A 60,948-nucleotide genomic window follows, 5' to 3' on the forward strand; every position below is an offset into this window, starting at 1 on the left:
TGACATCTCTAATCCTCTCATCAATGCCCAAGAGTAGGTGCAGGTTTGTATAGAGTTCATTCATGACTAGAATGTTTTCTACAAAACCAACAAACTGAGTGAAGTAATGGGCACACTCAACCATGATAAAGGCTTAGCAATTGTCACCTAAGCGTAAATTACTAAGGTGCTAAACAAAGCTAAATAACACAATTAGTAACACTAAACTAAACAATAAGTGGGCTATTGAACCCCATTTTCAATAAATTCACTACTAGTCTTGAATATTCCAAAAAGACGCAACATTGAAAAGGAAGTTACTATGCTACAAAAATGAACAAACATTCTCCATGATTCTTTTGAATGAGTACCCTTTCCCAACAAGTAAAGAAATGGCACCATTGAACAAGAAGCAAATTTAATAGAACAAAGACGAGAAAGTCTAAATAGTTGAGAACAAATAAGAAAGATGCTTGAAGAAATGTGAGGCATATGGATAATATTCAGATTAGCAAACTTTGGTTGAAGGTGATTTATCATAGAAATATCATTAGGTCCAAAAAAGCACAATTAAGCTCAAAGATTCTCTTGGAACAAACTACTTTACCTAGAGAACTTGAATTCAAATACATAAAATCTTAAAACAGACGGAACATCACAACCAAAGACATAATCTACAAAGCACCTTCCATTACATATCGTGTGCAAAAAGTATCGGGCAAGAGTTAGCAAGGACTACATACTAAAAAAATCAAACGTCTACATAAAAAGTTAGCAAGGAGAATAAGAACATTGGTATCCTTAAGAACACCAATTGATTGTTTGAAAAAAGAGCTGCCTACACTCATAACTAACCTAGCCAAAAGGAAATCCACCAAAGATATCATACCCATCTTTTCCACCATCTTATTGAACCTTCTCCTCTCTTTGTCTAAGTCAACATTCTTACTTTTCAACCACAAGAGGTCAGTGCAAGACTAATTTTTCAACTAGAAAAATCATACACCTATCCTTCTCAACCTTGTGAATAAAACCGGGATTGGAGATAAGGTCGTTCATGTTCCACTTCGTAAAAAGACTAGTAAAATCAAAGTTTAGAAACAAAAAGAGATTATTTTACTTTTGTTCTGCATGAAGAGCTGAAAAACTTGATAGCATAAATAATGCCTACGAGGTCATTTAAGATCCAACTTGAGTTAGTAGGTACATCTCCTTCAAGAAGTTTTCCCTAACTTCCTGAACGAGAGTTAATATGGCTATGAAACAATAACTAAGCCATTTGAAAACCTCATTTAGAGAGGTGTTACTAGATGCACCTATAAATCTAGGTTTGATAGGATTTTTGTGGAGCTTCCAAACGGTGTACAAAAAGGCATGGCACTTGAAACCAAGACTTACAGAAGCCTTGATTTTTCAAGATAGCTCGTCGCCGAGAGAGATCGCAACCACTATTAGTTGAGGACTTCACCTAATAAGCATTCTAAATAGAAGTTTTTGCACATAACAGCAGCTTAAATAGAGTGCTTATCTAAACCTAGAGGTATTTTACGTTATACCTAATCTCAGCCATAGAACCCCCCTCAAATCATGCCGTGCCATTTGGAGACCCGAATAGTTTTGGGAAGTAAGCATAAATCGCATGAGACCCGGCGCTGCAGTAAAGCGTACTTCACAAGCCCTAATGTAATGTCTTCACAAATACATGCGACGTGGACAAGCACTAGTAAAAACGGATTGACTGGGATTTATTTACATTATACCCATACCATCCTTCTACAACAACTGATTTTTAATTTTCAGTGACCACAATGTGGTCGAATCTAAATTGTGGCTTTTGCAAGCACTACAGAGGCTCTTCTTCTCTGAAGCAACACTGCAGCAGCAGTTAGAAGGATAAGACACTTGGGGAGCTCGTCATATTGAACAAAGTGGCAGTATCTCTAGTTGATGTAGGCCATGTCACCGACCGTAATTCTGACCTGCACAAGCAACACAACAACACACATAGGTGCTTCATTAGACCAATCCACAAGATTGCAGGCCTCATTTCTAATTCCGCTTTCTAGCCTTTTATCAGCTATTCACTGGCACCTCCTATCTAGCTATCTCCTAGTGGCTTCAGAAAAAGAAAGAAAAAATCAATACATACACAGTGCAAGGAAACTCTGAAGCAAAGAAGAACACACATGTAAAATGACAAACACATTGCACATGCATACGTAGTACATGGACACACTAAAGGAAAGAAATCGCATCAGGTAAGGAAAAAGAAAACACATATAAAATGACACACACATCGCACATACATTCTACCACCTCTTTAAATGGACATGCAAAATCTTTTGACTTTCAACTTTCATGAGACTCTCATCACCCTTCACTAATGCATTTGAGACGTTTTGAATTTTTTTTCCCGGAATTAGTGGAAACCTAATTATGCATTTGAAATGTTTCGAAATTTTTTTCCGAATGGAGACCTAATCCCATCTAGCTTAGCAGATTTTCGCTAAAGAAGATGAATAAAATGTTGCAAAATGTTCCTTATAAACCTCTCTCTCTCTCTCTCTCTCTCTCTCTCTCTCTCTCTCTCTCTCGTATTACTGTGTACAGATAGCTTATTGTCAAAGTTGACAATGCGGAAGTGTCCAGACCAAGGAGAGAATGCATGAGAGAGAGAGAGAGAGAGAGAGAGAGAGAGAGAGAGAGAGAGCAACGCGAGTGTTTAAAAATTTAGCTCGGATCTAGTACTCCGCACAAACACAAGATTACTTTACTTCACTTGAAAAGAGAGAAACTGAACTTAAAGACAATAAAGGAGAGAGTGAGGCAAAGAGAGACAACACGGCATGTTGGGTCCCAACCACCCTCAAGGGCCCCCTTGATATGTTGCCAGAGCAAGTACTTTCTTTGTTTCTTGCACAATGCTGATACAATGATGCTAAATGTTGAGATGCTAATGGGTACTTGATGCTAATGATGCTGGGTACTACTGAGGTGCTAAGGGGTACTGCGTAGATGCTTGATACTGCGAGGCTAAGAACTGGGTATTGTGGGTACTTGGTGCTTGGTACTACGGGTTACTTTGGTACTGTTGGTGCTTGGTACTACAGGTGCTGAAGGTTCTTAATGTTGCGGTGCTACCAAGGTGTGAATGGGTGCTGTTGGAGATTCTTGGTACTACGACGACGACGATACTTGGTAGAGATGCTTGTACTGCGAAGCTATGGTTGAGTGCTGAAATGCTAATGATGTCGATGACTTGCGTCTGCGACCATGACGAGGCTATGGGCTGAATACCAAAAATGCTGGTACTAGGGCTGAGAAACGCTGGTGGCTGGATGCTGAAAATGGACTGTTGGGCTGAATTCGTCGCGATGGATGTTGAGGGGACTCAGGTGCTTGATGCAGGGGCTGTAGACGGGTACTTAGCCACCAACCGGGAGCAGAAGGGGGTTGATCCGAGGATTGTTTAGGGGCTGATCTGATGCTGATTGAGACGGGCTGAAACGCTATTGATCTGTGGGTTTACTTAATACTTCTGCTCCCCTGCCTCTTCTGCATCCTAGCGCCCCTCTAGGGCTGCCTATATGGGCATTTAAACCTGGTTCGAGCAGCCTTTCTTTAGCCTCCACGGCTTCTTCATAAATTAATGCCTGAAGGTCACTTAGTAGAGTGCAATGCTAAGAGGTGGTCACACGTGGTAAATGCTTATGCTGGAATGGCTGTACTGTGCAAGAGAGGGTATGCAACTATGGCATGCCTGGGTATACACGTCCTGCTAGAGGCTCACAAAGTGCTAGGCTAGATCCTACGCTAGACTACGACTTACTGTAGCAGAAGCTTGTCCACGTAGCGCAATTGCAGTGCGCACGTGACAGAGAGACTTCTGAACCAACGAACCTTGGCAATGAAATAGATATGACTTACAATGGGGGCAGTGGGTTGTTTATATACCCATCTCACTAAATTGCCCTAACTCAAGAGCAATGCGAGCATATCTATCTCTAGGAAGTTCCCATGTGCGGTTTATGAAGGAGATTGATCTGGTGAGCGCCTCCACCACTAGTGGGGGGGCCGCTAGCTCTGCTCGGATAATGGCCCGTGGTACTGATGCCTTGGCTCTAATGAGCCGCGAGATCATAGAGACGAGAGGTTTCTCCATGTTCCCCCATCCATCTGTGCGACCCGGCCTCCCGTGGTGATCCAATGAAGGTCCCCATATCTCAGCTCCATAGAGCAATGCTGAAGCCACCAAAGTGTCAAAGAGCCAGAGCTTCATCCAGGGCTCTTGAAACTGAACCTGCAAACACATCTTCTCCAATCTACCCAATGCTGCGTGGGCTCTAGTCAGTCTCGTCTCTGCTGCTCTTCTGAGTGAGAATGCAGGTCCGTTAAAAACCACTCCAAGGTAAGTGTAAGCATCTATGTACTCCACAGTCTCCTGGCCGTATGTGAATGTAGGTGCTGACCTCCTGATCCACTGTGGGGTGGTATTAAACACCATAACCTTGGTTTTACCAAGGTTGATAGACAAACCACTTTCATGGGCAAACCTATGCAAAGCATCCAATTGACTGCATTCCCTCTAGAGATTCGGAGATCAACACTATATCATCAGCATATAACAAAAGTGGAATCCATGTCCCTACCAACTGTGCACCTCTATCACCATCGCTCTCAATGTAGTCAGAAACCTCATCCACATACATACCGAAAAGAGTAGGAGAGAGCAAGCAGCCCTGCTTCACCCCAATAGTGGAGTGAACCGGTGTAGAAAGTCCCTCAGGGGTGCCCTACTACTGATCTGTACAATGCCATGATCCCCCAAATGAGCTTTGTGGGTACTCCCATTTCCTGTAATCTGTGCATCAACCTAGCTCTGGGTACTGTGTCAAAAGCTTTGCGGAAGTCCACAAAGCTACAATAGATCCGTCTCCCATGAGATCTGCCCTCCTCTATGATGGCCCTGAGTGTCAAGATAAGGTCAAGAGTAGAGAAGCCTCTCCTGAACCCTGCCTACCCAGCTACACGCATTCCTTCCCTCTCTGCCCATCTACTCAGTTGTTGCTCAAGAAGGGATGCATACAACCGTGCCAGTGTGTGTCAAATCATGATAGTGCGATAATTCCCAGGCTCCATGGGGTCTCCTTACTTGAAGATAGGTACAATCGTAGATAGGCTCCAAGTGTCCGGTAGGCCCTCACTGTCACGATTGTGACTATGTTAACAGCAATACATCTACTCCTAGTTGCAGATACACGAAGTGCCATGCCAAGGAGGACCCCTGCGCTTGGATGGTCACACCCCTTCACCCAAAGGACGTGTCTCTTTGCCAAAAGCCACACTCCTTCCACGACTGGTCACACCCCTTCGCTCTACGGATACGCGAAGTGCCATGCCAAGGAGGACCCCTGCGCTTGGATGGTCACACCCCTTCGCCCAAAGGACATGTCTCTTCGCCAAAAGCCACACTCCTTCCACGACTGGTCACACCCCTTCGCTCTACGGGTGCGACTCTTCGCCCAATGGTTGCAGCTCTTCGCCGAAAGGATGTGTCTTTACGTCTAAAGTCGCGTCTCTTCACCATGAGACGTGTCTTTTCATTTGTGTCTCTTCGTCTCCTATATAAGGAGCCTATTGTACTCAGTTTTCAACAAGTCATCAATCAATCAAACACAGAGTCTTCTAAGTCTTGTTCTAAGTTCAGTTTCAGTTTCTTAAGTCTTAATCATGAGTTTAAGTACTTAATTAAGGATTAGCGACTAGAATCCTTACAGTGGTATCAGAGCAAATTTTTTCCGGGACCCGAAGGTTGTGCGCCTCTCACCCTCGCCGCTACACTCTACCCCTTCCCGGAGTTACATGGAAGCAGAAGAAAGGTGGTACGCATGTGCATACGAGCATATGAGGTAACCTAAACCTTATTTCTCAATTCTGTAAACAGAAAACTGAACACAGATGTGTGTGCGCGCGTGCACGTACCCGTGAATGGTGATGTTGGTGGCCTTGTTGTTGCCCTTTCGAGGGATGTACCCTTTGGCTGCCCCTTCGTGTTCGCATCCTTTCCCACCGGCGTGCCTCTACGTGCTCGCACACCTTGGCGTATGATCTGCTGGCTGCCCTTGCCTTTTGCTGGCTGCCCCTTCTGATTTTTTTTGCTGGCACCCCTTCGTGGCCACACAAACACTCGCACCCCTTGCTAGTGGAGAGACTCACCCCTTGGGGTATCAAATCACACACGGCCCAAGCAGGCAGCGTTTTTTTTCTCAAGCGGCAACTCACAGAAATTCTTACGCTGGCTGTTTTGGTTACGTAAAAAAACGACCAGCAGCGTTTCATTTTTTTTTTAACGGAAGCTATATCTCAAGTAAGTGGCCACTTAAAAAACCTCCAAGTGCGTGCCAAACTTGGCCGGCCAACCCCAGATTATTACAAACCAATATGAATGCACCCCTGGACAAAGTATTACTTGCTTAAAAACAATCCACAGCATGACGTTTCAACGCAGAAAACTACCTTTCGCCACTCTCCCACCCAACACAAGTGCTGGCAGTTTTGGCCTCTGGCAACTGCATTCTCGCGGCAGGTCCACACACTTGCTATGGTCGACGAGCACCAGTGGGCAGATTTCCGTTGCATCTCGTACATAGACAAGCTTCCTGACCCCGAGTTGCCGGCGTACTCTCTCTCGGCACCCAAACTCATAATCATTCCCGATACCCGGAGCCGAAAGCGGAACCAGCACCCGAACCAGAAGTCGTCATAATTCCCGATTCCCTAATTCCAAAGCCGAAACCGTTCCAGACGCAGTTTCTACTCCCGAAGTATCAGTTTCCGCTGAACAGTCGACATGGCCGAATCACACAATGACGACGACAATATTTTACCCGAGGATCCAATAGCAGTTATCAAAAAGCAGATGACAGCAATTTCATCAAGCCTCGCATCGATTCACACTCGCTTGGATCATATGCAAATACAAACCTCTTCTCAGAGTCACCCAACAGCTTCTCGGAAAATACATGCATCTTCTTCCGACGCTTCAGTGGTCAACCAGAAAGAACCACTCAAACATAAGCCTTCGGAACCGAAATTTTCTCACCCAAAGCATGGTTTCTCAGAGACAACTAGACGCAAAGTATCATCGTGCGAGCAGCAAAAGTCTCAGGGTGAATATTCTTGGAAAAGTTACAATTCTAAGCAGCAAACTTCTTATTGGAATCATCAGCAACAAAAGCAACAATATGAAGCTTCCAACAGATCATCAGCAATATCAAGATGGGCTTACTTAGTGGCACATATATCCGACCCTAGTCAAGTACTAGGTCGTGAGCGCCGCGACGCTGGACAAGTTCCCCCTCGCGAGCCAAGCCTTACATTTAAGTCTTTCTTGTCTGATGGTGGTAAAGTTGAAGATTTATTGATCCTTTCCTTGTGCAAGAGGATCCTTCAGAGGTCTAAGAGGCGACAACTCCCTCGACCTCCCCCTTCCCAACTAGAAGCCTTAATACCCGCTGAGAAAGCTGAAGATTCAGAAGATTCCAGTTCTTATGTGACAACCAACAAGCACATAAAACCTTCTTTGGCCGTGATCCAAGCAAGAAAATTCGCCTCGTCACCGCCCTTACAGAATACAGTCTTTGTCTCTAAAAAGATACCAGATGCTACAGTGAATGATAATTCTTCAAACTTGAAGACTCCAGTCCTTACCTTCAGCGGTGCAAAGGATAAAGCAGATACAGACTCTTGCGGCCCGACTTTAGTCGCTGCAAATGAATCCTTGGACACAACTTGTTCCACAGATAAACCTTTACAAATGGATATACATTCAAAAACTACTCTGTCTCAGTCTACGACATCCCTTCATGAGGATTTTACTGTTCCAGACAAACCACGGGAATACCTTATAGATTTCCAACCAGTGGTCATCACTCAACAGAAAACTCAAGTCAGTTTACCAATAATTTCACTCGAAGCAGATACCAATTCAATCTTTTCTTGGAGAAAGCTCGAAGTTACAAATGACTTTGACAAAGGCACTAATCAAGTTGCAGATGTGATACTCATACTTTTGACAAAGATGAGACAAGTTGCAGATATGATCAGTTTTCAGTTTGGCAACATAGATCATGGTCAATAATAGTGCCATGACGTGGGACTTAACAGAAAGAGCTTTGGATGCAGAAGCACAACAACAATACATTTCTTTCTCCCGGAGTTTCTACAACTACCTTGGGTTTTATTTAAAGAGGGAGGGAATGTCACGATTGTGACTATGTTAACAGCAATACATCTACTCCTAGTTGCAAATACACGAAGTGCCATGCCAAGGAGGACCCCTGCGCTTGGATGGTCACACCCCTTCGCCCAAAGGACATGTCTCTTCGCCAAAAGCCACACTCCTTCGACGACTGGTCACACCCCTTCGCTCTACGGATACACGAAGTGCCATGCCAAGGAGGACCCCTGCGCTTGGATGGTCACACCCCTTCGCCCAAAGGACGTGTCTCTTCGCCAAAAGCCACACTCCTTCCACGACTGGTCACACCCCTTCGCTCTACGGGTGCGACTCTTCGCCCAATGGTTGCAGCTCTTCGCCGAAAGGATGTGTCTATACGTCTAAAGTCGCGTCTCTTCACCATGAGACGTGTCTTTTCATTTGTGTCTCTTCGTCTCCTATATAAGGAGCCTATTGTACTCAGTTTTCAACAAGTCATCAATCAATCAAACACAGAGTCTTCTAAGTCTTGTTCTAAGTTCAGTTTCAGTTTATTAAGTCTTAATCATGAGTTTAAGTACTTAATTAAGGATTAGCGACTAGAATCCTTACACTCACACATGGCCCAGTTAAACATAACTGCTAGAAGCTCTGCTAGTAGGTCTTTGGCATGCATGAAATGCTCAGCGACTAAGCCATCATGATCATATGCTCTCCCAGTCCTCATCCTGTCAATAGCTTTCTTACCATCTCAGCGGTGAAAAAAGCACATGTGTGTGGGCATGGATCGGGGGGGTTTGGAAGGGGCGGCTGTCCAGGTATTATGTACAAAGATGATGCGTACTGACCCCAGGTCTCTGTGGAGGAAATAGCAAGGGGGGGGAAAAGGGGGGGGGGGGGGGGGGGGGCTGCTCATGAAAGAGCCGCCACGCCTCACGCGAGTCCTAACTCAAGAATAGCTGGTATAGATCCTGCTCGAGTCGGGCCAAAAAAGCCCTCTTCTTCCGCCGCACCACGCGTCGGAAGTCAATCTGTGACTGTCTGTGAGTGACGTCACCCAAAAGCACCTCCCTCTGAAGTCTGGCTCTAGTCTGGCAGCACTCCTCGTCGTACCAGCTGTTCTGAGGCATGCTCCCTGATCGGCGTATCTGCTCAGGCTGGGTGTGTGGGTATGCCTTTGTTGCTGTTGCATCATGTAATGTCTGTGTCAGTATAGTAGTTAGCTCCTCCAGAAGTCGCCCCGAGTCCTCAGTGCATAGGCGTCTGTAGATCCAATCTATGTATACAGAATCCGTCTCCCGTGTGAAGGTGTAGCGAGTAGGGGCTACTACCCGTGGCCTGTGTGCTACACTGAACTGGAAGGGGATGGTCATCGACACCAGAGCATGATCCACTGCCACCCCGATCGGTCTGGGCCCAACTGTGAGATCCTGGATACTAGAGATGAGATTCGGTTGTGCCATGACATAGTCCACTGTGCTGGCTCCATGTCTGTGTGGGAAGCATGTGAAACCTACCGCAGCAGGAAATCTCTGTAGGCCATTCAAGATGGCCAATCCATGTGCGGTGCCCATGTCTATCAGGTGTCGCCCGTACTCAATATATTCCACATCGTGTGATAGTCTAGACAAGCCCGTCTCTACAACATCTAGCTCTCTTAGCATCTCCTCTGAAGTATCATAAAACACTGTCTGGTGATGGGCAGTCCTAGCATTGAAGTCCCCTAGAATGATAATGTCACCATCTCTAGAGAACTCCCATATGTCATCATCCAAAATAGAGAAAGGGGACTGTCCTCTGGGTGATGCATAAACTGATGTACTCGGGGGAAAGTAGCAAATAGCAAGGTAGAGATATATGCATGTCTCTGCTTTCAATCTCATCCACATGTACCTAGCCTGCTCATCCCTGCGGGCTATATGTATCAATGGCTGAAGATCCTCTCTAAATAACACTGCCACTCACCCCGAGCCCCGTCCTCTATGCTCTGAGCGTGTCTCCTGTCTGTAAGCTGTCTCCCACCTGTATCCACTGATGTGAGGCATGGATTGCCCAGGGGCCTGGTGTGTCTCAAAGTAAAAGATGATGTCTCTTCCAGTAAAGCTATCCTCAAAAGCACCCACATCAAGACGCATAGATCCATTACAATTCCAGGCAGCCACTTTGAGTGTGGTCCCATAAGTCTCGCACCGTCATGTGGAGCGTCGCTCTAGTATTACCACTCTTCCATCTCGGTAAAAGGCAATCTTTCCTTTTCCCCTTGCCGCTCTAATCTCCGGTATTACTTCTTGCATATGAGCGATCTGAGAGAGAGAGAGAGAGAGAGAGAGAGAGAGAGAGAGAGACTTCTGAACCAACCAACCTTAGCAATGAATAACTAGTATGATTTACAATGGGGGCAGTGGGTTGTTTATATACCCATCTCAATAAATTGCCCTATCCAAACTTTGACAAATAAGTAAAATAAATACCTGAAGCCAAAATAAATATTGGGATCACATTGGGCTATTCACTTGAGATGCTACTAACTTTAACACTTATGTGGATAGGCCTGTTCAAGACTGAGGTAGCACGTACAAGGACAACCTTTGTCAAGGTAGCATAAATGAGGAATGTGTAACTAACTATATTCCTCGTAGCGATAGTGCCATGTACAATCGGGCCCTGTCCTAGGCAATTCAAGACATCCACGCACATCATCACCGACATCTCCAAGAAAAGTGACTCAGGCAGGTAGACTACCCTGAGATTATCTTGCAGGTCCCATGCTCGACACATAACACCCGCCCAGCGCCACATGATGAAGCTAGCTGGAGCTGCACTTTCATGCTGTTTGTATTCTCCAAGGCATATAGATATGTACTGAGCACCATAGAGGTTTTAGCTCCATCCATAGCCCTCTTGCTTTCACTCTACACCACTACTGCACACCATGCACATCCAAGGTACTTTATGGTTGATGCTTGTTTTTGTATGTCCCGAGTATAATTTTCTCTCATAGGCTAGTTCTCGGTGGCCTCCACGAGAAGGTTAATAAAATCTTTGCTTCTTTCTTTTTTTCTCTGGTCAAGCATGCTGAAATCATCAACTCTGAAAAGATAGGAACTAGGGTTCGAGAGGAAGATTCGGGCAAGGTAGTGAATAACTAACACGTGATTTACCAATCCATCATCGGAAATCTTACAAGGACTCCCATCTTTGTCCACCATCACACACCAAAATGAGACAAATACCCTGAGAATCAACTTACAACAACAATTACTGAAGGTTGTAGCCTTCACCTCCTTTCCTTTCTTTGAGCCTCTACAAGTTTGAGACTTTAAATTGTGTATGACCCCTTACCCCTAGGCACCGTTTGCACCAACAAAAGCCACTATTTCAAACCTTGGTCTGGGGCTCTTTTACCTCTTTCAGCTGATTGAACAAAATTTTGCACCATTTCAAAAAAAGACAAGCACTGAAACACTAGGACTCTGGCCACCATGGGCCTGTGATTACTCGGGATGTAGATTATAAAGCACAGCTCAGTGACAGCTAAATTGGGCGCTGATGGACTAAGTGAAGCACGAGCAATCAAAGCCACGAAGGCCCTCGCATTGGAAATAATTGCAAACACAAACCCTTGATCAGTATTATCCAAAAGCTATGCGATAGTGCACATAACTAATGACCAGAAGTCTAGCCATACTAACTGGAAGACACCAGAAAGCCAGGAAACAACCACTTACATTCTTGCCAGTTTCTCTTTATACTCGATGATTTGACCTCGTAGTATATGATTAGGACGCAATGTTTTATCGACGCCGCTACCTCCAGGAGGTGGTGGAAGCACTTCCCCCGTCTTTGGACTCGTGTCATGATGCCTGAAAAGAACAAGCATGCTCAGTCCCTACAGACTCAAAACAACTATTGTTGCCAGTTACATGCTTTGAAGCAACGAGCAAACATAAGAATCAAATATATACAAGGTCAAAAGAGTCATCAACTAATAGTCAATACATGCTTTCCCACAACAACCTTAATAAACGTCTTCTTCAATAAAGACCATGTTAAACCTGCAGCATGATCTGGGTGCCACATAAGGTATCACCCCACTCATAATGTTCAGAAAGAGATCGCTGAGGACGACAGGCTAGATTTATTGTTCATGCTGCCACGTATCTTCCCTCCAGTAGGTTGAAGAGCCACCATTCAGTCCTACACCTTTGCACACCTCTCCACCGGCACACAACATTACGCCAAGCTCTCCATTTTTAACTGCCCAAGTATAGAGCACACTTGCATTATCTGTAAAGCCCATCGCATTTTACATGGCAGCCAATAGACACAAATATACTGAATTTTAGGTTTACACCTATTTCAAGCCAAGGAAAGTTTAGAAAAGCCTAGGGGACGATGTCAAGTGACATTTTGAGCCTGTTACTGATACCTTCATGTCTAAAATAGTCCATAAGAATAGTAACCGACAACGCATAGCCCTCTCTACCTCATAATGGATAAGAGCACACAAGACCCATGTCTTCAATCTCGCGAACTCAAAGATCTATCCGAGGAGTCTTGAACTCACGACCTATTCTTCATGAGGGAACTTGAATAACCAATCTATCACAGGCCAAGCAAAAGGTACTGAAAGTTGTTCATAGACTGTCCAAGATATGTGGATCATACTAAGTGAATAATAGGGTAGCATCTGCATATTCCTTGTCTAGAAAATCAGGGTACCCAACAAAGGGCATAGCGAGACGACACAACTGTGGAGTAAGTAAAGTGGCATGGCCTCAGCAAAGACAAGAAACAAATATGAGGCCAGCAAGTATCCCTGATGCACAAAACAAGATAGATGAAATCGTCATACTATCCTCCAAGCCCTTTGTCCCTTCTCACTATTCCTTCAGCTGCCCACATTCTCATCCATTTTCTCGCAATTGTCTCCCAAGCAAGGAAGCCACAAATTATGCGATCACATGAGACGAGAGACTACAGGAGTAGATTGAACGCGATGAAAACCGGCTGAAATCTTCGATTCCGACAGTTCTTTGCTATGAAAATTTTCCATTGTAGAAAGAGGTTGATGAAGAGCTTCCCATGTCTCATTTTTTTGTACTTTTCAGCCATTTCTTATTTTATGGCTGAGGTGGCATATGTTTCCAAGGCACTTATTGGATCGTGGGTTTTCTCCATGGGAGTCAGGCATGAGCCAGTGGTCCCCACATCGAGACCCCTTTTCCCTTTTTGTATCTGCACAGTATTGGAGAGCATGTGCCAACATTTTTGGGTTCCACTCACTCTCTCTCTCTCTCTCTCTCTCTCTCTCTCTCTCTCTCTCTCTCTCTCTCTCTCTCTCTCTCTCTCTCGGAGATTACTAGACTCATTCGCCAGGACCTGACCCAATTGGACACCAATGGGACATGGATAGAACCGACAAAGGAGTGGGGCACGAAGATGGCTTCCTATAGAGAGCAGCTTCACCAACTCACAGGGGATGGGTTTATGATTCGACCTAGCTATATGGATACACATCTAACTGATGGGTTACGGTGTGCCATTGGTTAGATACGGACAACTTCACACCAACTTTAGATTGAGACTAGTAGAGGGATACCAACAACTAGCAAGATATGCCGTCTATGCCATACAGAGCCAGAGACGGAGATGCTTTATATATGTCATTGCATAGTGTATTACGAGATACGAGGTCGCTTCTGTTGTCTATTCAAAGAGGGCTTCGGACCCTTCTCCAGAGTCATGAGCCCTCATGACCAAAGATGTCTTGGACTGTATCAACTTGAGTTACACAGACACAGAGATCGTTTACTGAGGAGATTTGGAGAGAGACAATCCCAGAGACAGACTACTGGATTCTTCGCACCACACACTAGACAGGAAGAGGAGCAGTCACCACTGCAAAGCTCAACTCATACTCACACTCGCGGTACTCTCATTGACCGAGCATTGGAGCTAGGGAGATCGAGATGCCCACGACTGAGGAGAGAGGCTTCACAACATCGACAAAGACTACAACAGAGGATCCGAGTCTTACAATCTCAAAAACCATGTACAAATGAGGATGGATTTATCACCCATTATATCACCCTCTTGTATTGGGCACCCATTGTATCAGCGGCCACACATAACCCCCACAAGTCCAACTAGTAGCACTTCTAGATTCATTTTAGTATCTCTTCATCTTTGTACCCGGACATGGTATCAAATTCACTTGTTTGTAACGGATTGGTCTCACGCGTCATTTTGGCCTTTTGAAGACGTTAATTTCATTTCATCTCTCTCTCTCCAAAGAATAGTTGGTATGATGAGGAGTGCAGAGAGATGAGAGCCCCTTCAGAGGGATCTTCTTTTAGGAGTCATCACTTACAGACAATCTCGGATTGCTTCCCGATGCCTTGTGCCAAGAAGAAACGAGCTTACTTGGCCAAGATGAAGCGAGACTTGTATCAGATGTTCTTGAGTAGAGACTCAGGAGAGGCATGGCGATTCTACCATGAGCACTCCCCTCCCCCAGTGATTACTTCTCCTTATGTGTGGGGCCAGTATGCCTCATCGTTATATATGGTTCTTGGACAAGACCCCCATCCAAATCCTACAGTCTACAGAGCCATGCCCACCTAGCAGCACCTTCTTTACCACTGAGATGGTAAAGAGAGCCATTGACAGGATGAGGACCGGCAGGGCATATGATCATGATGGTCTAGTAGCAGAGCACTTTTGTTAGGTGCAACGGAATGAATGTTTACGCTTTGCTCAAGATGAGTGCTCCGAACTGTGCTCAAGGTTCCTTTTGTTCTTATGGAAGGGAGAGCCTTCCGTTCTTAATGAGAGAGTGCAATGATTACAAACAAAGTGAATGGACATTGTGCGTGCAAGTGTATGAGACTGAGAGATAGAGAGAGAAGAGAGATACGACACAAGAGACGTAAAACCCTCCTCCGAAGGCCCCACTCTCGTCGGCGAGAGTGGTCTACTTATGATTGCACAATCTGGTACAAACTGAATGCATGTGACTGATGCAAGTCTAGGCTATGTCAGTGATGACGACGGGGACGACGAGACCGACCTAAGGGCTGAAATCTGCAATCTTTCTACTGCTGTCAGAAAACGCTATGGGCTGAAATCTGCGGCTAGTCCAAAAACGCTGATTCTGGGATTGTTTTCGTAGGTCTCTGACGCTGAAAATCTGCAGGTTTAGGGCTGAAAACTGAGGTTCTTAACGGCTGAAAACTGATGGTCTTTCTGGGCTGAATCTGCTACTCTTTAGGGGCTGGACTTGCAGCTGCTTCAATGCTGAAAACGCCCTGCTGAAACTGCCAAAAACGCTAGGTGATGAAGCTTCTCAAAAACGCTAGCTGATGGTATGTGTGGCGATTATGCTGATGCAAAACGCTAGGCTTAGGAAAGTCCTGGCGGTGATGCTGAATGTGAAAACGCTAGGGGATGCTGCTTGATTCTGGCGATAATCTCCTTGATGAGAAAACGCTAGGGAGAGAGGTGGTCTTGCTTGGAGGAAAAGTCCACCACGGTCTTGCTTGAGAAGTTGCCTGCTGAGCTTGGCTCTTGTTGCCTCTTCTACCATTTAGTGCTAGTCTAGGTTTGCTTATATAGAAACTTACTCAATTTGCCCTACCTACTTTCCAACAAGAGTCACTTAAAAATAATAAGTGAAAATGTCAAAAATAGGTAAAATAGACTAAATGCATTGGAAAATTCCCCTGAAGGATTCTGATGGATTCTGATGGGAATGCTTATGATCATGCTGTGTGCAACCAGAGGATATGCATCTACACTAAGTGTCTGGGCATGCACGGTCTACGAATAGACTCACAAAAGTGCCAGATCACTTCTAAATCTAGACTGACCGGACTGGACTGAACCCTTGTCGTGCTGTAGCTTGTCCACGGACACATAGGGTTGGATGTGTCAGGTGACATCCCCTCCTTTTCAAAGTGAGGTACTGGTACTGAACTGTATAGCGTCGAGGGAGATTGCCAATAGCATCCAGAATCCTGGAAGGGACTCTTCGCCGGCTCAGTTTGATGTGTGGGTCGTGCGGTACTTGAACTTCATAAAGGTCTGCAACGCTTGCTTCTTTGGGCCGCGCCGAAAGCGACACAAAGTCTTGTGTGGCTCCTTCAATGCTTCAACTGTCATGCTTCTTTCTTCTCCATGGCTGAAAATTCCTGAAACCACAACACAAAAGCATGAAGATACATATTCCATGTAAAGTGAGTGGAAAAATCTCGTCTTCCTCAAAGACTGTGCATGCAATGTAGATGAACAGATAGACGGAGTGCCATACCGTTCACCCCACACACGTAAACAATGAGATCGAATCTTTCTCTTTTGATCTAAAGCAATCAACTGTGGCAATTCACAACAGAAATGCCCATGCTTGGTGCTTATACTTTCATGTGCTCTTTCTACAACTATGTCGTGTCAAGGAAGAGACATGGAATATGACTTCCTTGAATACAAACAATTCATCTTTTCATGAGAAATCCGCATACATCCGTGCTCATCCATGAGTGAAACGTGCTCAATGTACAATATGTCATGCCTAGTAAAAGGGATCACATAAAGACATTGACTAAAATACAGGAAACGATCACGAATGAAACACTTGAACAATGCGTGCGTATCAATCATGCGAACACATAATACTTCCTGTAAGGGCTCGGTGGACCTAGGCTCGAGAGCCAAGATCGGTTCTTCCTGAATGATTGAATCGTCCTGTGGGGGTTCTTTGGACCTCGACTCGAAAGCCAAGATCGGTTCTTCGTGATTGATCGAATCTACAACAAGGTTAGCTTCGCTAGAAAAAGCATCCACTAACACATCATCCTTGTGAACAATCACATCATCTTCATGCAACTCATCATGCTTGTGAGAAATCACATCTTGATCATGCAAATCATCATGCTCATCATTATCATCCAAATCATCATGCTTATCATTGTCATTCAAATCATCATGCTTATCGTTGTTATTCAAATCATCATGCAAATCATTATCAATCAATTCATCATGCTTCTCATAATCATGCAAATCCTGTGTGTCATGCTTGGGAGAAGAAGAGACTGAGAGATCTTCATCTCCTGAATCTCTTGCATCTGTGCCGGCACTTGAGAAAAGAGTCGCAAGAACTCTTCCATGTTTCGGTCGCTCTGTTCTAGTCTTGCTTTGGTTGCTGCCATTCTTTCTTCATGTTTGCGATCCATTTCTGCTTTTCTTGCTTCACGTTTTAACTTCCTTTCCATAAACATCTAGTCTAAAGCCTCCATAGGAGTTAGTGCAATCCTTGACGTAGATGGGGAAGGGTCAGAAAAACCTCCTGGTGGGAAAATTTCTTCTTCGCCTCTCTCATGCTCATCACCTCCAAGCGAAGTATCCATTCCGCTTCGAGTGATGACCATTCTGAAGTCGTGGGTTCTTGTGGGTTCTTGGGTTCTTAAGTTCACGAGGAACTTCGGTTCTTGCGGGTCTTGAGGTTCTTGAGTTCTTGAGTTCTTGAGGGTCTTGAGGTTCTTTAGGTTTTCTTTCTCTTGCAAACCGTGTTTGAGAAGAATCTTCTCTTCACCCGAGTTCTTCTCTTTCTTGCACGCGCACCCCTTGGCGGCCTTGCGCTCACACCAAGGTTGCTTTTTCCCACCTCACGTCAATTGGCCGGCCGCTAAGTGCACGATCCGCTGTTAATAAGTGAAAAGAGGCACAAGGGGAGGCTGGACAAGCCCTTCTTTCCTGGGATTCTTGTCAATCTTTAAAAACACGATTACGAATCGACACGCCCAAGCGAACTTGGGTTCTACGACCTCAAGTTTCAACAAGCAAAAAAATTTATTGTGGTTCTTGTGGTTCTTTCCTTGAGTGATACAGAACACTGTCAAAGCTCTGATACCAATGTAAGGTGCAGCGGAATGAATGTTTGCGCTTTGCTCAAGATGAGTGCTCCGAATTGTGCTCAAGGTTCCTTTTGTTCTTATGGAAGGGAGAGCCTTCCGTTCTTAATGAGAGAGTGCAATGATTACAAACAAAGTGAATGGACATTGTGCGTGCAAGTGTATGAGACTGAGAGATAGAGAGAGAAGAGAGATACGACACCAGAGACGTAGTAAAACCCTCCTCCGAAGGCCCCACTCTCGTCGGCGAGAGTGGTCTACTTATGATTGCACAATCTGGTACAAACTGAATGCATGTGACTGATGCAAGTCTAGGCTATGTCGGTGATGACGATGGGGACGACGAGACCGACCTAAGGGCTGAAATCTGCAATCTTTCTACTGCTGTCAAAAAACGCTATGGGCTGAAATCTGCGGCTAGTCCAAAAACGCTAATTCTGGGACTGTTTCTGTAGGTCTTTGACGCTGAAAATCTGCAGGTTTAGGGCTGAAAACTGAGGTTCTTAAGGGCTGAAAACTGATGGTCTTTCCGGGCTGAATCTGCTGCTCTTTAGGGCTGAATCTGCTACTCTTTAGGGGTTGGACTTGCAGGTGCTTCAATGCTGAAAACGCCCTGCCGAAACTGCCAAAAACCTAGGTGATGAAGCTTCTCAAAAACGCTAGCTGATGGTATGTGTGGCGATGATGCTGATGCAAAACGCTAGGCTTGGGAAAGTCCTGGCGGTGATGCTGAATGTGAAAACGCTAGGGGATGCTACTTGATTCTGGCGATAATCTCCTTGATGAGAAAACGCTAGGGAGAGAGGTGGTCTTGCTTGGAGGCAAAGTCCACCACGGCCTTGCTTGAGAAGTTGCCTGTTGAGCTTGGCTCTTGTTGCCTCTTCTGCCATTTAGTGCTATTCTAGGTTTGCTTATATACAAATTTACTCAATTTGCCCTACCTACTTTCCAACAAAAGTCGCTTAAAAATAATAAGTGAAAAATGTCAAAAATAGGTAAAAGAGGCTAAATGCACTGGAAAATTCCCCTGAAGGATTCTGATGGATTCTGATGGGAATGCTTATGATCATGTTGTGTGCAACCAGAGGATATGCACCTGCACTAAGTGTTTGGGCATGCACGGTCTACGAATAGACTCACAAAAGTGCCAGATCACTTCTAAATCTAGACTGACTAGACTGACTGAACCCTTGTCGTGTTGTAGCTTGTCAAAGGACACATAGGGTTGGATGTGTCACGTGACAACTTTACACATGCTAGACATCTGTTGGTAGAGGTTCTTGCAGTGTTGTTCAATCGTGCCATGTGTGAGGGGTTACCTAAGACTTTGAGGTTGTCTACTATTGTGCCTATCTTTGAGGTGATCCTACAGAGCCTGGGAATTACCGCACTATTATGGTTGGGCACACATTGGCACAGTTGTATGCATCCATTCTTGAGCAGCAGTTGAGTAATTGGGCAGAGGGTGAGGGTGTATGAGTAAAGGGCCAGGACGGTTTCAAGAGGGGTTTCTCCACTCTTGATCATATTCTGATACTCAAAGCCATCATTGAGGAGGGCAGGTCACATGGGAGACGGATTTATTGTAGCTTTGTGGATTTCCGCAAAGCATTTGACATGGTACCGAGAGCTCGATTGATGAGCAGACAACAGGAGATGGGGGTGCACATAGTGTTGATTTGGAGGATTATGGCTCTATACAGATCAGTGATGGGACATGCACGCACGCGAGAGAGGATATCTGATTTAGTTCACTCCACCATTGGGATGAAACAGGGTTGCCCATTGTCTCCTACTCTATTTGGTATGTATGTTGATGAGGTGTTTGATTACATTGACAGAGAGGGTGATAGAGGTGCCCAGCTGGCAGGGACGTGGATGCCATTGTTGTTACATGCTGATGATATTTGTCTTGATCTCTGACTCACCAGAGGGTATGCATCGACAGTTGGATGCATTACACAAATTTGCAGAGGGTAGTGGATTGTCTGTAAACCTTGGTAAAACCAAGGTTATGGTGTTTAACACCACACCACAGTGGATCAGGAGATCAGCACCCACTTTCACATATGGTCAAGAGATTGTAGAGTATACAGATGCATACACTTACCTTGGGGTTGTCTTCACTGGGCCGAGGTTTTCTTTGGGGAGAGCAGCAAAGACTAGATTGACTAGAGCTTTTGTGGCCTTGGGAGGCTTGTAGAGGATGTGTTCGCAAAATCAGTTCCAGGAACCTCGGACAAAGTTATAGCTCTTTGATACCTTAGTAGCCTCAGCTATGTTGTATGGGGTGCAGACATGGGGACCTCTAGGCCAGAATGGTTGGAGACGTATGGAGAGGCCCTTGGTATCTATAAGCCAAGGCCTCCATACCCCACGCTATCATTCGAGCAGAGCTAGCTGCCCCTCCTATGGAGATTGAGGTGCTTACCAGATCAGTCTCCTTTGTGCACAGCTTGTGGGATATTACTAGAGACAGATATGCTAGACTGGCCCTTGAGTCTTCTAGACAGTTAGCTCTTCAGGGGGACACTTCATGCTGGTATACACAAATGACATCATGGTTTCAGACGCATGGTTTCACCATGGACACGCTGCCCCCTTTCCAATACTCTCTTCAGGCACCCTCAATGTCTCTTACACGGGTGGAGATTACTAGACCCATTCGTCAGGACCTGATCCAGCTGGATACCAGGAGGACATGGATAGAGCCGCCACAAGAGTTGGGCACTAAGATGGCTTTCTATAGAGAGCATCTTCTCCACCTCACAGGAGATGGGTTTGTGATTCGACCCAGCTACATGGACACACATGTCTCATGGTTTGCGGTGTGACATTGGTCAGATACGCACATGCTCACATCAGCTCGAGATTGAGACTGGTAGATTTAGAGGGATGCCAGCAGACAGCGGGATATGCCACTTATGCCAGTTAGAGCCAAAGACAGAGCTACATTACATATGTCATTGCACAGTGTACTATGAGATACGGGGCCATTTCCATTGCTTATTCAGAGAGGGTTTCGGTCCTTTCTCTAGGGTCATGAGTTATGAGGATCAAAGATGTCTTGGGCTATATCTACTTGAGTTACACAGATATAGAGACACTTTACCGGGGAGAGATAGAAAGAGACAGTCCCAGAGACAGATTATAGATTTCTTTTCACTAGATATGAGACAGCCAGAGGAGCAGTCATCATTGCACAGCTCGGCCCCCACTCATTCGACCACTACCAGCACTCTCATTGACCGAGCATTGTAGCTACGGAGATCCAGACGGCCACGATTGAGGAGAGGGGCTACACAGCATCGACGGAGACTACAGCAGAGGATTCAGCCATACTCTCTCGATATCCAGAGTGCAGATGAGGATGGATTCTAGTAGTAATATCTAGTTCTTTTGTACCTAGACATGGTATTAGACTCACCATTTTGTAACAGATTGATCTCATAGGTCATTTTGGCCTTTTGAAGACATTAATATAACATCTCTCTCTCTCTCTCTCTCTCTCTCTCTCTCTCTCTCTCTCTCTCTCTCTCTCTCTCTCTCTCTCTCTCTCTCTCTCTCTCTCTCTCTCTCTCTCTCTCTTGCGTGTCTGTTGCTCTTGCTCATCTACACAAGGATGGTGTCACAAACAGGAGCGCATAACAATATCAAATATACTCTGATAAATAAAATTTACCACTTCATATTGAAGCCAATTGATATAGAGAGAGAATGAGAAGATTAACACAATACTAGGGACCCGAAGATGGGTGGGTCCGCCCCCCCCCCCCCCCCAAAAGAGTATCTTTATTACTGGGGAGAAGTCTTTATACGAGCACTTAAACCGAACGTGGTAATGAGCCGAATATATTATAAGATTGTATGTTGGCCGATCAATGTGAAAAATATACATGTAGATCACCTTCCCCCCTGTAGAAATCTGTAAATCATCACTAGAAAACTGAGATCGAACCCATCTCTCTATCTGCCGCTTCCAGGTAAATCACTGATGCACTATTAGAGCCTAACCGAAACTTTCGACAAACTTTTCAAACCTTCAATCTCTCTCCATGTTTTTTTGCAAGAACATTGTTATCATTGTTTCCAAGCAGGTCATACTTCTTGTACTTGTCTCTTTCTGCAGAAAGCCACTCTTCCTGCAGACCCACAACCTACCAAACGTTCTAAACCCTCGGTAAGATTGGCTGACGGCATGAGACGATTCTTCCCATGATAAATCTAGTGAACAAGTCAAGGGAAAAAAATCTCTTATTTTCTTTGACCCTAGAACCTCTGAAAATTTTCGATCAGACCATTTTGATGGTAAACTTGAAACTGATGATGTTGAACCTGGAAATTCTATTCAGACAGAACTCATTGCTGGTGACATGCAGTAATACCCTTAGTTGGCTCTCTTCCGGTGAAGGTTCAAGACTCGACTGAGTTGATTTCCACACGAAGTTTGCTTACTCCAATGTTCTTTTGGGCACGCTCATGCTGTTTTGGATTCTCGCAACGGAGGTATCACTCTTACCACAAAGAGGGAAGATTATTACTTTGGAAGTGAAGTTCAAGGATGATGTCCCTTCTTGTTAAACTGAGATCCTGTTATTCTTTTGTACTTTTAGCCTAGAATGCCAAATTTCTAAGGGTGGGCAGACAGGCTGAAACTAGCCTTTACCGGCAGTGGCATGCCCTAACATCAAGCAAGAGAAGGTAAGTAATTTCAGGCAAAGAAGCTGGTGCCTCTAGGTCCTTCACCACAAGCAATGAAGAGAGGGCGTATGTGCAAACATGCAACCTGCTTAAGAGCATAAATCCACACATAAAAATTTAAAGGCACTCTACTATGAAAAATGTGAAGAGATGGTCAAAATTTAGCAGCAGCATGACCTTCTACTTAGAGCAAGGAGCAGCTCACAGATCCCAGAAGGCAGAAATCTAGCACCAAAGCAAGGTTCCTACAATAATCTGCCCAACAATAAACACAGATGCCAGAAATGCACACGGAAAGCTGAATTAGAGAGGAACAAATCACAATGGAAAATTGTACTCACCAGCCTCATCAGCATCCCTTGCACGATGATCTTAATAACCAAAAAAAAAGTCCTCAATATGAAAGTCTCTATGGGACACCAAAACACACAAAAAAGTTCGTTTTCTGGCTGACGACTTAAAACACAGTCCACACTTCAAATACAAGTAAGATTGCCCACTAAATACAAGTTAGATTGCCCACTGTTTGCATGTGTACATCGTTCAGAGCCTAGTCTTGATATACACACTGAGAAGTGTCTATGGGACACCAAAACACAAACTTTTTTTCATTTTCTGGTTGACGACTTTGAACACAGCCCACACTTCAAATATGAGTAAGACTGCCCACTATTTGCATTTGTACATGGCTCATAGACTAGCCTTGACATACACGCTGAGGAATCCATTCCACAAAAACCCTTCCTTTCCATTTTTGAGCACAAAAACAATGAGAAAGATATCATGAACTACTGATCAGATGTGCAATGTTAAAACAGCTGACACATGCCCATGTGTACAACTCGCCCCCTTAAGAGTGTGTATTAGCGTGCAAACGACTTCAAACCCAAATAAACAGGCATTCATGACCCAAGCACCTTGGATTTTTTAACTCTTCCCTCAGCTAGATACGATCAAATGTACTCATTCAGTTTCGTCAATCGACTAGGTTCACTTCAGGACTTGATTTTAAACTGCTGCATCAAAAAGGAAAGGAGGTGTTGGACTTAGGTGCTACCTTCACAGTGAATGAAGCTAAACACAGGATTTCAATCCCTTACATGTGAAGAAACATCTCAAACCTTTTGAGCTTGCAAACAAAGAACGTGCAGGATATGTTTCCATGCCACATGAAATTTAACAAGTGAAGGTATGATGTAAAGTATAATAATCATAACTTCACATGCCCTGTAGCCCCTCCAATTTAGCAACACGAAGTGTACTAATCAAGAGACACAAACGGTGACACAAAACGCATGTAATGACAAACTGTAAAACACTTCAGTGCAAAACAACATACTTACTTTAACCACTTCTCAATTGCAGAACGTTCATATGAATGGCCATCAGCTGTGATTACAGGGTCCTCCATAATTTCTTGTGTGATGCAATCAACAAACTCTGCCGGCAATTTCTGACTGCCATCTGCATCATCCCATACTCGTACATCTAAAGCAGACATCAGACTGCTCTGTTCAGTACCTGGCACTCCCTCCAGCACCTCTTCTTTCACCTTCAGGCTACCTGTCTTTTGGGGTGACAGCAAATCCACATCAGATGTAAACAAGTCTGTCTCAAAAAGTGCCTCCACTGTACTGAATGGAGGCAGCTGCAGTGCCCCTTCATGAGGATTCTCCCAAGGTAAAACATTATCTTTGTTTGTCTGTGAACTTAAATCAGCAACCTCTAATGAGCTTAACAATGACAAGGGCATTGATGCATCCTTTGTTGCTGCTATATCAGAAACATGTGACACATCAAAAGGTGGTGTTTCAACTGTAGATCCTGGAGCATAAGCAGGTTGGCCACTGTATGAAGTATCAGAAAGCAGAGAGCACAGGGGGGCTACAGTTGGCTGCGTAAAAGAGCTCCCCAAGCCCGCAACTGCTGGTTGTGACAAGGATACTTTTGTATCTAAGACCATCTGAACCGAAGGAGATCCAAAAGGGGGTATGTAGGAGTCAGTCACCGGAGAAAAATTCTGAGCTTCAAAAAATGTATGCTCAGGTAAGAAAACATGCTTTGTCTCATTCTGCAACATCTGTTCAGCAGAAAAATTTACACTTGCGCATAAATCCATAGGTGGAAACAAAGAAGGTGTAGAAAACAGCTGTTGCAATGGATCTGCATGAACCGACGGGGGTGCTATAGGTGGCTGGATTGCTGTACCTCGGACCTGAAAAGCACAAAAACTCTCTCTCTCTCTCTCTCTCTCTCTCTCTCTCTCTCTCTCTCTCTCTCTCTCTCTCTCTCTCTCTCTCTCTATCTAAAAAGGTGGAAAAGCTCCTCAGAACGCCCAAATGGTGCTGATTATAAAGGCAAGGACAATACTATTTGCAAAGCATGCCCGAAGGTGACATCTCAAAAACTATACACAACTAGCCACATGGGCATAACTGAAAATTGAAAAAGGCCCGGGGGAAGACCTCCCCTAAAGAAAGTAAAAAGTGCCCTGGCAAGCTACTAAGCAGAGAGAGGATGACAACAGCCTCTGAAAGATGAGCGCTTCTGTCACAAGGCGGGCACCACGTGCCAATAGAAAAGAACAGACTGAACAGACCTTTAGCACTTCAATAACAACTGAACTGAAAGAGAGAGAGAGACGACACGTGACACGGAGTGGCGTAATTCCACCCCAGAGAGTATTGGCCCCAAACCTTGGCGCCCCTTTCGGTATTTCTTTATATTGCATCAACACAGTACAAGCCGGTACTTCAGACTCTGCACCTTCTCTAGGAAGCATGCCAAAGAATGAGCCCTAGACTCATATTTAAAGGCCCTTGGCCTAAAAAGCAGTTTACATAAAAAGGTTTCAAACTCAAAAGCTTGTGGTCCAAAAAGAAGTTTACATGAAAAGCTTTCAAACTTAAAACCTTCTGGTCCAAAAAGCAGTTTACATGAAAAGCTTTCAAACTTAAAAGCTTCTGGTCCAAAAAGCAATGCCAAAAGCTGCCAGCGTAAATCACGGAAATCCGTACAGCTTGCCATGTCATCATGCCAGAGAATTCCACCCCAGAGAGTATTGGCCCCAAACCTTGGCGCCCCTTTCGGTATTTCTTTATATTGCATCAACACAGTACAAGCCGGTACTTCAGACTCTGCACCTTCTCCAGGAAGCATGCCAGAGAATGAGCCCTAGCCTCATATTTAAAGGCCCTTGGCCTAAAAAGCAGTTTACATGAAAAGGTTTCAAACTCAAAAGCTTGTGGTCCAAAAAGCAGTTTACATGAAAAGCTTTCAAACTTAAAACCTTCTCGTCCAAAAAACAGTTTACATGAAAAGCTTTCAAACTTAAAAGCTTCTGGTCCAAAAAGCAATGCCAAAAGCTGCCAACGTAAATCACGGAAATCCGTACAGCCTGCCATGTCATCATGCCAAGGCAATTTTCGAAAATCAGCCATGTTGTTGCAGTTTTAGGGTTAGGGTTTCCAAAATTAGGGTTTACAGGTTTTAGGGTTAGGGTTTTCATAATTAGGGTTTCAACAGTTAAGGCTAGGGTTTCAGCAGTTAGGGTTTTTGGCAAAAATTAGGGTTAGGGTTTTCTGCTCTCGGGCAACCACGTCATCACTTTGTGACACTTCTTCTGTTACTTGTTTTTCTTAGGGTTTTAGGCTCCTCGGCCATATCTGTAAGTTGGCTCCATTCTTTAGGTTTTGACACGTCAACAGTTTGTTACATCTCCCCTTCTTGAAAGAGAGTAATTGTCTGCGATTACAGCAGATCTGCAAAACAACTCAAGTTAGTTCAAAAATTTCCGAGGGTCATTCCGAGGGACAATCAATTTGCTCTTTTTATTAAGGAGTTAGCTTCTCCTTTCTGCTCTTTTGATCAAGGAGTTAGCTTCTCCTTTCTGCTCTTTTGATCAAGGAGTTAGCTTCTCCTTTCGTCCAGATCAGAACTCTTGATATTCCGGCGTAGTAAAATTAGCCATCACACCCAGACCGTACTGATCTTCCAAGGGTGTCTTGATGCACTAAAATTACATACCCAGGTAATCTCATCCAATTAGGAATATTCAGTAATTGGCACATCACAATGCAACACAAATGCTTACATATGCATGTTACAAGACACAACAAACAACGCCGCTGAGCACTCCCCCGAGACAAACGGTCTGCGGTATGAAGCTACTCAACGACTACCTCATCACTCCCCCCGCAAATAACCTAAAAAGGTCCGGGCCATGAGTTCAAAGGACTGTACAACCAAACGCTCCCCAGACCACAATCTACGTTGCTTGGAGGTTCAAGCATACAACCAAACGCTCCCCAGACATCGGCCTGCGTCGTTCGCAGGTTTTCTAGCATACAACGAAATGCTCCCCAGGCATCGGCGTGCGTCGTTCCGAGGTTCAAACAATACCAAAACAGTATTTCTCACTTCTCCACCCGGGAGTAAAAATCACCAATCAATGAAACCAGTATTGAAACCAACATTTCAAATCGGCACCAAAACAGGATCAAAACAAATACCATCCATTTCAAACAGATTCCAAACAGGATCACCAAACAAGATCAAACAAAACTCAAACTAAAAAAAGCAATCTCGACAAAAAGTCGACTGACTTTCCATCTTGAAACCCGCACCAAAAATTAGGGTGAGGTTCCTTCCATGAGGTCGTAGCTGAGCACAGCATGGTCCATCAGCTCTTGGACAAACAGTGTTTCTTTAGCGGCAATGGTAGTCCCAAGAGATAGCAATCACACCGAACCTCCAAGGTCATCTGATCGTGAAGAGACATCTACTGGGAGATGTCGAGAAACTTCAAGTTATAATCTGCTAGGGTTTCCATGGCAAGCATTTCAGGATACCCCACTCTGTGCCAAAAGTTGCACTCCGAAGGAAGATGTCAGAAACCATATAACTTCGGACAAAAATTTTCTTGAAAGCTTGCCAAGTACTTGGAGTATGCTGCTTGGTAGCTGTAGACATCAACATCTGCATGGCACTGCTTCTGAGGAAAAAAACAGTGACTTGAAACAAATCAGGATCCTTCTCTTGCAAGTGATCTTAATTGGCTTATGCACACTGCAGTGAAGACGGGAGCGCGCCCGATGCGCGATGAAGTAAGGGTGGGAGTGGCTAATAAGTCCACGTTGGAGGGCGAAGATACCTCAAATAAAATTCCAAAAGCTCTGTATACTGGTATGCTTTCAGAAAAGCACACGCTTGATGCTCTGATACCACTGTCACAAGAAGGGCACCACGTCCCTTGGAAAAGAACACACTGAACAGACCTTTAGCACTTCAATAACAACTGAACTAAAAGAGAGAGAGAGAGACGACACGTGACACGGAGTGGCGTAATTCCACCCCAGAGAGTATTCGCCCCAAACCTTGGCGCCCCTTTTGGTATTTCTTTATATTGCATCAACACAGTCTGCACCTTCTCCAGGAAGCATGCCAGAGAATGAGCCCTAGCCTCATTTTTAAAGGCCCTTGGCCTAAAAAGCAGTTTACATGAAAAGCTTTCAAACTCAAAAGCTTCTGGTCCAAAAAGCAATTTACATGAAAAGCTTTCAAACTTAAAAGCTTCTGGTCCAAAAAGCAGTTTACATGAAAAGCTTTCAAACTTAAAACCTTCTGGTCCAAAAAGCAGTTTACATGAAAAGCTTCTAGTCCAAAAAGCAATGCCAAAAGCTGCCAGCGTAAATCACGGAAATCCGTACAACTTGCCACGTCATCATGCCAACGCAATTTTCGAAAATCAGCCATGCTGTTGCAGTTTTAGGGTTAGGGTTTCCAAAATTAGGGTTTACAGGTTTTAGGGTTAGGGTTTTCAGAATTAGGGTTTCAGCAATTAGGGTTTCTGCAGTTAGGGTTTTTGGAATTAGGGTTTCAGCAGTTAGGGTTTCTGGCAGAAATTAGGGTTAGGGTTTTCTGCTCTCGGGCAACCACGTCATCACTTTGTGACACTTCTTCTGTTACTTGCTCTTCTTAGGGTTTTAGGGCCCCATAGTTACCAGGAACGGGAACGCAGAACAGGAACGCGGAACAAAATGCAATTCCCTGTTACGGGTACTCACGTTTGAAACACGGAACGGGGATTCGGAACGTGAACTTGGAATGGGAACAAGGAACGGAGACTTGAAAACGGCCATTCCCTGTTACTATGTTTTAGGCTCCTCGGCCACATCTGTAAGTTGGCTCCATTCTTTAGGCTTTGACACGTCAGCAGTTTGTTACAGCTTCCACCAAAAGCTCGCTCTACAACTCCATACCAAATACCACCAAAAAGCCACTAGTGGTGATGTGGGGTAAGGAGCAGCTGCCATGGCAATGGCTCAATGTTTGGTAAAGCCTGCCAACTGGTACCATCTGAAACCAAGCGCCATGGGAAAACAAAAGGGAGCAAGCAATTGATGATGAAGATGATAGATAAGAAGCAAACGACATCACCAAGGAATCCACCAATAGAGACCAATATGGATGGCCCACAAAGCGCCGCACCTGGAGCTGTCAAGGAGATGTCAACCAAGGTAGAAGACAGTTCGCTTACTGAATGTGGCTCCTGTAATCTAGAACTAGGGAGGGAAACTCCAAGAAGACACTAACGGAAACTCTAAGCTCCACCATGGTCCATATGAAACCGGCTCGTAGGGCGGTAGACTTTGGCTTTCACCCAGAATTCTTTACTTTACTTTAGACACACACAGAGAGAACTTTGGAAAAGTAACCAGCAACGGGAATTAGCACTTAAAGCACACACACGGCTCGGAAGCTAGAATGCTCTGAGTAGACGCCGACAACCTGTAGGCCCCAAAATTGGCGCCCCTTTCGGTATTTCTTTATTCTTTATGAGGGTAAATTACAAGAAGAGTTCCGGGAATTCTTTACTTGTATCCACCTAGATACCACCTGTTCTGGCGAAATTTCGGCAACATAACAGCCCCAAAACTTGCCCGAAAGCAATTCCCCTGCTGGAACTCACTTCCACTGACATAAACCCTTTGATTTCTGCCCAAAAACAGTAAATTCAGCACGCTGTATTTACTGGTTTTTACCCTGTTTTCAGCCCTAAACAGTCCGTGAATTGTCCTCTAACAGTGGGGCATTGTTCCACATGGTTCTGGCATCCGTATGGCTGAAAAAAAGTCCAAATTCAGCGCATTACCAGCACTGAAAACGCACCTGTACAGTGAGGTTATCACCCTCACCGGTGGCTGCTTTTGGAGCAACAGTTAGCTACTCCTGTTCTTGCTCAGAGAGGCTCTTGCCTCAGCAAAAACGCATATGACCACACAAATGTACATGAGTCAAATGAAGGGCCCTCTTGAGGGGCATCACATTACTGCACATAGGGGAGAGAGAGAGCAGTGTAGAGTGTGTAGGACATGACTTCTTGCACTACACTGCAAGTGTTCTGGCACCTTTGTGAGTCTGTTCGTAGACGGTGCATGTCCAGACACTTAGAGTAGATGCATATCCTCTGGTTGCACACAGCGTGATCATTAGCATTACCATCAGATGTAACAGACTTGGACACTCCAAGTTGAGAGTCTACCGCGACACCACAAATAATCACTTCAAAACAGTTCACAGTTCACAATTGATTCGACACTGGCCCACGGGCGGAGTTCCATGCCTAGAGATATTGGCCCCAAAGACTGGCACCCCTTTCGGTATTTCTTTTTATATTAATCTGCAACTCAAAGTATAAGCGAGTAGCCGGGACTCACTCTCAGACTTTGCGTCCAGATGCTATGAGAAGTGAGAGCCCAAACTACTTAACAAGGGATGCTAAAAGTAGAGCCCAAAAGCTGAAAATCAAAAGCCTTGTAAAAATAAAGCATCCAGTCTCTCTCTCTCTGTCTCTTGCGTAAAATAAAGCAATGAACTTGCGTAGCCAAAATAGCCCACGCAAAACGCAAAAAGCCATGCTTTCCGTACGCTCAACCAATCCGTACAGCTTCCGTCATCGCGGGGACTGCCGTACAGCACGCCACATTATCATTTTGCATAAGATGCAACCACAGGCACATTTTCTCATGCTAGGGCTGTCAATGCCAAAAGGTGTATGTACGGGGCAACCACTGTCCTTGCCAGAGGGGGTGTGTGTGTACTAGGCAGCCACGTCACTGATTTGTGACATACCCCCCTCTTGAAAGCATTGTAATCGCCCTCGATCACGCCTGCAAAACAAACAGAAGCCATAAACTGTCTTAGTAGACGCCGACTGTTAGTACCGACGCACTAGGTAGTAGGAACACACATCTAGCACATGTACCAATCTACAGTCACATCACACGATATCACAGGACATCACATGACAATCACATTCAACATTCATTCAGATCTTAGACCATGATTTATCAGCAATGCAATTAGCAATCGCATCTAGATCCACTCAAGACCTCATAGATGCCTTATTGACTAATCCCTATTGCAACCATGTCTATCGAGATCATTGAGACCAAAATGCTGCAGTCAATTCGTCTATCACTTCTTGCACTTCAACAAGTCAAGAACAAATCAATTTCATATTATCCGGAATTCCATTTCATAAAGTCATACAGCAGAATACTGTCAGCTCTCAGTATCCATGAAGCTCAAAGAGACATCAGTAACTCTAATATTCAAAAATCGAGGCATCTGTTGACAAAGGAGCGGAGTAACTCCCCTCTTGTGCAACCCACTGCACCAAATCTCCGACCAAGCTAAATTCGGGGTTCCATTTGGAGTAGACTATGCTAAACCAAAAGCTTCAAGGTAAAGTTTTACAATCTGAGGAGTATCTGCTAGGTCCTCCTCCTCCATCCACTTCGCATCCAATGCACGATAGTTCTTGAATTTAACCAAGAACCGCCTTCTCACTTTACCCTTATTCTTTCTGTCCTTATGTGCCAAAATCTGTTCAAGAACAAGGATCTCCTCGTTTTCTTTCACTTCGGGTTACTCATCAAGCTCCCCATCTTCGACCACATCACCTTTAAATGGTTTCAAGAGACTCACATGAAATGCATTGTGAATCCTCCAAGTGTCAGGCAGTTTCAGTCGGAAGGAGACATCATTGATCTTTTCAGAGATCTAGAAAGGTCCGTAATATCTCATACTAAGGTTTGGAAAAAGCCTCTCCTTTCCCTTCTTCTTTCTCAAGCGTGCCTTCTCAAAACGTAAGAGCACCCAATCATCCTCCTTCAATTTGAAATCGCGACGATGGCGATCTGCTGCCTTTTTCCGTCTTTCTTAAGATTTCTGCAAAGCCTTGCGGACCTTGGCAAAAGCCATGTCCAAGTCGCGCGTGTACTCATCGGCTTCAAAAATCTTATCTTCTGTGCTTAGGAAGGGTGAAACCTTCACAGCACCTTCAATAATCTCAAATGGTGCCTTCCCCGTCGACGAGTGTATAGCGTTGTTGTAGGCAAATTCCACCAAAGGTAGATACTTTTCCCATTGAGTCTTCTCATTTGATATGTAAGACTTCAATAAATCTAAAACCACTGAATTGGCAATCTCTGATTGCCCGTCAGTCTGCGAGTGGAAAGATGACGAGAACTGCAACCGCGTACCAATGTTCTCCCAAATTGCCTTCCAAAACAAACTCGTGAATCTAGGGTCCCTGTCGGAGACAATCGTCTCAGGCATGCCATGTAATCTGAAGATCTGGGCCACAAATAGTCTCGCTAAGTGATCCAGCTTGACTGTTTTCTTCACTGGAATAAAATGAGTCTGCTTGCTAAATCTATCAATAACAGTCCAGATACCATCGTGACCACTCTGTGTTCTCGGGAGATCAAAAATGAAATCCATTGCAAATTTGTAATACTTTCCCAAGGGTGGGTGGGTATGGGCAAAGGCTGTAACAATCCCTGTGCTTTATGCCTATCAAACTTGACCTTCTGGCATACCAAACGCACAAACTCGTCCACATCCTTCTTGAGTCTCGGCAAAAAGAAGTATCTCTCTACCCCTTTCAAGGTGGTAGCAATGCCGCGGTGACCCGTAAAAGGCGGACAGTGGCATTCAGTCATAACCTTTTCCCTCAATGGCTGTGTAACGCACAACATGGTTTTCCTCATCAAGTAGCCATCCCGAATGAAATATTCCGCTACTGTTTCCCCATCCCGTATCCGTGTGAAAATGTCTGCAAAATCTGTATCCGTGGCATACTGATCGACCATATCCTCGAAGCTCCTATGGTGTATTGCGGAAATAGCCAGAACCAACACCTTCCAAGACAAAGCATCTGCCACCAAATTCTTCTGTCCTTGAACATGGACAATCTGGAAATGAAACTGTGACAAGATGTTCGCCCACCGCATCTGCTTTTCCGATAGCTACTTCTGTGACAAGAAGTAGCGTAAACTTTGATGGTTTGTGAAGATAGTAAAGTCCGCTCCGAGTAGGTAGTGCCGCCACTGAGTAAGAGCATGGATAACCGCCAAAAGCTCTTTCTCATAAATCTGTGCTCTCAATTCCGGCCTTGAGAACAATCGGCTCTCGTAGGCAATGACATGGCCTTCTTGCATTAAGACTGCACCCAGACTATGACCACAAGCATCACAATATACTTCAAATGACTTCTACAAGTCCGACAAAGTCAAAATTGGTCCCATAGTCAATTTCTCTTTCAATGTCTGAAAGGCACTCACCTCTGTGGGTCCCCACGAGAAAGGCACTCCTTTCTGTATCAAGATATACAAAGGGGAAGCAACCTCTACAAACTTTCTAATGAACCGCCTGTAGTATGAACACAATCCCAAGAAGCTTCTAACTTCATGGACATTCTTCAAATCAGGCCAATCACGGATAGTCTCTATCTTGGCCGGATCCATCTGCACTCCTGCAGCTGACACAATGTGTCTTAAAAAGTGTATCTCTGGTAGGAAAAATTCACTTTTCTTCGCATTAATCACTAACTTGTGATCTCGTAATGCCTGAAAGACTTGAAGCAGATGGTCTCTATGTTCTGCCTCGTCCTTGGAGAAAACAATGATGTCGTCAAAGAAAGGGCCAACAAATAGTCTATACTCTCAAAAAATCATGTCCATCATCCGGTTAAATGTCGCAGGAGCATTGGTTAGGCCAAAAGGCATCACCAAAAACTCAAATAACCAAAAAGTCGTCCGAAAGGCTGTCTTGTAAACGTCTCCTGGTGCGATTTGGATCTGATGATATCCACTTTTCAAGTCGATCCTGCTAAAGCACGAAGATCCCTGAAGTCGGTCATGTCATCGATTCTAGGAATTGGAAATCTGTTCTTGATGGTGATTTTGTTGAGAGCTCTATAATCGATGCACATTCTCCAAGATCCATCTTTCTTCAAAACCAACAACACTAGAGAGCAGTACGGTGAAGTACTAGGCTAGACAAGCCCTTTTCCAAGAGGTCTTTCACTTGTTTCATAATCTCTTCGTTCTGGGCTCGGCTCACACGATAAGGGGGCCGATTCGGTGGTGTGCTTCCAGGTATCAGATCAATGGTATGATCTTCAGGACAAGCGGGTGGTAACTCGCCTGGCAAGCCCTCTGAGAAGCAATCGGCATGAGAGTGGAGAAAATCTTGGCATTCTTTATCAAGTTCAGACATATTTGTCATATCCTCATCACTCAACTCTTTCAAAAAGATCAAGTAAACAAACAGACTAGATTGTTAATTTAGAAATGGCCGAAGCTGATACAATAGGAACAGACTCGCCCTTAAGTTTTACATCGAGTACAATGGTTCTGCCCTTCTCTGTGGTCAAAGTCGCTTTCCTCGCCCGATAGTCGACCACAGCTTTGTTCTGGTGGTACCAGGGAATTCCCAAGAGAACATCACAACCTTCCAAAGGCATTATATAAAAGTCCTCATGCCCCAAATATCCCTAACAATGCAACCAAAGTTTGCCAATGACAGGTGTAATGGCTACGTCTCTGCCGGGTGCCGCTAGAACTGCCTCTGCAAGTGGCCCCATCTGATCAGGAATGATCTCGAGCCGCGCCGCCAATTCCGGTGAAATGAAGTTTGCCTTAGCTCCTCCATCAAAGAAGATCGGGGCTCCTTGGTCTTTCACTTTGCCCCAAGCTTGGCAAAGGCAAAGTTCTGTACTCTCATCCATCGTGCTCGGATCAGTACCCACGCAATCTGGAACCAATCTTGTTTTCATCTTGCCTTTTCTTCCACGGTTCTCAACTGCTCTCGAACTCTCAAGCCTTTCGTCGTCCTTGTCGTTCTGTTCTTTCTGTGCCTTTTTAGGGCACTTCGTGGAGATATACCCAGTTTTCCCGCATCCAAAGCACTTCCCCTCCTTTATGTAGCGAGCCCTCTCTTGAGGACTAAGTTTGGATCGTGCATCCTTTTCTTTCTTTTCTGGATTGCTCTTCCTCTTTCTACTTTCATTTGTCGAAGTCTGTTCACCCCTTTGCGTCATGATCTCATATGTGGGGTAATTCAAACTGCCCGAGTGAGTGGCAAAACCCCGTTTCGCATGACTCATCAACTCCTGAATGGAAGCTGACTTTTGTTCCAAGCAATGATCTCGGATCTCTGTAGGAAGACCCAAGGTAAACTGCTCAATCTGTTCCTTGAACGAGATCTTCTTAAATGAAGAGGCGGGTAGAAAAGAGCTCCAAAATCTCTCGCAATAAGCGTCCACTGTATCCTTCTTGGTCATCCGAAGATGGTTCCAAGCAGTTCGTATGTCGCGTCCATACTCTCGAGTCGGCCATGAAGAAATAAAAAGCCTTTTGAATTTCAGCCATTTAACTGGCGCTGTCTTGTTTAATAGAAGCGTGGACCACCAAGTTCAAGCATTCCCTTTAAAGTAAGAGGCAACCCTCCGAATCTTAGAGTGCTATGAGTAACGCCCTCCTGAGAAAGCTATGTCAAACTGCTGTATAAAAGACAAAGCCTTCGATTCGAAGCATCTCTATAACCAGAAAACGTGTCAAATTTTATTGATTGTCCACCTTCCCTAAACTCTCGGATTTTCTTGCTTTTATCTTCCAGAAAGTCACATTGGTTGGCTTTATAAACATTCTTCTTCTGTACGTAAAAGCTGTTGTCATCAGAGTCCGAATATCTAAAGACAAGTCCTCTGTAGAATTGTCAATCATGGGGCGAGATTTGGGCTTCTTTGCCTTTTTCTTGCCCTTTCCGAAGCTTTGCTTTTAGCTTCGCTTTTTGTCTTTTTTGTCTTCTTCACTCGAGTCAGATGAGCTAGAAGAACGGTCAGAAGCAGAAGAAGAAGAAGAAGAACTAAGTACTCCTTCAAATCGAACATGCTTCTTCTGCTTTCTTGTTGATTCAAATGTAGACTGACGACCCAAATAACCCAGGAAGTCAGCGCCTTTCTTCTGCTTTTTGTCGTGCTTTTTAGCTTTGTTTTGCGCGTCAAAAAGCTGAGTAGTTCGTGCATCAACCATCTCTTCTAATTCTTGCTCTGTGTACATCCTGGGGGTAGGAGGTTGCTTGAGAGCCGGTTTGAGGGGTGGTTCTGTGGTCTGCCACCACTGTGTGTGCACCTCATCGAAAGAGGTCTGGCTCATATATTTTGCAAATTTTTGGTCCTTCGCAAAATTAAGCATCATCTTTGTTGCATCATCGAAGCTCCCATCTCTTCGATCTCCGCCTGAGTAGGCCGAGGCGAACCGTACTCCTCGCGTGAATCTTCGTTGTGATCTCTTCCCCCATCTCCGGATACAGAGGAAGTCGCCCGATCTCTACTTGAAGCCATAAGTGCCGCGAAAAAGGGATCGGATTTCTCGTAGAAGAGAAATCGGCCGTGATCTGATACCACTGTAACAGACTTGGACACTCCAAGTCGAGAATCTACCGCGACACCACAAATAATCACATCAAAACAATTCACAGTTCACAATTGATTCGACACTGGCCCGGTGGAGTTCCGTGCCTAGAGATATTGGCCCCAAAGACTGGCCCCCCTTTCGGTATTTCTTTTTGTATTAATCTACAACTCAAAGTACAAGCGAGTAGCCGGGCTCACTCTCAAACTCTGCGTCCAGATACTCTGAGAAGTGAGAGCCCAAACTACTTATTTAAAGAGTTTACAAGGGATGCTAAAAGCAAAGCCCAAAAGCTGAAAATCAAAAGCCTTTAAAATTTAAAAGCCTTGTAAAAATAAAGCATCCACTCTCTCTCTCTGTCTCTTGCATAAAATAAAGCAATGAACTTGCGTAGCCAAAACAGCCCACACAAAACGCAAAACGCAAAAAGCCTTGCTTTCCGTACGCTCAACCAATCCGTACAGCTTCCGTGAATCGCGGGGACAGCCGTACAGCATGCCATATCATCATTTTTGCGTAAGATGCAGCCGCAGCCAGATTTTCTCAGGCTAGGGCTGTCCATGCCAAAGGGTGTATGTATGAGGCAGCCACTGTCCTTGCCAGAGGGTGTATGTGTGTACTGGGCAGCCACGTCACTGATTTGTGACATCAGAACCCATCAAGAGCATTTTACAGTGCACAGAACCCACTTTCCCTATTTTAGCCATTTTTCACTTATTATTAATAAGTGACTTTGTTGGGGAACTGGGCAGGGCAAATTGGCTAAGCAGATATATAAAAAAAGCTAGCGCTAGCACTTTCTGGCAGAAGAGGCAACAAAGACCCAGTTGTCTGGCAGTGCACCTTCTCAGCAAGACCCCCGACGAAACAACTTAGCGTTTTCAGCCATTGCAGATCAGTCCCAGCGTTTTGCAGTTGCAGATCAGCCCGGCGTTAGCAGATCCCCTAGCGTTTTTTGCAATAGACAGCATATCAGCCTAGCATTTTTGCATTTGCAGACTACCATCAATGTTTGCAAATTCCCGGCGAAAGAACCATTCATGGCATCAGCGTTTTACATTTTCAGCATTTAGACTCCGTACCGCAGTCCCCAAACCTCAGTAGATCCTCGCCGCACAGTCAGATTAGCTAGAGTTTGCAGATTCAACCCACTATTCGCAGATTTCAGCATCTGCGTTTTCAGCGCGTCGTCGTCACATGGTCGTCATCGCCGTCGTCATCGACATAGAGTCAAAATTCAACAATACCAGATTTGCAAATTTTAGCCTTTAGTGTTTTCAATTTTCAGCCCGTCTCGTCATCGTCATCATCGTCGTTGACATCGTCGGCAAGTCCATTGCATTTAGACCATTGTACGAGGATTGTGCAATCAATAGCATAGACCTCTCGCCATAGAGAGTGGGGCCCTTGGAGGAGGGTTTGACAACATTCCAGTGTCGTATTCTCTTCTCTCTCTATCTCTCAGTCTCAACACCTTCATTCACAGTGTTTATCCACTTTGTTTGTGATCATTTGCACTCTCTCATTAAAGGAACGAAAGGCTCTCCCTTCCGTAAGTAAAAGGAACCCTTGAGCACAGTTCAGAGCACTCATCTTGAGCAAAGTTCAACATTCACTTCCGCTGCACCTTACATTGGTATCAAAGCTTTGGTAGTGTTCTATATCACACAAGGAAAGAACCACAGAAATTTTTTGCTTGTTGCGGTTGCACATAACCCAAGTCCACTTGGACATGTCGATTCCTAATGGTGTTTTTGAAGAGTGACATGTAAACCAAGAAAGAAGGGCTTGTCCGACCTCCCCTTGATCCGCTTTTCACTCATTGAGAGTAGACCGTGCACTTAGCGGCCGGCCAATCGACGTGAGGTGGGAAAAAGCAACCTTGGTGTGAGCGCAAGGCCGCCAAGGGGTGCGCCCGCAGGAAAAAGTAGAGCTCGGGTAAGAGAAGATCCTTCTCTAACACAGATTGCAAGCTAAAGAAAGACTTCAAGAACCTCAGAACCCAAGTTCCTCGTGAACTTAAGAACCCAAGATCTCAAGGTATGGTCATCTCCCGAAGCGGAATGGATACTTTGCATGAAGGTGATAAGCATGAAGGTGGTGAAGAAGAATTTTCCCCACCAGGAGGTTTTTCCGACCCTCCCCCTTCCCATCTACGCCACGATTTGCACCAAATCCGATGGAGGCTTTGCTCAAGTCAATGATGGACATGATGCTACAACAAGAGGCGCAACGCGCTACCTTGGAGCGCAAGCACGACAGACGAAGGTTAGCCTTTGAGCGTGAGCATGAGCAAGCACGCTTGGCGGCCGAAGAAAGACGAGCAAGAGTTGGTCCTACAGGTACTCACCTCGAAATCCGAGCCAGTCAAAGATGTTGGTAGTTCATCAAGTAGCAGAGACTCAAACTCCAAGAACCCCGTCACAGAGAAGATCACGTTCAGTAAGTATGATGGTAAGATGGATGCTAGTGTTATTTTTCTTGGTTGCATCAATTTAATGCTTACTTTGCGACAACTACGAAGACAGGAAATAGCAAGGTTTTGACGGCACTTATGTACCTTGCCAGTGATGCCATTAATTGGTACCACGCATGCAAGAGGCACAGTTGACCGCGCACCTAGAGGAAGCCGACGAAGGCGCGTCCCTTTCCTTCAATTGGGTCGACTTCCAAGACAAGCTCAAGGCGCGGTTTAAGCGACCATAATACCTAGCATGGTTGAAAGACGATTGGCGCAGTCTCAAGCAAAATAGTATGCCAGTTATGTCTTTCTATAATCGTGTTTTGCAGCTCGGCACCCAATTACGCAAATCGGATGATGAGCGCAAGGAGGCCTTCCTTTATGGATTGGACGAGTATATCAAGTATGATGTCGAGGTACTCGATCCAATCGATCTCAACAAGGCGTTAGCGATTGCTCTCGCCCATGAGATGAAGCACAATAAGGCAAAGCCTAAGGAAAACCTCTCAAACTTCTCAGAACCCTCAAAACGGTAAGAACAGTAAGAATGGTAAGAATGGTAACTCTTCTAATCAATCTTCCTCTAGTCTCTCGGAAAAGAACTCACACAAAATTGCTACACCTAAGCTCACTCCAGATGAAAAGGAATCTTAGGAGGATACATCACAACACAAGAACAAAGCATTTATTCTAAGGAAGGTCGATGTTATCATTGTCACATCAAGGGTCATATAAAGAAAAGATGTCCTAAGATTGAATCTAATGAATCTAAAGAACCCGCAGAACCCACATCCTCTGTCAATGCAATAAATGAGCACACTAGTATGTCCCAAGTTTCTCATGATCCTCCCATTCATGAGTCTCTCACTAAGTGTTATGGTCATGTGAAGGGTCAATGTTTTGCCATATTGTTTGATCAAGGCAGTATCCATGATGTGATAAGTGACTCTCTTGTCGAAAGAGCCCGCTTGGAGGTTAGCAAGACATCTCCTTTCGAGGTGTCGGGCTTCGCTCCCGTCATGGACTCTCTCATTACACGAGAGTGCCTTGATGTGTTATTCACGGTTCAACAAGTGTCCTTCTGCAGAAAATTTGAAGTATCTCCTCTTTCAGGATGAGATATGCTTTTAGGCATTCGATGGTTCCGTGAGCATAACCCTCTCATTGATTGGGTAGCCAATACTTGCACTTTCAATTCCAAAAGTGACTCTCCCATTGTCATTCATGGGAAGAAGTTGTTCATTCTTCATCTCTCATTTCTAATATGCAGGCGAAGATTGAAAAGAATCAGGAGAAGGAGACTCTCTCAGTCTTCTTCTCCAAAGCACGGCACACATGATTTGCATGTTAAAGATGTGATTATTCACAACGATGATGATTTGCATTATAAAGCTGTGATTGTTCACAAGGATGATGGTTTAGTTGATGCTTTCTCTAGTGAAGCTAACCTCATTGCAGATACGATCAATCACCAAGAACCAATCTTGGCTCTCAAGCCAAGGTCCAAGGAACCTACTCACGAAGTATTGTGTGTACGCAAGATTAGTCAACACCCCATTGTTCGAGTGTTTCATTCGTGACGGTTTCTTGTATTTTCGTCACCGTCTTTATGTGTTCCCTTTCCACAGGCATGCCATATTGTACGATGAACACGATTCACTCATGAATGAGCACGGATGTATGCGGATTACTCATGAAAAGCTGAAATGTTTGCATTCAAGGAATTCACATTCCATGTCTCTTCCTTTGCATGACACAGTATCCGAAAGAGCACAAGAAGCATTGAGCATCAAGCATCAGCATTTCCATTGTGATTTGCCACAATTGATAGATTTAGATCAAAAAGTCAAGATTCGATCTCACGCTTTGCATGTGTTTGATGAACGATTTGGCACTCCGTCACTTTGTTCATCTGCATTGCATGCACAGTTTTTTCGAAAGAAGTCTTTTTCCAGTCACTTTACATGAAATGGATATGTTTATGTTTTTGTGTTGGAAGTGCTTTCAAGAATTTTCCTCCTTGGAGATTCTTGAAGAAGGTAGATCTACGACTATAGCCGAAGTTGAAGATTTAACGCAGCCACGATGACTTTGTGTCGCTCTCGGCACGGCCCAAAGAAGCAAGCGTTGCAGACCTTTATGAAGTTGAAGTATCCCACGACCCACACATCAGAGTGGGCCAGCGAAGAGTCCTTCCCACGATTCATCCAGACAGTGTTGGCGATCTCCCAGGACGCCATAGTGTTCGGTACCAGTACCTCACTTTAAAAGGAGAGGATGTCACGTGCACATCTAACACTACGTGCATGTGGACAAGCTACTTCATGACAAGGGTTCAGTTCAGCTTAGGAAGTGTTCTGGCACATTTGTGAGTCTGTTCGCAAACCGTGCATATTTATGTTACCATACACATGTGGTAGTGATGTGTGAACACACTAGGACCGCCGGGGCATTTTTTCCCTCTTTAGGAGGTTTTTTCCCCCGTGCATTGTATATACGCCCATCACTCTAGGGCTATCTATCTTTCCATTGCACACTAAGTAACACTCTCTATTGTGTGCCTTGAGCTTTCTTCGTCTTCTCCAAGCTGTGTGTGTTTCTCTACAACCCTAATTCCAACAATTGGTATCAGAGCAGGTCACGTCCTCCCGGGCTTAGTCGCCAGCTGCTCCAGCACACACCTGCTCACTTTCTCCGATTTCAGTGAACTTTGGCGAGCGTTCACTTTCGGCCTCCGTTTCCACTACAGGCAGTACTGCGCAAGCTATTTCGTCATTTTGTGCAGAATTTTTGTCAGTGCCGTTTTCTGCATAACAGGTGCCTTATAGTCTTCTACGGTTTGTGCTATATAGCACAAGTTGTTCCCGCTCCGTTTCTCCTATTTTCGAGCAGTTTTCACATCAGGTGCAACATTAACCATGGCTGACAACAACAACACAAATGTGTTCAAGATGTTTGCTGATGAGGACAGGTTGGATGGGGACAACTACCCTATGTGGGCTTATATGATGCAACATGTTCTTGTGTCAAAGGGTGTCTGGAACATTGTGCAGGGCATTGATGTACGTCTTGGTTCTGAGGATGTAGGTGATGTTGAGGATGTTGCAGGTCTTGCTGCAAGGATTGCAGCTGTTAGAGTTGTTTTACCTACGGTAGAACAAGCTCGTTGGGATGTTAAGGATGCGCAGGCTCATGCATTGATTGCGTTGTCTGTGAAGCGCACCATTGTTCCTCACATCCGTTCAGCAAAATCTGCAAAACATGCTTGGGATATTCTAGCAGGTCTTTTTGCAAGCCACAATGAGGCTAAAATTGCTTTGCTGCGTAAAGAGCTGGAGTCAAAGATTATGCATGAGGAAGATGATATGGACACTTTCCTTGCTAGTGTCAAGGATATCAATGAGTAGCTTATTTCTGCAGGTGAAGTCATTTCAGATAGTTCCCTTGTGCAGACTATTCTTGATGCCTTACCAGATTCCTACCAGACTTTTGCTACTACTTGGAGACTTATGACCCAAGGAAATCCTGAAGTTGTCAAGTTTGATGCATTATACACATTGCTGTTGCAAGAGTCACTTTCTAGAAAAAACAGGACTAGGTAGCGTGCAGTTGAACAGGCTTTTATTGCTTCTCAAAGAAAGGGTGGTAACAGTAATGCAGCCACTTCTTATGGTTCTGCTGCGAGTGGCAAAAATTTTGTTCCTAATGCTTCTGCTGGCAGCACTTCGTCTGGCAATTCTGGTGATAAGGGCAAAAAGAAGATGCGTTGCCATTATTGTAAAGCCAATGATCACTTGATCAAGTCGTGTCCTAAGTTGAAGGCCAAAGAGGCTAAGAAGAAAGAGGGTGGTTCCACTACAAATGCAGCCATTGTTGAGTCTTCTGTGAAAGGAGACTGTAATGCTGATGTTGATGCAGAATGGGCTTTTAGCGCAGAGTGCACTTACAATCCTGCTGTACATAATGCATGCTTGTCAGTTGCTGCAGATTCACATGTGTGGTATTTCGACAGTGGTGCTACAAAGCACATTACCTCACATCGTGAATTGTTTACCTCTCTTGAGTCTGTCCCTCATGGGAATTCAGTCACTTGTGCCAACAACGCCTCTTATCCAGTTCAAGGAGTTGGAAAGATTGTGCTCACTGCTGCTAATGGCAGTTCTTTCACACTTGTTGATGCACTTTATGTACCTGGGATCAAGAAGAATCTCTTGTCTGTATCCGCACTTGCTAGACTTGGACTTGTAGTCAAATTTGTGGATGACAGATGTACAGTTCATGATCTCAGTTTTAGTGATGAAATTGTTGCATCTGGCCTTTTGTGCCGTGGGCTGTATAAGCTCACTTTGTATGACAAGTGTGGACAAAATTTTGTAAATGCTGTTGCAGATTCAAGGGCTATTTCACATGCAAAACTTTGGCATGCACGTTTTGGTCATCTGCATTTTACCAGTTTGCTGCGTTTGCAGAAATCTGATATGGTTGCTTCTTTGCCGCCTCTTGAAGCACCTGTCGAACATGTTTGTGAAGGTTGTATTTTGGGTAAGATGCAACGTTCTAAGTTTCCAAAGGATGGTTCAGTTCGGGCCACATGCAGGTTGTAGCTTGTGCATAGTGATGTTTGTGGGCCCATGCAAACTCCGTCCTTGGGCAATTACCTGTACTTCGTGACTCTCATTGATGATTACTCCAGGCATGCATGGGTATTTCCGCTTAAAGCTAAGTCCGAAGTTTTTATGTGCTTCAAACAATTTCTGCTATGGCTGAAAATGTCTCGAAATGTACTATGGACACCCTCCGTTCCGATCGAGGGGGGGAGTATATGTCTCATGAATTTAATGCATTTCTGGCTAGTCGTGGGATAAAACACCAATGTACAGTGCCTTATACACCTCAGCAAAATGGTGTTGCTGAGAGGAAAAACAGGTCACTGACGGAAATGGCAAGATGTATGGTCAAAAGTCAAGCTTTGCCACATTCTTTTTGGCTTGAGGCCATTATGTGTGCCACTTATGTACTTAACAGGTGTCCTACGAAAGCTTTACAATCTATTACTCCATATGAAGCATGGCATGATAGAAAACCTTCAATGAGCACATGCGTGTTTTTGGCTGTTTGGCATATGCTTTGGTGCCACAAGTGCAGCGCAGAAAATTGGATGATAAGGCTGTCAAATGTATTTTTGTTGGTTATAGTGCTGAAAGCAAAGGTTACAGGTTGTATCATCCGCAAACAAAACGTATTCTGGTTTCTCGGGATGTAGTCTTTGTGGAAGATTTTGTTCAGCCCTTGCTGTCATGTACTAGAGACAGTAATGTTAGCTCACAAGACATTTATGACACTTTGTTGCCTGTTTTCAGTGGTGGAAATACGAATGTAAGTTCCAATGAGGCAAATGTACAGCCTATCGGGGTTTCTGAAAATGTTCTAGATCAACCTATTACTGATGCAGATGTACATGATGTACTTGATGAGGAAAGGGCTGAAAATGAGCAGGCTAGAGGTATGCCAAAATGGCTAGTGCACACTTTGTGTGACAGTAAATTGGATGCACCTTTGTTTAGTCGTACTCGTTCAGGCTCTCGCCATGCATCTTATGCATCAGATTGTTATGCTTTGGTTGTGTCTAGCTTACATGATGTTTAGGAGCCTCTGTCTTTTGATGAAGCACAGAATTCAGAAAATTGGATGGCTGCCATGCAATCAGAATATGATGCACTTATAGAAAATGACACATGGACTTTATGTGATTTGCCTCTTGGCAAAAAGGCCATTGGTACGAAGTGGGTTTACAAGTTGAAACGCAAACCGGATGGTGAGATCGATCGCCATAAGGCTCGACTTGTTGCAAAGGGTTATGCACAACAAAAAGGCATAGATTATGAAGAGACTTTTGCTCCCACTTGTCGTATGACTACTGTGCGTTTTCTATGTGCATTGGCAGCTCATTTTGGTTGGGATGTACATCACTCAGACATTGTTACTGCTTTCTTGAATGGTGACATATTTGAGGAAGTTTATGTAACGCAGCCTCGCGGTTTTGTCATAAAAGGACAAGAGGACAAAGTGTGCAAATGTAGCAAGGCTTTGTATGGGTTGAAGCAATCTCCTCGTGCTTGGTATGAGAAAGCTGACACTCATTTGGTCAAACAAGGCTTTCGTAACAGTCCAACAGAAAGCACATTGTATGTAAAGCGTGAGGATGATGTACTTCTCATTGTGGTTCTTTATGTTGATGATTTGTTGATCATTGGACCAAATGCGAGACATATTGCTGAATTTAAGGCTGATTTGAATGCTACTTTCAAGATGAAAGATTTGGGATTGTTGCATCATTACTTGGGTATACAGTTTAAGCAGTGTGATGGTGGTATTGCCTTATGTCAGAAAAGTTACATAGAGACATTGCTATGTAAGTTTGGACTTGAGGATTGCAAACCTATTGCCACTCCCATGGAAACAGGTTTGAAGTTGAGTCTATATGATGCTGGTGATCCTGCTGATGTCACTCTTTACCAAACTGTTGTTGGCTGCCTCATTTATGTATGCAACACGAGGCCGGATATTCAGTTTGCAGTCTCACAGGTCAGCAGATTTTTGCATAGCCCAGGGTCTAAGCATTGGCAGGCTGTCAAGAGGATTTTCCGCTACCTTAGTGGCACTTTACATCTTGGCTTGTTTTATCCCAAGGGGGGATCATTGCCGCTAGACTTACATGCTTTTTCGGACTCAGATTGGGCTGGTTGTTTTGACACGCGAGTGTCCACAAGTGGTTTTTGTTTCATGCTTGGCAGTTCATGTATATCATGGTTGAGCAAGAAGCAACCTACTGTGGAAGTTGTGAGGCTGAGTACAGGGCAGCTTCACAGCTACGGTTGAGTGTGTATGGCTCAGACGCCTTATGGCTGATTTGGGTGTTGGACAGGACACTGCCAACACTATCTACACTGACAGTCAGAGCGCATTGGCAGTTGCGAGGAACCCAGTTTTTCATGCTCGCACAAAGCACATTGAGGTGCATTACCACTATGTCAGGGAGAGGCTCTCAGCAGGAGAGATCAGCTTGGCTTATGTGCCAACACAAGACAACCTTGCAGATCTTTTCACAAAGGCATTGTCTCGTGAGAAGCTTGAAGCTTTCCGCAAAGCTTTGGGCTTACTCCACTTTGTGGACTGATCCTGTCCTTAGGGCCTGGCACTTCCCTTTACTCATGTGCCAGCTCTCGTTCACCGCATCACTCCAGGGGGGATTTGTTACCATATACATGTGGTAGTGATGTGTGTGAACACACTAGGACCGCCGGGGCATTTTTTCCCTCTTTAGGAGGTTTTTTCCCCCGTGCATTGTATATACGCCCATCACTCTAGGGCTATCTATCTTTCCATTGCACACTAAGTAACACTCTCTATTGTGTGCCTTGAGCTTCCTTCGTCTTCTCCAAGCTGTGTGTTTCTCTGCAACCCTAATTCCAACAATTTACACAATTAGAGTAGATGCATATCCTCTGGTTGCACACAGCATGATCATCATCATTACCGTCAGAACCCATCAGGAGCATTTTACAATGCATAGAACCCATTTTCCCTATTTTAGCCTTTTCACTAATTATTAATAAGTGACTTTGTTGGGAAATTGGGTAGGGCAAATTGGCTAAGTAGATATATAAGAAAAGCTAGCGCTAACACTTTCTGGCCGAAGAGGTAGCAAAGACCCAGTTGTCTGGCAGTGCACCTTCTCAACAAGACCCCCGATGAAACAACTTAGCGTTTTCAGCCATCAAGAAAGGCCATCGTTTTTCAGCCATTGCAGATCAACCCCAGCGTTTTGCAGTTGCAGATCAGCCCGGCGTTAGCAGATTCACAGCAGATCCCCTAGAGTTTTTGCAACAGACAACAGATCAGCCTAGCGTTTTTGCATTTGCAGACTACCATCAATGTTTGCAGATTCCCGGCAACAGAACCATTCATTGCATCAGCGTTTTACATTTTCAGCATTTAAACTCCGTACCGCAGCCCCCAACCCTCGTAGATCTCACCTTCCCGCAGCAAATCCTTGCCGCACGGTCAGATCAACCAGAGTTTGCAAATTCAGCCCGCTATTCGCAGATTTCAGCATCTGCGTTCTCAGCATGTCGTCGTTGCATCGTTGTCATCGCCGTCGTCACCGACATAGAGTCAATTCAACGATACCAAATTTGCAGATTTCAGCCCCTAGCGTTTTCAGTTTTCAGCCCGTCTCGTCATCGTCGTTGACATTGTCCGCAAGTCCATTGCATTTAGACCATTGTATGAGGATTGTGCAATCAATAGCATAGACCTCTCTCGCCATAGAGAGTGGGGCCCTTGGAGGAGGGGCTGCAAACCGCGCGGGATCTAACCGTGCGGCGAAGAATTGCTACGGGAAGGTGAGATCTGCGAGGTTCGGGACTTCTTCTGCGGGTTCTAAATGCTGAAAAATGAAAACGCTGATGCTTGTGGGGATTCCGTCGCGAAGATCTGCAAAAACGCTGAAGTGTCTTGCAGATGCAAAAACGCTAGGGCTGAAAATGGTCTTGCTGTGGAGAATCTGCTAACGCTGGGAGTTTTCTGCTTCTTGTTGTCACCAAGAATCTGCAATTGCAAAAACGATGGCTGATCTAATGCAAAAACGCTAAGCCTTCTGGTCGCGGAAGTTAGTCGGCTGAGAAGTTGCCTATTGAGCAAGGTGCTCCTGCTGCCTCTTCTGCTAGAAAGTACTAGCGTTAGGTTTGCTATATACAAACTTAGCAAAATTGCCCTACCTACTTTCCAACAAAAGTCACTTGATAAATAAGTGAAAAATGCCAAAAATAGGGAAAATAGGTTTAATGTTCCCCTGATGGATTCTGATAAGAATACTGATGATCATGCAGTGTGCAACCGGAGGATATGCATCTACTCTAAGTGTCTGGACATGCACGGTCTGCGAACACTCACAAAAGTGCCAGATCACTTCCTATTCAAGACTGACTAAACGAACTGAGCCCTTGTTATGATAGCTTGTCCACGTACACATAGGGTTAGATATACACGTGACATCCCCTCCTTTTCAAAGTGAGGTACTGGTACCGAACTGTATGGCGTCGAGGGAGATCGCCAATAGCATCCGAAATCCTGGAAAGGACTCTTCGCCGGGCCACTCTGATGTGTGGGTCGTGCGGTACTTGAACTTCATAAAGGTCTGCAACGCTTTCTTCTCTTCAATGCTTCAACTTTGTCTATGGACTTAGGTCCACCTTCTTCAAGAATCTTCAAGGCTGAAAATTCCTGAAACCACTTCCAACACAAAAACATGAACATACCTATTCCATGTAAAGTGACTGGAAAAAATCTCGTCTTCCTCAAAGATTGTGCATGCAATGTAGATGAACAAAGAGACGGAGTGTCAACCCGTTCACCACACACACGCAAACAATGAGATCGAATCTAGTGTAGCTGATCTAAATCAATCAAATGTGGCAATTCATAACGGAAATGCCCATGCTTGGTGCTCATACTTTCTTGTGCTCTTTCTACAACTATGTCGTGCCAAGGAAGAGACATGGAATGTGACTTCCTTGAATGCATACTTTTCACCTTTTCATAAGAAATCCGCATACATCCGTGCTCATTCATGAGTGAAACGTGCTCAACGTACAATATGTCATGCCTAGGAAAAGGGATCACAAAAAGACGCTGACTAAAATACAAGAAACGATCACGAATGAAACACTCAAACAATGCATGCTGACGAATCATTCGAACACATAATACTTCCTAGGGGGGGGTTCTGTGGACCTAGGCTCGAGAGCCACGATCGGTTCTTTCTGAGAGGGTTCTTTGGACTTCGACTCGAGAGCCAAGATCGGTCTTCGTGATTGATCGTCTCTGCAATGAGGTTCGCCTCATTAGAGAAAGTATCAAGTAACACATCATCCTTGTAAACAATCACATCATCTTCATGCAAATCATCATGCTTGTCATTATCATGCAATTCATCATGCTTGTCATTATTATGCAAATCATCATGCTTATCATTGTCATTCACATCATCATGCTTATCATGATCATGCAAATCATGTGTCATGCTTGGGAGAAAAAGAGACGGAGAGTCTCCTTTTCCCGAATCTCTTGCATCTGTGCCTACACTTGAGAAAAGAGTCGCAACATCTCTTTCATGTGTCAGTCGTTCATTGCTTTTCTTGCTTTGTTCTCGCGATCAAATTCTGCTTCTCTTACTTTGGCTTCCAAGCTTGCTTGCTCATGCTCACGCGCTATGGCTGCCATTCCTTCTTCGCTTTCACATGCTATGGCTATCATTCCTTTCCATCAACATCTGGTCCAAAGCCTCCGTAGGAGTTAGTGCAATCCTTGACGTAGATGGGAAGGGAGAGGGTCAGAAAAACCTCCTTGGTAGGGAAATTCTTCTTCGCTACTTTCATGCTCACCACCTCCAAGCAAAGTATCCATTCCGCTTCAGGTGATGACCATACTCTGAGATCATGAGTTCTTAAGTTCACAAGGAACTTGGGTTCTTGTGGATCTAGGGTTCTTGTGGGTCTTGGGTTCTTGGGTTCTTGAGGTTCTCGAGGGTCTTGAGGGTCTTCAGGTTCTTCAGGTTGATCTTTAGATTGCAATCTGTGTTAGAGAAGAATCTTCTCTTCACCCGAGTTCTGCTCTTTTCCGCGGGCGTACCCCTTGGCAGCCTTGGGCTTACACCAAGGTTGCTTTTTCCCATCTCACGTCAATTGGCCGGCCGCTAAGTGCACGGTCCGCTCTCAATGAGTGAAAAGAGGCACAAGGGGAGGCTGGACAAGCCCTTCTTTCTTGGGTTTCCTGTCACTCTTCAAAAACACGGTTAGGAATCGACACGCCCAAGAGGACTCGGGTTACGTGCGACCGAAACAAGCAAAAAAAAAATCTTGCGGTTCTTTCCTTGAGTGATATAGAACACTGTCAAAGCTCTGATACCAATGTAAGGTGCAGCGGAAGTGAATGTTGAACTTTGCTCAAGATGAGTGCTCCGAACTGTGCTCAAGGGTTCCTTTTACTCCCGGAAGGGAGAGCCTTCCGTTCCTTTAAAGAGAGAGTGCAATGAACACAAACAAAGTGGTGAACACTGTGAATGAAGGTGCATGAGATTGAGAGATAGAGATAGAAGAATACGACACCAGAATGTTGTCAAACCCTCCTTTGAAGGCCCCACTCTCTATGGCGAGAGCGGTCTACTATTGATTGCACAAATCTCTACAATGCAATGGACTTGCCGACGATGTCGACGACGATGAGACGGGCTGAAATTTGAAAATGCTAATGACTGAAATCTGCAAATCTTTTATCTGCTAAATTCTAACTCTATGTCGGTGACGATGTCGAGGACGACGGTACGATGACGACGCGCTGAAAACGCAGATGCTGAAATCTGCGTTTTCCGGGCTGAATCTGCCTGCGCGGGATCTGACCGTGCGGCGAGGAACTGCTGACTGCAGGAAGGTGAGATCTGCGAGGTTCGGGACTTCTTCTGCGGTTTCTAAATGCTGAAAACTGAAAACGCTGATGCTTGTGGGGATTCCGTCGCGAAGATCTGCAAAAACGCTGAAGTGTCTTGCAGATGCAAAAACGCTAGGGCTGAAAATGGTCTTGCTGTGGAGAATCTGCTAATGCTAGGAGTTTTCTGCTTCTTGCTGTCGCCAAGAATCTGCAATTGCAAAAACGCTGGCTGATCTGATGCAAAAACGCTAGGCCTTCTAGTGAGAGAAAACACCAGAGTTGTCGCAAGGGTTGGTCTTGCTGAGAAGTTGCCTGTTGAGCAAGATCCTCCTGTTGCCTCTTCTGCCAGAAAGTGCTAGCGCTAGGTTTGCTTATACACAAACTTAGCAAAATTGCCCTACCTACTTTCCAACAAAAGTTACTTAATAAATAAGTGAAAAATGCCAAAAATAGGGAAAATAGGTTTAATGCACTCGAAAATTACCCTGATGGATTCTTATGGGAATACTGATGATCATGCTGTGTGCAACCGGAGGATATGCATCTACTCTAAGTGTTTGGACATGCACGGTCTGCGAACACACTCACAAAAGTGCCAGATCACTTCCTATTCTAGACTGACTGAACTGAATTGAACCCTTGTCATGAAGTAGCTTGTCCACGTACACATAGGGTTAGATGTGCACGTGACACAGAAAGGGTTGTACAGAGTAGACCATCGATAACCAACCACACGTACATTGATAATTGACCACAGGTACATTGCATGAGCATCAACATTAGCGCCTATCAAGATCATCGTGCACATATGACAAGACACGAGTCATACAAGCACATAGAACAAGCATAAGGAACAAACATTAAGCTCACCTTCAAGCATGAAGGTCACCTCTCAGGATCCAACCATAGAACTAATGCAGGTGAGACCACGGGCCAAGCTGCAAAAGTTGGCATCCCATACCACCAGTCCAAACCATTCCGGTTTAAAAGTAAAACACCAAGGAGCAAGATAGTGTCCAAGGGTGGTGGTAATCACAGAACGACACTCACTAATCAGCCAAGGGCACATAATTATTGGACTTCTTAACTGCGCTCATTGACCTCCCATCTGTTAAGGGGAGGGTTCAAGCCTAGCGGCTCATGCCACAAGAACTCCTGATTTCTAGGGAAAAACACTTCCCCTCTTATATTGATTGCTGTCCTTACCTACCAATCTAGCCTTTATCTTTGACGACCGATCACACACCCCCACAATATACGCCAAAATTTTCTTGTACACACCAAGAATTGGCTGTCATCTGCACAAAACTGATTCTGTGATAGCAGAAGCTTATCTTATCTCGAGCAATCTTCCTCACAAAAATTAAATGAGGATATAAAATGTATATCCTGCCTTTGAACCTTACAATGACTAATTTTACAGTAATATTCATAATCTGAACTGTTATCAACATAAAGAACATATTGCTATAGAATGCATCTATGTTGCAAACGCGTTGCAATGCTACTTTTGCTTAATCAGTTTCTAATCAGTATCTTAATACTGCACCATCTATGCCAATCTGCATCGGCTGTAATGGAAGGCTACAAAGAAAAACCCATAAACATTGCCCTCTTGTGCATACCCTGCAAAGATAAACTGTCTAGACACCTAGAGGAAGACCGTCTGCTTTCAGGCATCGTATCAGCTGAAAATAGTCTAAATATGTCTCCGAACAGTACATCACTTTATTACAAAAACTTCCACGTATGCAGGCATCAACAGAAGAGATGGGACTTCCACATCAATATTAAAAGTTTTGAGCAATCATCTACAAAAGAATAAACAAGCAAAGCAAACAATAGCACTATTAAACTAACCGGTGATAGTGAGGGTTTGTCGATCAAAGAAACGTTTCTTGAACAATTGAATTTCGTGTCCGACTCTGGCTCCAGCCTCTTCCCATTGTCGCTAAAAGCCCCTGTTTGTGCCTTGTCACTATCACCAGCCTGTCCTTTGCTTCCCTTGACCCAAGCACTAATCCAAGGCGCTCTCTTCCAAGCCGAATCAGTCACATGGGTAGCTGCAGAAGCCCTAGGGCTTGAGCTTGAACTGCCAGAGGACATTGTCGACTTCCCAACATGTGGACTATCTTTCTTGCTTCTCAACATGCCATCACTCTGTAGGCTTACAATTGTCTTAGAAACTGATACAGAAGCTTTCTGCACTGTAGTCCCAGATCGCTTCAAAAAACCCAACCTTGAAATGCTGCCCATTGTAGTCTTATACTTTGGATCATGGTCCTGCACAGTCCCTCTTGAAGATTTTGACGGGGTAAAGAAACCGTTAACCTGTTCTTTTGAAGAACCTGCCAAGACTGCCAATTTATCACCCACATCCTTTGCCACCTTTTGCACAGGTCCTGGTACACTCTCCTGCACTTGATCGAAACGTCCATTTGTGTCCGGCTTACCTACTTTCCTGGTACCCTTGTCTATCCGCTTCTCGCTATCTCCTTTCTTTGTTTCGTTTTCTTTATCAGTATTTGTTTGCCTCTCCTTCTGCTGCAAGATTTCAAGCTCATCCCTTTGTCTTCGTCTCTCTTCAACCAGTTTTGCCACTTCTTCCCTTTGTCTCCTATCCTCTGCCTCCAAGAGCTCTTTCTGTAACCGAGCTTGCTTCTTCCTGTCAGCTTTCCTGCGGGCCTTCTCAAGCCTACTTCTACTAGCATCATCCATATTTTCGGACATGCCATCCAAATCAGAGCATCCATCTGTAGTCAAGTTGCCCATCCCTGACACCTTCCTCCATACAAACAACCATGCTTTCAAGATAAATGCTGGAAAATATTGTGCAGGACTGCAGTTTTCAGCCATGTGTGAGCTTTCTTCAAACCAAGAACACCGATTTCTCTCAGCTACTCTATACCAGGCAGTGAGAGGTCCATTGCCTTGATAAACACCTCTCAAATGTGACATACCAGCCACATCATTACTCACCACAGGACCTGGCATAACTGACCTGGAATTAGCTAACGTCCCTGCTACTTCTAGCACTGGTCTTTTCGAAATATGTCCACAATATGTACAAACATATTTCCCACTCCCAGGCATTTGTATTTTGTAAGCAGTCAGACAATTTCTACATCTTCGTGTTGCCTCCTTTCTCCGTTTTGCAGCTTCAAGTGCTTCGATCAGTTTCCTCTCTCTTAATACAGCACTCCTGTGTGCCCTCCACGATGACAGCCATGGCATGAGCAGCTCATACCACACTAGGCTCAACAATAGAACACTAAGGCAAGCCAACCGGGATGAGGTGATCTCAAGGCGATAGTTTGGTGGAAGAAGCTGTGAGAGTGCCCATACAATAATGAAGGGGATGACGAGCCACGGCAATATACTTGCAACACGTCGAGACCATCGGGAAATGGCACACAGAAAGCACATTCTGGTCTCCCTGTGACACGACCTTTCTACCTTTGTCAACACTCTGTTCTGTTAACTCTTCGAACAAATCTGGTGCAAGGTGACGATGAACTCGAATGCTGCCTGTTATCTGTGCATGAGCAATCTGGAAGCAAGCTGAAAAGACAGCAAAAACTGGCAGAAAGGAAGAGTAGTACCTGCAAATAATGGCTGCTACAGGTCCAGATCTGTCGAAATCTTCCAAAGTCAACAAGAGCTCATTGCAGAATTACAAGGGCTGTTGATGGTGCGCTATTCTCCTCTCAGACCACAAAAGAGCCTACACATTTCAAAGAGGGAGTAAAATGCAGTAATGCGATGGTAAGGAAAAAGCTCGATTGATCCAGAGATGGCGACAAGACGAACATCAGGTGCACGTTAGGGTTTCTGCTGCAGTCGTGCAGGTGTTCTCTAGCTACCATCAGCACCAAAAGCAGCGGTCCAAGTACAATATCATTTCTTGCTAATCGACAAGTTAATGTCAAAGCATTCACTTGAACGAGTCAAAACAAAAGACCGCCTTATCACGTTAAAACTTAGGTTGTGAAACCTTACCCAGCACTCATTGCAAAGGCACCAAGTAATGAAGAATTTTGTTCAGGAATCCCTTTCCTAGAAATCTCGATGCTCATTACTCATCCTCAAGTAGCTTGCATCTAAGGCCCATGTCACACTAGGATAAGGGATCAATGCAGTTTGGGTTGAGGGCCGATCCGCAAGGACGCCCATAATTTTTAGTGTCACATTGGGGCAAGGGTCATGTTTTAAAATGATGAGGTGGACTTGTTTAAAATGATGAGTTGGAAGTCCACCTCAAGGCCATCTACCTCATAAAGATGGCCAGCCTCACCAGGTCGGCCAACTTTCAATTTTCATAGTGTGAGCCAATCAAAATGCAGCAATACTCTCAACACCTTCTCTCTCTATCCTCAAATTGTAAATGCCTCATTTCTTGCACTTGTATTTTTGTTCTTTTTTTTACATTTAATAAGGAGATCTCTTCTTTTTTCCTTGTTTGTGAGAATTATAGTCATTCATTTTACTTCTTATCTTATGGATTCTCATCCAGGTCTACTGTTCGGAGCAAAAGGGCAGTCTCTTTTGGTGTGTGAATTCTACAAGCAACATAAACATAGATTCTCTCTTAGCTCGTGCAAAATGAGTAGCAAATAAAGAAACTCTAGAGCCCATGGCCCTCTTAGTAGGTTTGGTATCTGAGATTGAATGTGTTTGGTGCAACTCATGCTCATATGCATCATAGACCAAAGCTTTTGTAATTGCATCGCCAAGTGCCTTTGGATGTAAAACTTAGGTTGTCAATCCTTACAGCACCCAGCAGTGCCCAACACTCATTGCAAAGGCACCAAGTAATGAAGAATTTTGTTCAGTAACCCTTTGCTAGAAATCTCAATGCTCATCCTCGAGTAGCTTGCATCTAAGGCCCATGTCACACTAGGATGGGTTGAGGGCCAATCAGCAAGGACGCCCATAATTTTTAGTGTCACATTGGGACAAGGGTCATGTTTTAAAATGATGAGGTGGACTTGTTTAAAATGATGAGTTGGAAGTCCACCTCAAGGCCATCTACCTCATAAACATGGCCAGCCTCACCAGGTCGGCCAACTTTCAATTTTCATAGTGTGAGCCAATCAAGATGCAGCAATACTCTCAACGCCTTCTCTCTCTATCCTCAAATTGTAAATGCCTCATTTCTTGCACTTGTATTTTTGTTCTTTTTTTTACATTTAATAAGCAGATCTCTTCTTTTCTCCTTGTTTGTGAGAATTATAGTCATTCATTTTACTTCTTATCTTATGGATTCTCATCCAGGTCTGCTGCTTGGAGCAAAAGGGTGGTCTCTTTTGGTGTGTGAATTCTACAAGCAACATAAACACAAATTCTCTCTTAGCTCGTGCAAAATGAGTAGCAAATAAAGAAACTCTAGAGCCCATGGCCCTCTTAGTAGGTTTGGTATCTGAGATTGAATGTGTTTGGTGCAACTCATGCTCATCTGCATCATAGACCAAAGCTTTTGTAATTGCATCGTCAAGTGCCTTTGGATGTAACTTAAGTAATTGATGTTCGAACACAAAACCTTGAACCTTGTGGAACTCTTCTAACTCGTCAAACTTAAGGATAATGTTGGAGATGCATCGCTAAAGAAAAGAATAACAATTATCATCTACCTTCCAATTCTTCTCTGCTTCATTATTGGGTAAAAAGTATTTGTGAAATATATGCTTAAATTGCATCCATGTCTTGGATTTTCAAGTAGGTGGAGCTACCATCCACCAGTTGTAGGTCTTGCCTTGCAAAGTAGAATAGTACATGTAGGACGTGTAGTATCTAGTGTCACAAGAAGATGGTCAATGTATGTCCACTTGTGAAGAAATGTGTTTCCTGCATCTTATTTCATTCTTAATCTTCATCTTTGTAGATCGATGGCTTCAAAACCTTCATCCATGATGAACGATTTTGACTATCCATGCCTACCACAACCCCATCTAACCCTTAGCTAGTCGCAGGTTGAATCTTTGATTGATCAATGCAACGTGGACCATAAAATTATTAACCAACTTTGTGAGTGCAATTAATTTGATATTAATATATACCACATTAATTTCAAATTGTTTGATTTGTCAAAGAAGAACATTGAAATCATGCATGTTGAAAAAGCCATGATCATTGTGTAGCTCGGCATTCCCATCCGCTCACACATCCGGCATAGCTACATCAAGACCTGGGGGTAGAGCTGTTGCAAAATCAAAACGGTGATCATAAAAAATATCATGTGCCGACGACATGGCTGAAAATTCCTTGAAAAGGAGAACTTGTATCTGGTCATGGCTATAACTACTTCAAAGTTTGGACAAGCAGCGCTTGCCAAATAAGAAGTAGTGTGATTAGGCCTAGAAGAAAGAATCTATTGACAATTTGTCGTAGTGGAGACAAAGAAGAGAAAGCCTTGCCCAAAAGAGAGCAAGACGAGCTTGCAAGAGAGCTTTGAGAAATTCTTGAGAGAAAATTTTGGCCTTCACTCCAAAACCATGTTGTGCAAGGAAATTTGTATTTGACTTTTTCCGAAATAACTCACAAATGAACATGAAAAATCCATAACATTCTTTGCAAGTACACCACATTTTTCATACATGTGATAAAAGAATGTGACGAGTATAGGATCACTTGCTATGAAGAACTTTTGACAGTGACAATCTTATCACAACCAACTTAGAGTTTTTTTGCACAAGCCCTTTGGTCTTGACCCTAGCTTTGTTGGCATAACCTGCACTCATTCCACTCGTCACTTGAAGTTCAGAAGATTTTATTTTGGAGAGGAAGTTCATCCATAATTGGTTATGACTTTGCAAATACACCATGTTTTTCATGCTTGCCGATGGGCACCTGCAAGAAAATTTTGCACTTGGCATTTTGGGTGACATCTATATCCAACATGGTGCACTTAGAAAGGCACAATAAGTCATTGACAAGCTTCTTATCTAGAATATTGTCTCTTGGACTGCAATTTTGTAGGATATGTTCAATAAGCATGTACAAGGTTAGCAATCACTTATTTTCAAAGCATGTGGAGTAAGGGTTTCTCCCATATGAAGTTTGTTGGAATGCACTTATAGATCAATAAGATTTGGCTAAGGAAGCTTTGAATTTTCACTAGATGCGATAGGAGGGATCTTGTGAGATATGATCACTATTGTTTAATGTATTGTATACACATAATCACTCATGTCAGCCAAATGTACTTCAGCAACAAGAGGGAAAAAATATGCCATTGCATTAATAAAAGAATTGTACACTTGCTTTGTTGATTATTATGGACTTTCATATTTCCTCTCTTGGAATGCACTTATTGTAGGGCATACCTTGCATAGATTCTCTCTTTTTGTCACCGTAGGTGGCACTACCACAAAAGAATAGAGTAAAAAAACTTACAAAGACGGTTTGGATCGCTACTGCGTAAAGTGAGAAGAGAGACCTAGTGAGTTCAAGAACTTAGTGCCTGTGGACTACAGTGGTGATCGATACTTCAATGATAAGGGTATAATGTATTTAGCGCCTAAGTTGAACACTCCAAATGTGAAGCTAAGGCGAGTGAATAAGCCAACTCGAGTCAACACGAATAACACTCATGTGGGGATGTACAAGTAAAACAATGGAGAGAAAATGCTCTCTTATAAGTGCGATGAGCCCTACATTAGAGTGTTATTAGAGCAAAAACACTTGTATGTCTTTACATACATAGAAGGCAGAGATACCCATGTAATCATGCTTGATAAGTATGGGCGGAGATACTCCAAAGTAGACCATAAGGAGCTTGAGAGATGTACATATTTTTGGAGGCCATTCCACTAGTATTATGTCACTCCATGCACATTTAGATCTACTGCATCTGAGACAAGGCCAAAAACGGAGAGAATGATTCTTGATGGAATGAGAGTTGAAGACTCATTTAGTCGATTGTTGTTTTCAGTACCTAGACCAATGGGATCCTTGAGTTCAAGGGTTCCAATGACCACATACTGGGGCAACAAATCTCCAAACATGATTTATACAACAAGAGTTTCAAAAACCTAGATAGAAGCAAGAGATGTGTGACCTAATGAGAGGGCCACAAAATGAAGTCCAACTAGAGTTCCTAGTGAAGGATATGAAGCTAGAGATGTCCTTGTAAGAGAACTTGGAGTTGTGAGAACAGTTGCCGAAACAAGAGTAATGTGACCATCTCAAGTAGCGAAGTGTGTTGCCAAAAAGTACAATGCATCACGGTATCCATATGCACATGTTTCACTCTTCAAACAAGTTTAAAGAGCTGAATAAGTGATGAATTTCCATACTCACTACTAGGGATTTGGGCTACATTGGAGAGAATGGCCTTAACGTGGTTCCAATCATTGAATAGTAGAGATTTCCCAACATAGAGCAACTACAACGAGAATTTGCTAAGGAATTCTCAAAAAGGGGAATCAAGCACAACACAATGTCCCAAAACTATAAACAGAAAGAGAATGAGAAAGTGAAGGAAGCTTTGCTTTGCTTAAAACAATACATAGAGAGATGTCCAGTATGAGAGCTACCACAAGATGAGAGATTACCAGTTCTCTTTATAAAGGGCTTGAGAAATGAGACTCTCAAAAAGTACTTGCACTTGAAAGCATGCACCACATTTGAGCAAGCCACTAGAGAAGCATTGTATCTAGTTGACAATTGTAAGGCTTACGGAGAGGTAACGGAAGATGCCAACAATATGACCAATAGTGCCTCTTCTACCACAAGTGATTTGGAGAATGAACCAGAGCTATCAAAAAAGCCAAAACACACAACCACCACCAAAGGCATCAAATGTACAATGAGTCTTGAAGTAGTGTGTAATCGAGTAGAAGTCTACCAATCATGAGATGAATGAGTGTTTTTACAACAGGAATTGCGTGAGGGAAAGGGCGTATGGACCATCGGGGGTGCAACCTTTGCGACCACCACGAGGTAATAGATAGGCCCAAAAAATATTGCACAAGGGAGAGATAAGCCTCAACCCATGTTGGGCCAACAACCTCCTTTACCCCGAGAGAATCAAGCAATTTTTAGATACACGCCACCAATAGAAACACTCTCACGAACTAGCACATGACACCACCGACTTCATATTACAAAGAACCTACGAGAGGGAACCTAAGAGAAATGCATATGTCGATGATGGTTATCCTTCTTGGGTAAGCATTGATGATGATGCACAACCTCATACATTGAGCAACCAATGAAAAGTCATTATACTATGGACGAAACAACACTCATGTTCATAGTGAATGAGAACCACAAACCTAGAGGATAACCTCCTAGGATAGGAAGCCAATGGGGTTTCAATGAGCATCCCAATATGAAGGTCCTTGCTATGAATGTGGAGGTAATCATTGGGCAAGAGTTTGTACGCACAAGGGTGAGTGTAAATAGTTTTTTGGGTTCTATGATGGTTGTGGGATAGAATATTTACTTCCGAGCTGTCTCAAAAATCCTGGCAACAAAGGAAAAGTGACAATGGATATCATTGGGATTGTGACATGTTCAAGTGAATCAAAAACCAAGCCTGCAATTCCAATCAATGTGGTGACTAGAGCTCAAGCTCAAGAAGTTGCAAAAAACACACCGATCGAGGACAAACAAAAATTGCCAGCACAAACTAAATTTGAGAGTCTAATGGTAAGGATTCAGAGAAAATCATGAGAAGCAAAACTAGTATGGGGTAGTTAGCTAATGGTTGAGTGTGAAGTGGTTGTGTAGGGTTAGATTTAATGTGAAATGTATACCGTTTTTGCAATAGATTACATCTATAATGTATTGTTTTGAATAAAATTTTGTAAAATTGACACTTTATGTTTATTAGAAGTATTTTGGTTATGTATCTTTAGGGCAGCTCTTAGAGTACTTGAGAGAGAGAGAGAGAGAGAGAGAGAGAGAGAGAGAGAGAGAGAGAGAGAGAGAGAGTTGGAAAGACATAACAACCCTTTAAATTAAATAAGATCTCTTTTTTTAAGGTAATAGTATTTGTTAAAAGAAGAAGGATTTCCGGAAAAAACATTGTATCCATTTGGAGTAATTGATCTAAATTTCTTAATATAAAGTGTTTCTAAGTGATTTGCTTTGTCCTTTATTGTTGTTGAATCTATAATTTTGATTGTGAACTTTTTGTTGAACGGCTTGTATCTGTTAATATCAATTTAGTGGGTTGTTTTTTATGTTGTAAAATCCTTCTGTTTAGATTATTCGTTTGTCCAATATATATTTTTTTATTTATTATACATTGTAATTTATAAATAAAAATCTTACTTTTATTTCTTGGAGTTGTTGATTTTCGGGGAGACTTTGTTTCTGTAAAAAGAAATAACAATTAGACTCTATTAAAATGATTTTGTATGAACTTTTATGAGTTTTAAGTATAAATATATAGGGTACTTAAAATGTATTTTAATATTTTAA

The 60,948-nt window shown here is 44.0% G+C and overlaps 1 protein-coding gene across 2 annotated transcripts; it reads right to left on the reverse strand.

The window, feature by feature from the left end:
- Positions 1 to 1,700: 1,700 nt before the first annotated feature.
- LOC147436060 (uncharacterized) lies at positions 1,701 to 54,505 on the reverse strand. 2 transcript variants are annotated; one of them, XM_086488955.1, is made up of 5 exons: positions 54,123 to 54,501; positions 52,381 to 54,048; positions 24,150 to 25,021; positions 11,926 to 12,060; positions 1,701 to 1,958 (listed from the first exon to the last, which is right to left on the reverse strand). In XM_086488955.1, exons 2-5 carry the CDS (start codon positions 53,944 to 53,946, stop codon positions 1,865 to 1,867), a joined length of 2,667 nt encoding a protein of 888 aa, XP_086345081.1. In that variant the 5' UTR covers positions 53,947 to 54,048; positions 54,123 to 54,501; the 3' UTR covers positions 1,701 to 1,864. The 2 variants fall into 2 exon arrangements, 1 of the variants encoding a protein (XP_086345081.1); XR_015185150.1 differs by lacking the exon at positions 1,701 to 1,958 and adding an exon at positions 12,253 to 12,454 and having other exon boundaries at positions 54,123 to 54,505.
- Between the last annotated feature and the right edge of the window lie 6,443 nt (positions 54,506 to 60,948).

Source organism: Adiantum capillus-veneris, chromosome 18, assembly GCF_014529385.1.
Source record: "Adiantum capillus-veneris isolate H3 chromosome 18, ASM1452938v2, whole genome shotgun sequence".
NCBI classification, from domain to species: Eukaryota; Viridiplantae; Streptophyta; class Polypodiopsida; order Polypodiales; family Pteridaceae; genus Adiantum; species Adiantum capillus-veneris.

Bases quoted from the DNA above. Each gene is read 5' to 3' on its own strand.
- LOC147436060 (XM_086488955.1), bottom strand. From the start codon at position 53,946: ATGTGCTTTCTGTGTGCCATTTCCCGATGGTCTCGACGTGTTGCAAGT. The intron at 25,022-52,380 runs GTTAGTTTAATA...TGTGCTTTTCAG, and splicing joins ACAAACCCTCACTATCACCG to GTCCGAGGTACAGCAATCCA. The intron at 1,959-11,925 runs GTAAGTGGTTGT...TTGCTTGTGCAG, and splicing joins AAAGAGAAACTGGCAAGAAT to GTCAGAATTACGGTCGGTGA.